The 71,353-nt window shown below is 47.5% G+C and overlaps 2 protein-coding genes across 4 annotated transcripts; both read left to right on the top strand.

Annotated features, from left to right (window-relative positions):
• Window positions 1-18,978: 18,978 nt before the first annotated feature.
• IGSF23 (immunoglobulin superfamily member 23) lies at window positions 18,979-39,198 on the top strand (the record flags this gene model as incomplete). The annotated part of the gene is given in 8 exon segments (XM_082436180.1): window positions 18,979-18,988; window positions 20,641-20,764; window positions 27,208-27,354; window positions 30,237-30,303; window positions 31,648-31,770; window positions 31,774-31,918; window positions 34,226-34,370; window positions 36,831-39,198. Coding segments are annotated over 8 exon segments (771 nt in total). The 3' UTR covers window positions 36,841-39,198.
• A 16,590-nt stretch (window positions 39,199-55,788) lies between these two features.
• LOC309649124 (poliovirus receptor homolog) lies at window positions 55,789-70,452 on the top strand. 3 transcript variants are annotated; one of them, XM_082438789.1, is made up of 9 exons: window positions 55,795-56,123; window positions 57,180-57,265; window positions 58,920-59,279; window positions 60,950-61,255; window positions 62,685-62,802; window positions 65,840-65,988; window positions 67,257-67,373; window positions 69,132-69,163; window positions 69,778-70,452. In XM_082438789.1, exons 2-9 carry the CDS (start codon window positions 57,238-57,240, stop codon window positions 69,847-69,849), a joined length of 1,182 nt encoding a protein of 393 aa, XP_082294915.1. In that variant the 5' UTR covers window positions 55,795-56,123; window positions 57,180-57,237; the 3' UTR covers window positions 69,850-70,452. The 3 variants fall into 3 exon arrangements, with proteins under 3 accessions (XP_082294916.1, XP_082294915.1, XP_082294914.1); XM_082438788.1 differs by lacking the exon at window positions 57,180-57,265 and having other exon boundaries at window positions 55,797-56,123; XM_082438790.1 differs by lacking the exons at window positions 57,180-57,265; window positions 67,257-67,373; window positions 69,132-69,163; window positions 69,778-70,452 and adding an exon at window positions 66,505-67,132 and having other exon boundaries at window positions 55,789-56,123.
• Window positions 70,453-71,353: the final 901 nt, after the last annotated feature.

Here is a 71,353-nt window from a genome sequence, read left to right as displayed (position 1 = left end):
GAGACCTGAAGGATGGCCGTGAACGGGGCCCAGTGGCAGGAAAGAATGGAGCACGTTTGAGAAAATGCCAGAAGCTCAGTCTGTCTGGTGCATGTGCCAGGATCGTATAGGATCTCAGGAGCCATGTGGGGACAGATGGACCTGATTCTGATTCAGTGGCAAAGATGAAGCCACTGAAGGGTTTCAAGCAGAAGAACAGGACGAGTTCTGTTTCGGCAGTGATAGAACTCATGGAGATCCATCTGATGCTGTCCCTCTAGATAAGGCTCCACCCGCTCTGACAGTGACACTTCCCCCCTCAGCTCCCTCCACCAGGATGCGTCTCCCTCCCATTCTCCACCCCCACCCCCTCCTGCCACCGGAAATCCAGCTGACACTTCATGGCTGAATGGTGAATGAATGGATGGATGGATGAACGAATTAATGAAAGACTGAAGACCCACCTTTCTGCACCAAACAGGAGGCAACCCCCCCCACCAGGACTCCCAGAACACTGTTTTCCCCTCCCTTGTGGCCCGGAGAGCAAGGGAAGGCAGCTTTATAGTTTGCTTTTTTACAGTGTGAAAATATGCTTTAATGAGAGTATTAACAAAACAACGTGGAACGCAGAGGAGGGAGCAACTAGGTGCCCAGGAGCGCTTTTAGGAGAGGTGGCTGGAGCTGGGTGGTGATGGGAGAGGCGGCATCACCAGAAGAGAGAGTGGACTGTCTTTGGGGAAGGCAAGGAAGATCTGGGTGGGGTTTCAGACTGCTCAGAAGAACTGGGATGCCAGTAGGCCTATCCGTTTCCAGCTACCAACTGAGCAGCTACTATGTGCCAGGCACTGTGCTAGGTGCTGGGGCTGCAGCCGTGAACAAGGCAAAGTCCCTGCCCTTGGGGAGGTGACATGGGGGGGAGGGAGGCAGCCAATGAACATTGCAAATAAGTAAATGATAGGGTAGGTGAGTCGGTGATCACTGCTGTGGAGAAAAGAAAGCAGAGAAGGGAGATGAGAAGTGTTGGGAGTGTTGGGAGTGCTGGGAGTTCGGTGGGGGGGGCCCTCCAAGGAGGAGATGCTGGAGCAGGAACCCAGCGGAGGTGAGAGGAGGAGCTGCATGCAGGTCTGGGGGAGGAGCATCCAGACGGAGGGAGCAGCCCAGGCAGAGGATAGGGGTCCACCCTGAGTTGGAGCATGGCAGGGCATGGTGACGGAACAAACAGCCAGGAGAGGGGGCAGCCGGAGGACAATGGGTGGGGCAGCGGGGCAGGGAGAGTGGGAGATGAGGGCAGAAAGCCAACAGTGAACGGTGGAGTGAATATGTGGGTGAGGTGAGGACTTTGGCTTCTACTCTGCTTGAGACAGAGTAGAGCAAAGACACGATTTCTGTTTTAATGGAATCCCCGTGGCTACGTGTGGGGGAAAGACGGCAGGGGCAGGGAGACCAGGGAGACTGCAATGACCCAGACCACAGGGGACAGGGCTCAGACCAGGGTACTCCTCATTTCTTGAAACTGGAATGACCCAGGGGTCCATCAGCAGGGGAGTGGATAAAACAAATGATGGGAAATCTGTACAATGGACTACTACGCAGCCATGAACAGGAATAAGCTGTTGATAACCCAATAACATGGATAAATCTTCAAATAGTTATGCTGAGTAAAAAAAGCCAGGTGGAATCAAAGAGTACCCGGTATGTGATACCAGTTACCTAAAAGATGAGAAAATGTAAACTAACCTATAGTGACAGAAAGCTGGCCAGTGGATGCCTGGGGAAGAGGGTGGTGCACAGGGAAAGCAATGGGAGATTCGGGAGATATTCTGGAGGTAGAGTTAACAGGATTTGATGACCGATTGGATGGGGGTGTGTGATACAGGAGCTGGGGATGACTGCAAGGTGTGGGAGGGCTGAGGGTAACCACGGAGGTGCTGGGGGCAGGGCAGAGTGGAGGTGACAACGTCGAGTTCCCACATGGGGCTTGAGGGGCCAATGGATCTGTACACAGCAACTTGCAGGAGACAGCTGAATGGACTGTTCTGGGTCTCAGCAAGGAGGTGGGCAAGAGAAGGATTTTGGGGAAACATGGATCAGGGGGCAATGGTGTGTGCTAGTAAACTAGTTCTCTGAAAAAAAGAGTAAAAGCCCTGATTTGTCCTGCTTGTCAATTTCCATGGTGTGCATATTCCCACCATGGCCAAGTTCAAGCTGCTAATGGCTGAACAACAAGCTGGCATTCCTGAATATTTAACAGCTCAACGAAGCTGGTGGGAGCGGGCTCCAGCAGCCACTGGAAGGGGTGGAGACGATAACAACCCTGATAATTAACATCTGGCAAGCACTGACTCTTGTCCCAACTGCATCGCATCCTGTCTCGTTCAATCCTGACAATGCACTCTGTGGAGACACAGAGAGGGGCTTTACTCAAAGCCCCAGCCACCAACCAGCAAGTGGAAAGACTGGGATTCGAACCCAGCAGACTGATGCGATGCTGCATATGTGTTGTGTTGTGTTTTGTTGAGTATAGTTGATTTACAATGTTGTGTTAGTTTCTGCTGTACAGCAAAGTGAACCAGTTATACGCATTCATATAGCCACACTTTTTTAGATTCTTTTCCCACATATATCATTACAGAGTAGAGTTCCCTGTGCTATACAGTAGGTCCTTATTAGTTACCTATTTTATATATAGTAGTGTGTATATGTCAATCCCAATCTCCCAGTTTAACCCTCCCCCCTTCCCCCTTGGTAACCATAAGTTTGTTTTTTTACATCTGTGACTCTACTTCTGTTTTGTAAATAAGTTCATTTGTACCCTTTTTTTAGATTCCACATATAAACGATATCATATGATATCTGTCTTTCTCTGACTTACTTCACTCAGTACGACAATCTCTAGGTCCATCCATGTTGCTGCAAATGGCATTATTTCGTTCTTTTTTATGGCTGAGTAGTATTCCATTGTATATATGTACCACATTTTCTTTATCCATTCCTTTGTTGATGAACATTTAGGTTGCTTCCATGTCCTGGCTATTGTAAATAGTGCTGCAATGAACATTGGGGTGCATGTATCTTTTCGAATTAGAGTTTTTGTCTTTTTCAGCCCAGGAGTGGGATTGCTGGATCATAAGGTAGCTCTATTTTTAATTTTTTAAGGAACATTCATACTGTTCTCCATAATGGCTGTACTAATTTACATTCCCACCAACAGTGTAGGAGGGTTCCCTTTTCTCCACACCCTCTCTCCAGCACTTGTTGTTTGTAGATTTTTTGATGATGGCCATTCTGACTGGTGTGAGGTGGTACCTCATTGTAGTTTTGATTTGCATTTCTCTAATGATTAGTGATGTTGAGCATCTTTTCATGTGCCTCTTGGCCATCTGTATGTCTTCTTTGGAGAAATGTCTATTTGGATCTTCCACTCACTTTTTGATTGGGTTGTTTGTTTTCTCGATATTGAGCTGCATGAGCTGTTTGTATATTTTGGAGATCAACCCCTTGTCAGTCAATTCGTTTGCAAATATTTTCTCCCATTCTGTGAGTTGTCTTTTCGTTTTGTTTATGGTTTCCTTTGCTGTGCAAAAGCTTTTACGTTTAATTAGGTCCCATTTATTTTTGTTTTTACTTTCATTACTCTAGGAGGTGGATCCAAAAAGATCTTGCTGCGATTTATGTCAGAGAGTGTTCTGCCTGTGTTTTCTTCTAAGAGTTTTATAGTATCCAACCTTACATTTAGATCTTTGATCCATTTTGAGTTTATATTTGTGTATGGTGTTAGGCTGCATAAGTGTTGAGACTTTAATTGCTGTGCCCCAGAAGCTTCCCAAACTGAGCCACTCACCACCCAGCAGGCACTGTCCTTGAACTGTTATTCCTAACAACGCTACAAGGCAGATTCTATTATTATTCCCATTGTAGATAGGGAAGCTGTGGGTAGAATGAACAATAGCTTGCCTGATGGCTCACGGCTGGCTAGTGGTGAATGCAGGACTGGTACCCAGGAAGGCTGGCTCCGAAGCTGCGCCCTCAACCTCTGGGCTATGCCACCCACAGGTTTTATCCTCCACCCTTAATTCAATTCAGATCATTGAATCCTATTGAGAAGCTGAGCTCAGGGGTTTCAGGAATAAGCAATTTTAACATGCTTTTATTCCAGTCCATATTATGTCACCAACATTTCCTCCCATCGCTCAATCTGTCTAGCAACCCCAGATTTTAGTGGCTGCGTGATTGTTCCAGTTGGCACAATCAGGACAACGGACATCAGTAAAAAGGAATGAGGGGGTGGGGGTGGGAAGATAGATACTGGAGGTGGAAGTGGGCATGGCTTGGGAGGCTGCGATGTGGGGAAGCTCAGACCCTCCCAGTGGTCCGTGCCTTCAGGTCAGCACACCACTGGCCCTGCTGAAACGAGGGGCTGCATCTGTGCCCACTCTGGATTCACAGCCAGGGGAGCTTGAGAGAATTTGTCTCCCTCTGGGCAGCCAAAAATGCAAGAGAGCTTACAGCTATGAGCAGCTATGTTCTTGCCTCCATGGAGAAAGCCAGCCTGTAAGAAGAGAGAAGAATGAATCCAGGGTACGGAGGGAGGCAGACATGAAAGAGAGAGAAAAAAAATCCCTGCAGGGGTTTGAGCCTCTGGTTCTGGGTGTCCTATCTTGGAGTTCCCTTACAACAAATTTCCCTTTTTCCTTAAACTACTTCCAGTTGGGTTCCTGCCATGTGGACCCAAAAGAATTTCAAGAGATACACCTGCCTTGACAGGATGTACCCTGAATTTCTCCTCCATGAGAGAGTATTTTGTCAACACTAGGTTCAGCTGCAAGTAACAGAAAAACCTAAAATCATATGACATAAACAAGTTGGAAGTTTAATTAACTTTTACATAAACAGAATCTGGAGGTAGGGCATCCAGGGCTAATGTGGAAGCTTCATAATCATGAGGACCCAGCCTCCTTTCATATTATTGCTCTGTCATCTTCAGTATATAACTTGTGATCCAAGATGGCTGCTGGCGCTCCAGCCATGACATCCACATTCCAGTCAGTAATGCCAAGGAAGAAAGGGCTAGAAACATTCTCTTTGAGGCCAATCCCTAGAAGTCCCACACAACACTTCTATACTTGTATCTACTGGCCAAAATGTAGTCACCTGGCCACACTTAGGTGAGGGGAACATAGACAATGTAATTTTTGCTAGTCTAATGTATCCATTTAAAAATCAAGGTTTGTATTACTAAGGGAGAAAGGGTCATGGATATCAGAGGAATCTCTTCCAAAATCTTATCCTTCCATAGAGATGGAGGGCAACCTGCATCTTCAGTCCAAGGCCCTCTAAACTGAGAAATTTCCTGACAGGCCTTCGGAGAACTGATTCCACCAAAAAGAAACTATCAACAGTGGGCCAGTGGATGTAGCTCACCGGGGGCAGGTGGCGGCCCGGGAAGCAGGCACAAGGCCAAGGGGCTGTTGATCTCCTGTTAGAACCCAGCTCTGTCCTTTCTTATCAAGAGAGGAAACCATCCCTGCTCCACCCAGGGCAAGGTCCCTGCCTGCCAAGCTGGGAGCTGACACTAATCAATAATCCAGTCTTCCCATGAGGCAACCACAGTGAAGGCTTACCTGTGACTCCCAAGAGCTGTAAATGGGGGGGGGGGCCCTGGTCTCCTGCAACCCCCAGAGATAGAAGACCCAGCCCCCCACCACTGTCTGGACAAACACCCTTCCTACCACTGTCATTCAAAATACACACCTCTACCACCAGGAGGCGCCATTCACAAGGAGTACAACCAACGGAATTATGCAAGGCAGTGGCACCTTGGTCCACATCCTCATGGGGTGGGAGGAGGGGGTAGAAGAACTAGATTGAGGGGGTATATTCCCCGCCCTCCCCCCCGTATCAGCTTCCAGAGAACAGCACGGTAAGGTGAAGCAGGATGGAGTGGAATAATAACAGTTCCTGTTACAGCCCAAATGACAGGGTCACAGCCAAGCAACGGGAAGAATTTGGTAGCAAGTGGACGACGGACTGGAGCTGGGGGGATAGGCAGACCTGTTGGAGGGGCCTCGGAGCCTCTGGGAGAAGAGCAGAGGGTGCCCTGACCCAGACAGCACATCCTAAACTCTCAGAAATAACTAGTCCCTTGGTCATACTTGTTAGGGTTCTGACCAGGAGGAATTGTGGGCTGAGAGCAGAAACCACTAGGCATCCTTTGGATACTTGGAGAAAATGGGAAGGGTGTTCCAGACAAAGGGAACAGCAGGGGCAAAGACATGGGTGTAGCCTTCTCACTGGTATCCCCAAACCACAAGGCAGGTACACGGCTGGGAGAGTTACCTTTTGGAAGGCACAGGCTTGATCCCATCACCCATCCCTGCCTTTCTCACACTCAATAGTTGAAGACGTCAGGATCATATTTAGGAGACCATAAATTTATAGGATTGTGGGTTTATAGATTAAAAGCCCCAAGCTCAGAGCAAGACTTCTCAACCTTGTTCATCCATTAGAAACACCGGAGGAGACTTTCAAATACTGATGAGTGTATAAGAGAACTGTGGTACATCCACACAATGGAATACGGTTGCCCCTCGAACAACGTGGGGATTAGGGGCACGGACCCCCTGTGCAGTCGAAAACCCACGTATAATTTTCGGCTCCCCAAAAACTTAACTACTAATAGCCTATCACTGACCAGAAGCCTTACTGATAACATAGACAGTTGATAAACACATATTCTATATGTTATATGTATTATATTAATATACTGTATTCTTACAATAAACTAAGCTAGAGAAAAGAAAATATTAAGAAAATCATAAGGAAGAGAAAATACATTTACAATACTGTACTATATATTTATCGATAACACTGTCTGTTTACAAGATGAACCACCTGTCAGTACCTATATCAATACAGGATACAAAACACTGTAGATGTTATATGTATTACTGACACAACATCAAAAACGAAAAGATAGGAGACCGGGAGAAGATGGCGGAAGAGTAAGACGCGGAGATCACCTTCCTCCCCACAGATACATCAGAAATACATCTACACGTGGAACTGCTGCTATAGAACAACCACTGAACGCTGGCAGAAGACGTCAGACCTCCCAAAAGTGGCTACCAGAAAACTTAAAAAATAAATAAATAAAATAAAAAATAAAACAAACAAACAAACAAACAAAAAACCGAAAAGATAATGTGAAAAAGACATTCATATTTACTTACAGGCATAACAAATCATGCATTGATAATGAAGCAGCAGCAACATGATTGCTTTATGGTAGCCTAGCCTAACTGATATGGTTGCTTCCTGGTAGGCAAGTCAATAAATTTTTATGGCATACAAATATTACAGTCATATTCATAATACAGTATTGGAAACATTGTCACATTTTTTAAAAAATCACTTACCTGACACACAGTTTCCCAATTATGAGGGGGAGGGAGGGACGGAGGGAGAAGGGCATACTGTAATGTAATTCTTTGAAAGTCATAAAAACAGTACGAAAACACATTAATTTTATAATATATAAAATATATTTGCATATTAAATATATAAATATATTCACCTTATGCCTATGTACACAAGTCAAAACAAGTCTTGCACAGGATGTTCTACATATATATTCGTGTATATTTATTGAAAAAAATCTGCATATAAGTGGACCCATGCAGTTCAAACCCATGTTATTCAAGGGTCAACTGTACTCAGCAATAAAAAGGAATGAAATACTGGGACAGGCAACCACATAGTTGAATTTCAAAAACATTATGCTGAGTGAAATGACTGCTCAGAATGTACTCGATTCCACTGATAAGAAATGCTAAGAGAGGGGCTTCCCTGGTGGCGCAGTGGTTGAGAATCTGCCTGCCATTGCAGGGGACATGGGTTCGAGCCCTGGTCTGGGAAGATCCCACATGCCGCGGAGCAACTAGGCCCGTGAGCCACAATTACTGAGCCTGCACGTCTGGAGCCTGTGCTCCGCAACAAGAGAGGCCGCGATAGTGAGAGGCCCGCGCACCGCGATGAAGAGTGGCCCCCACTTGCTGCAACTAGAGAAAGCCCTCGCACAGAAACGAAGACCCAACACAGCCAAAAATAAATAAATAAATAAAAATTAAAAAAAAAAAATTGAGGTATAGTTGATTTACAATGTTGTGTTAGTTTCAGGTGTACAGCAAAGTGATTCAGATATATATAGATATATATATATATATATATACACATATATGTGTGTGTATATATATATATTTATATATATTATTTTTCAGATTCTTCTCCCTTATAGATTATTACAAGATATTGAGTATAGTTCCCTGTGCTATATAGCAAGTCCTTGTTGGTTATCTATTTTATATATAGTAATGTGTATATGTTTTTTTTTGTTTGTTTTTTTTTTTTTTTAGAAATTTCATGTAATGTCTGAAACATTTATAGTAATGTGTATATGTTAATCTCAAACTTCTAATTTATCCCTGTCCCCACAAAGTTACACTTTAAATAGGTGCATCTTAATGGATGTAAGTTATACCTCAATAAAGTAGATTTTTAAAAGTAAATCGATATTCTGGTCCCCCTTTAGAGATTAGGTTGGTCTGGGGTGCAGCCTGGGCACTGGAATTTTGATAAGCTCCCCAAATGATTCCAAAGTGTCTGGGAGCAGTGGTCCTCCAGGTGTGCCCTGCAGATGTGCACTGGAAACACAGGGAGTTGGTTAATGCAGATCCCTGGCTTCCACCTCTGGAGGTTCTGATGCTATACATCTGGGGTGGGGCTGGGATCCTCATTTTAACAAGCTCCCCAGGTGATTCTCCAATGGTCTAGAATTCCCTAGAACTTGAGAGCAATTGGCTTAGAGTGCGCTGTGGGTTGGGCCCCACTCCCAGGGAAAACCAGGGGCTGAGAAGAATGTTGAGCTGGGCCCTGCTGTGTGCCCTTGAGCTAGACTCCAAACCTCTCTGATCCTGCTTTATGGTGCATACTTCAGAACCCAGGGCTGTCCACTACCAGCTGTCCACATGTGGCTAGTGAGCACTTGAAACGCAGGTGGTCTGCTTTGAGATGCGCTATAAGTGTAAAATACACACTGGATTTGGAAGACTTTGTATGAAGAAAAGAATGTAAAGCATCTCATTAGTAATTTATTATATTGAATACATGTTGAAATGACAACATTCTGGATATATTGGGTTAAATAAAATATACTATTAAAATTAATTTTACCTGCTTCTTTTTGCTTTTTTTTTTTAACACCTAAATTCATTTAACCATGGAACCATTCCTTTTTATCAAAGAGGAATTTGTTTTCTGTGGAATTCTACTCAAAGGCAAGGGATAAATATGTATTTTTAGTTCTAAAATTTTATGATTCTTTAATTGATAAATTTCTCAAGAAAGGTTTCAGAGAAATATTTTTTTATGGATGAGGGCTTCCTCATCCTTTTTCATAAACAAGTTACCCTCTTTCTGAAAACGTGCTGCCATGACAAGATTCAGCAATGCACCATCTCTAAGACTGTCAGCCTCTGTTGACTGCTGGAGTCTGCACAGATTTTCAAAGTCCCCCACGATCTGGCCCTACCACGCTCATCCACAGTTAGCAGGTATCACTCTCACACAAACCATCTATTCAAAAATCTGGTCTCCTTACTGTCATCTTGACGTTCATGTCTGTACTTTTGTCTTTTATTTTTAATTGACCTGGTATATCTTTCCCCAAAACTTCAAAGTTTGGTGCATGCCCCATCCTCCACAAACTTTCCCTGGCAGTTCTAGTCTATATTGACCTATCTCTTTACAAACTCCATTGTTCACGCATTAGAATCTGTGCGGAGCTTCTGCCCCAGATGCACAAACACAGACCCACCCCTGTGAGATACTGACTTAGTGGCTCCGGTATGGAGCCCAGGTACCTGTATGTTCACAAAGCTCTGCTGATGATTCTGATAACACACAGGAGTGAAAAGTACCTCCCTGACATAGAGTGTAGGTGCTGTACCAATCAACTGAACACGTGTTCAGTGCTGCCTACGGGCCATTGCTTGGGGATACACAGAACACAGCAGTATCCTTACGCTCAGACAGCACAGAGTGTAGCTGCGGAGTTCCCTCAACTAAACGTGATGGGCACTATGAAGGAGGTATGAGTCCAGTGCTTTGGGAGCACAGAGAGTGGTGAACGGTTACCAAAGAGACCGTGGAGGAAGCTGAGGTGGCCCCTGAAGAAGAGGTGGATATTGCAGTAACCTAGGTGGAACTAGAGATGATCATACTAAGTGAAGTAAGTCAGAAAGAGAAAGACAAATACCATATGATATCACTTATACGTGGAATCTAAAATACCACACAAATGAACTTATCTACGAAACAGAAGCAGACTCACAGACAGAGAACAGACTTGTGGTTGCCAAGGGGGAGGGGGCTGAGGGAGCGAAGTATCAGGAGTTTGGGATTTGCAGATGCAAACTATTATATATAGAATGGATAAACAACAAGGTCCTACTGTATAGCACAGGGAACTATATTCAATATCCCGTGATCAACCCTAATGGAAAAGAACATGAAAAAGAATGTATATATGTATAACTGAATCACTTTGCTGTACAGCAGAAATGAACACAACATTGTAAATCAGCTATACTTCAATAAAATAATTTTTTTAAAAAAAGAGTTGGATTTTACCAACTCTCAAATAATTGGGCTATTTTAGCTGTAGCCATATATGGAGTATACGCCTCCAGACGCTCTGGCAGAGAGTATATGGAGGGAATGGTAGGGAGTCAGAATGGAAATGTTGGTAGAGGTCAGAATATGAAGGACTTCAAATACCATGCTAAGAATGTCACTGTTTTCCTCTGGACAATAGAAAATAATTTAAGGAAGAAGCATCCAACTTTGTTGTTGTTACTGTTTTCTAGCATTGATTCACATGATAGAAATCTCTATGAGTATGGTGCCCATTCACTTTTATTAATGTGTCAAGACAACCCATTTTTTGTAAGAAACACTAAATCAGCAACTCTCTAAATGTATAAGAATACCATATTCTCATCTAGTTTTTCTTTAGCTGATAATTCATAATACCCAAGTTTCAAGTTATAATTTTCCATGGTTCTTAAAGCTTATATTAACTACATCTAGTTTCAGTTACAATTACTGATAAATTCAAATCCACCAGAATGACGACAACCTGAAACCAATTTTATGTAGGTAGTGGCAAACAGGTGAAAATAATTATCCTGTCTTTCTGCTTTTTTAATGTAACGCCTAGAAATTTTCAAAATACATCTGTGGCTTGCATTATATTTCCATTGTTCTGTGCTGCTTCAGACTGTAATGATACCCACTTCCCAAGGACTGGTACGTGGCTCAGTTCAGCCTAACGTTACATGTAAAAGAGATTGATTTTAAACCATTGGGGGGAAGTTTGATAAACTGCAGTAAAAATAAAAATAGTAATAGGTAGCATTTAAACTGAGGCCAACCACATGTGCTTAGATACTACTTCGCTGAATCCTATGAATCTACCTGGTGTCCCTGTGAAGGAGTGTATCTATTGCTGTGTAACAAATTACTCCAAAAATTCATGGCTTAAAAAAAACAACAACAACAGTTATTAAGCGCACAGTTTCTGTGCGTCAGGAATTTGGGAGCGGCTTACCTGGGTAGTTCTGGCTCAGAGTCTCTCGTGAGGTTTCGGTCAAGATGAGGGTCGAAGCTGCAGTGAACTAGAGGTTAGAAGATCCGCTTTCTAGATGGCTCATTCCCATGGCTGTTGGCTGGAAGCCTCAGATCCCCGCCAGGTGGACCTCTCTAGAGCGCTGCCTTTAAGGGTGAGGAAACGCAGAGAGAAAAGCCTGAGGCTGGAACTGGGGGAAGGGAGGGCTGTAAACTGGGCTTGGAGAAGAGGATGCCCGCCTCAAATGTAGCAGGTGTGGGAGACTGGTGGAGGCTGGTGGGGTACCCCCCCCCCCCGTAGCATACATTCCTCCCTGTGTTCCTTGCTGGAAGAGCCCCAGAGCTGAAAAGGGGCCACCTTCCTCCCTGCCCTCGGCGGTGAATTAAGGACAGGAGCCCGCCAGAAAAGACAAGTCCTGATTGGTCAAAAGCTGAGCCAATCATGATGCTCCTATTCCCAGCAATAGGCATGTGACCTGGTTCTGGCCAATAGCAAATGAGAGGCTGTCTCCTGGGGGCTGATGGGAAAGATTTTATTGTATCTTAAAGAGAACTAGCAACAGGTGATCTTTTTTTCTGCCTTTGGAAGCTGTTGTTGGCCCAGGTGGTATCCATCTTGGACTGTGAAGGGATTCTGCCTGAGAGTTCAACCTGCTGAGGGTGGGAAAGGGAGATGCAGAACCTGGGTCTTTGGTGTTATCACTGAGCCACTGTGTTAACCAACCTAGAACTGCCCTCGTTGGAATTCCTGCTACATAGGATAATACATGTCGGATTTTCATGTCATTTTGAGTTGGGTTATCCATTTTTTGCAACCAAAAGCATCTAAACTTATATTTTGGAGGCTGATTTTCTCACCTCATCATAGTCCCGGCTCAATTAACCATGAGATGGGGTGAGGAGCGGCAAGAAGGAATGTCTATTAAAAGGTTTTAAAATGTGAGATGAACATTAAGGGGAAGAGCCCTACCCACGACCCAAGTAAGACTTGAAGACTGGAATTGTCACCATTGTGGACTTCTTAAGTTTGCAAGAAGACAAGAGAGATTTTTCAAATGCAACTCTCTGAGAAGTGAGGCGATTGTGCTTTCCTTTCCCCAAGATTTGGGATAGCGGAATGTCACCATTAACATCCAAATGGGTTACAGCTTAAAGTGACAGTTTATTGAGTCCAAAAGACTGGCCTGGGTTCACAGCCATCCTGGAACGGCTCAAACTAAAATTTTTACTTTTCTCTCCTGCTTCGTTTCTTCATTTTGATGGATGCAAAACGTTGCATGCCTTATGTTCTATTTGTTAATGATCATATTATTCCCATTTCCTTTTACATTGTAAGTTTTGACCATATTGAAGCTGTTTCTTTGTTCTCTTAACACTAAAAAAAAAAAAAAAACCGGGGTGGGGGAGGGGCATTGCAAGACTGCCTTGAAACTCTAGGCTGTTCTAACTGGTAACAAAAATCTCAGCAACAAGAAGGAGAAAATATTCCCTCTTCTGCAGCTTATGGAAAGCAGAGACTTTTTGCCTCGTGAAATTCTCCTTGTAAATGTATTTTTTTTTTTGTAAATGTATTTTGAATAAAGGAGTCTTATAAGAAACCCAGACTTCAAAAATTGATGTTTGCTGCATCCTTTGAAAGCCCTCATTAACCTGCTGTATTAGTTTGCTAGGGCTGCCTTAATAAACTACTACAGGCTAGGTGGCTTAAACAACAGAAAATTTTTTCCTCATTGTTCTGGTAGTCCAAAGTCAGGTGTTAGCAGAGTTGGCTTCTCCTGAGGCCTCTCTTTTTGGCTTGCAGATGGGTGACATCTTGCTGTGTCCTCAGATGACCTTTTCCCTGTGTGCACTCGCATCCCTGGTGTCTTTTCCTCTTCTTATGAGATCACTGGGCCTATTGGATTAGGGCTCCACCGTTATAACCTCATTAAGCTTAATTACCTCTTTAAAGAACTGTCTCCAATACAGTTACTTGGGGGTTTAGGACTTCAACATATGAATCTGGGGGATACAATTTAGTTGCTAATACCTCCCAAATCTGGACTGGTTGTCTTAATAATAATCTGTTGCCCCTGGTAATAATATCTACATTGATACTCCCTTTTCCTGAAAAGTGCAAAGACCGGTTTTCATTGTCACTTCTCTCTTTTTCCACCCTCATGGAACTAAAAAGAACACCCATAACTCTGTTAGGTCCTTTTATTTAAACAAATAGTGTTGTGTCATTTAAATTAATGTTTTACCTCTTATTGCTATATGGGCTGTGACTGAAAACAGCAAGGTAAGAAAAACTGCTTTCACTTAGGAGATGCCATTTCACTTGGGTTTTATATATGTTGGGAGGATAGATCTGGTGCTGTGACATTCTTGTGCATATGATTTGACTTAAGATTGGATTAATTTAAATTGGCTGAAAGTGACAGACCCATGCCAGAGAAAGACAGCTGGGTGCCCTCTGATGGAAAAGGTAAAGGAAGCTGACTCCATCAGACCCCACAACTGCAGAACTGAAACTGCAGAACTGACCCACCAAGGGAGCTGCTGCCTCCACCATCACAGAAAGGTGGGGAATCAAAAAGCTGTTACTACAGGCATACAGATATTACAGGTTCAGTTCCAGACCATTGCAATAAAGGGAATATCACACTAAAGCAAGTCACAGGAATTTCTTGGTTTCCCAGTGCATATAGAAGTTATGTTTACACTATACTGGAGTCTATTAAGTGTGCAATAGCATTATGTCTAAAAAAAAATGCACATACCTTAATTTAAAAATACATTATTGCTAAAAAATGCTAACCATCATCTGAGCCTTCAGCCAGTTGTAGTAGCAACATCAAAGATCACCGATCACAGAACTCCATAACAAATATAATAATGAGAAAGTTTGAGATATTGTGAGAATTACCAAAATGTGACACAAGAGACACGAAGTGTGCAAATGCTGTTGGAAAATGGCGCCAATAGACTTGCTCAACACAGGGTTGTCAACCTTCAATTTGTGAAAAACGTAGTATCTATGAAGCGCAATAAAACGAGTAGGCCTGTACTGGAATTGTCAGCTCCAGAACCACATCACATTTGCTGGATTCACAGAGATGAGAGCCTCTCAAAACGCACAAAGCCAGTCACTTGTGGTACCTCAGAAAAAAAACAGCAGCCTGTCCGTGACTGTGCTTGCCAAAATTCATGGCAGAAGCATCATAAGCAGAACCTCCATTTTACTTTCACTTTCCAAATCTCATGCAAGTATGTCAGATTGACAGAAATATGGCTTCAAGGGGAGTGAGGAAGTGTAGTTTTAGCTGTGGTACTGGAAGGCACGTCAAAAGGGGGAAGGCTCCCATGGTGAGCAAACGAATCCACAGTCTAAAACCCCTGGGACATTTTCTCTTCAGCTTCCTACATCCAGGGGGAAATCCACGTCTGGCCTTTCCCCTGCGTAGGTAGGGCCTGCTTTGCAGAAGAAGGTCCAGATGACTTCTGGTTTCTTCGCACCTGTTTTTCTACCAGCCACCGGGTGGAGATTTAAGATCTCAGTAAATATCACCCCTTGTCCTCGTCTGCAGGCAGAAACAATTGAGAGAGAGAAAGAGATGCAGGAGTAAGCAAGAGAGAGGATAACATGATGGATTTATTACCTGAACGATAAGCAATAGCAGGGAACATGGCTGAGTCCTGTGACCCAGTGGGTTTGCCATCACCTCCCCCTCCTTTCTACTGCTGCCAAACTGAACAGCTTAAAATTTAGCTGCGTGCGACAGATTCAAAATAACGATAGCTTAAATTACACAGAGATGTATTACTCTCTCCTGCAACAGCCCAAGCCGGTGGGCAGCTCTGCTCTGTGAAGGTGCCAAGGAGCCTGGGCTCTTCTATCCTGTTGCATTTGTCCCCTTGGCCCAAGATGCCAGCGTACTATGTCCCCACTCTAGCCAGAAGAAAGGGAAAACGAGAAAGGGAGGCCCTTTTCCTTTAAGGGCATGACCTAAAAACTGCACCTCTGCTCACATCTCATTGACCAGAATCTGGTCACATGGCCACACTTGCTGCAGGGGAAGCTGGGAAATGTAGTCCTTATTCCAAGCAATTAAGGGTCCAGCTAAAATTTCTTTAACTGAAATGAAATGAAAGAGGAGGCTAATTGATCAGCTGTGGGGGCACCACTAGTTTCTCTTCCTTATAAACTTACCTCCAATAGGCTCTTTATCAGCTGGCAGGAGGCAACAGACCAAAATATGCAGATCCAAAAACAGAGAGGGACACAAAACAGGACAAAAAACAGAGAGCCACGCAAGCTTAGTTTCCTCTCCCAGACTCATCAATTTCATAACAGGAAGGTGGGGACAAAAGCCGGGAGCCTTACTCTAACTCCACCTTTCTAACTGGTGTGCTGTTGGCTTTTTAGGTGAGACAAGTCTCTGTTGTATGGGACAGTTCCACCTATTACTGCAGGATCTCTACCCCAATAAATGTCAGTACTGTTTCAACCTCAGGCATGTGACGACCAAAATGTAAGCAGATATTTCCAAAACCCCTGGAAGGGGCTGTGGATGCCTCTGACAGATGACAGGACATCCTTCCATGGAAATGTGAAACATGTGGGATAAGGCTTTCCCCACCCAAACTTAGCCCCTGGTGGGACAGGGAGTTCTCTTGGCTTTCAAGCTGCTTTTTTACAATTCTGTCCAGAACTGCCCAGCATTGGCTATCTGTCATGTTATTAATAAAATGATGCTTCACTGCTCCCCTCCAACACACCATCACACACACACATACTCACACACACACATAGCAGGAGAAATAAATGATGCTACAAGGACTCAAGGAGCCAAGGAAACAGGATCTGACCTTGTGCCTCATTGTCTTGAGGATGGGAGGAAGGAAGTGAGGCTGGCTTGGGGTGAATGTGACTTACATCTGTGTGACCTTGAACAATTTATTTAACCTCAACCATGTATCTCTGTTTGCTCATATGAAAAGATGAAAACAATAATAAGGATGTTAGAAGGCCCAAGTGACTTTATTTTTAAAAATTTTATTGGAGTATAGTTGATTTACAATGTGTTAGTTTCCCAAATGACTTTCTTTTAATATTTATTTTTTTGTTTGTTTATTATTTATTTTTGGCTGCATCGGGTCTTAGTTGTGGCACACAGGATCTTCCCTTGCGACACACAGGCTCTCTAGTTGTGGTACACAGGTTTAGTTGCCCCACGGCATGTGGGATCTTAGTTCCCCAACCAGGGATCGAACCCTAGTCCCCTGCATTGGAAGGCAGATTCTTAGCCACTGGACCATCAGGGAAGTCCCCGCAGATGACTTTAAAAGATTGTTGTATATAATGTTTAAGATCACAGACTCCAGAATCTGACACCTGGATCTACCCAGCCATCCACCAGCTGTGTAGCCTTGGGTAAGACACTTACCCTCTCTGTGCCTCAGTTTCCTCCTTTGTAGTAGGAGAATGGCAGCACCCGCCTCAGAGGGCTGTTGAAGGGATGAATGAACTAATAGATGTAAAGTGTTTAGAGCAGTGCCCCACTCAGAGTTGAGTTCTCTGTAAATGTTAACAATTGTCATGCCACGATTATTTCCTCCAAGTGGGACTCGTGTATTTTTTTAATTAAACTCTCGACTTTATTCTAATTTCACCAATATTTCTACTAACATCCTTCTTCTGTTCCAGGATGCAATCAAGATACCATATCACATGTCGTTTTCATGACTCCTGAGTCTCCTTTGTGACAGTTTCTTAGTCTTACCTTGTTTTTCATGGCTGTCATAGTTTTGAGGAATACTGGTCAGATATTTTGTAGAACGTCCCTCAGTTTGGGTTTGTCTGAGTTTTTCTCATACTTAGACTGGCGTTATGGGTTTGTTGGTGGCGGGGGCGGCAAGAAATACTATAGAGGTGAAGTGCCCTTCTTATCACATCATATTAGGAGCTACATAGTACTCACATGACATCACTAGTGACGGTAGACTAAGCTATTTGACCCTAATGAAAGAGAAGTGACTTATTAGATATTACATCTGCCATTTGCATTATTTCTTCCCACTTAAGCAGTCAGTCCCTTCCCCAAGTTAACTATGGACTTGATGATGGTTTGTTATGATTTCTACATAATTTAGCTATTTCTTGGAATATAAGCAAGGGTTTATTTTAGACTGTAAAGGCAAGCTATGTACATGACTGTTCCTGGTCTTCTTCTATTTTTTAAAAAACAATTTTAAAAAATTTAATTGTGATTTAAAAAAACCCTCATGATACAAAATTTACCATCTTAACCATTCTTAAGGTACAGTTCAGTAGTGTTAAGTATCTTCACATCGTTATGCAACAAACGGGCTCGTGTTCTTTTTGTGACACACCAAAAATTTACACAGTTATGTGGACACATGTTTTATTTTCATCATTATGTTTTTATTTTCATCTGCATTAATGTACTTGGCATATAAGTATAAAATTTTGTGAATGTTACTGTTTAAAAACTGAGTTGAGCTTATTTTAGTTGAGTTGTTTTAAAGAAAAATATTGAGTAAATAAATTAAAATGTACGTGGGTGTGCATATGGAAGGAATTATGATGTGGTAGGAGAAAGACTGAGGTTTGTGAAACACTGACCTGCTAAATCCTCCTCCTCGCCCAGGGTCAGTTTAGCCATCTCCTCCACAGGGGGCTTCCCCTACCCATCCTCAGGCTCTGCTAGATCCCAAATCATATGCTCTCAAAACTTTATTTTTCACTTTTTCTTTCAATCAAAGTTCTTTTGGAGACAAGTAACTGAACCCCAAATCAAACTGTTCTCAGAAGATCAATGGGAATATATAGACTCACATAACACAAAATGTGAAGCATTATTACCAACTTCAGGCACAGCTGGATCTAGGTGTTTAAATGGTATCACCAGAAATTTCTGTCCATTCTGGCTATGCTTTCCTATATGTTGACCTCATTCTCTTACAGCCTCTCTACTCATGGTAGAAAGAGGGCCCCCAGCAGCTCCACAGTTAGATCCCTTCAGTTTAGCAAGCCCAGGAGAAAGAAGTGCTGTATTCCCCAGAATTCCAATAAAAGTCCTCATTTTGCTCCTCCTTGGCCTGCTTTGGGTCACACGCCCAAGTCTCAAGAAATCACTGAGGCATGGGGTTGAAATGCTCTGATTGGCCAGGCTTGGGTCACATGTCCAGCCCTCACCCAATCACTGTGGTTGAAGAGTGAAATGCTCTGATTAGCCAGGCCTGGGCCCCTCAGCTCCCTGGAACCGGGAGGAAGTTGGTTTCTCAAAACAAGCTCCAGGTGCTGTTACCCGGATGAAAGAGCGTGAGTACTGGTGGAGCAGAAACCACAGGGTCCTCATCCGTAGATGGTTATTAATCATGTTGCAAATACTTGTTTATTACCCATCAGTGGTCCCCTGGCCTGGCTAGTTGGTCTAGCAGAGGCCTTCAGAAAAATCATAAAAGAGGCAGTATGGCTAATACTAATAAAGACATAACCACATCACTTGATAATGACTACTTTTAGAGACTCACGGGGGAGACTTTGCCCCAGGGTGAGGTAGAACCTGGACATCTCTGGGAGAGAAAAGCATGAACTTCTGAGTCAGATCTGAGTTCAAATTCCAACACTCTCATTATACTCACTCACTTACTGATTTTTTCATGCATTCGCTAAAGGAAATTAATTGGGCACCCATGATGTGCCAGGTACTGTTCTAGACCCTGGGGAAAACAGTCATGAGCCAAACAAAATCCCTACCCTCCTGGATCTGACATTCTAGCTAGGGAGGTGGATGTGGGGGATAAGAGACAAATAATAAACAAGTGGACAAAGAAGTAAGTAATTTCAGATAGTAGTAAATATTGTAAAGAGAAGAAAGCAGTGTGTCTTGCTAGCAAGAAGCTAGGGGCCTGACTTGCAGTAGGCATTAGGGAAGGCCTTTGTGGAGAGTTGATATTTGATTTGAGACTGGAATAATGAGATGCAGTCAGCCATGAGATGATCTGTGAAAGCCTCCAAGAGGGAGTAGCAGTGCTAAGGCCCTGAGGTGGCTCGCTCCAAGAACTGACAAAAGTCATTGTGAATAGCTCTGTGACATTAGGTGAATTACTTAGCCTCTGTGCAGTGCTGGAAAATAAGGATGATCATACCAACCCCTCAAGGTTACAATGAGGATTCAATCAGACAACAATTGTAAAACGCAATAGCTAGGGCTGGCACACAACAGGTGTTCAGTAAACATCAGCTATTATTTGGACAATACCATTATTAACTTAAGAAGGAAAGAATGGGCCTGGAGGGTAAAAAGGATGAGAGAAAGAAGCTTTTGTGGCTTATCCTTCCAGAATCCAAAATTCAGGATACGGTATGAGCAAGACTCTGAGAAGGGGCTTCTGATCATGACTCCAGGACATCCTAGATACCAGTATTAATAATAATTAGCATTATTGTAATAGCTACGGCCATTTATTGAGCACCTACGATACGCCAGGCACTCTGCTGGGCACCTGATGTCCATGGGCCCCTCTGCCCCTGGGATAGGCACTGTTATTAACACCCCCATTTTACAGAGGCTCAGAGCCAATAGTCACAAAGTCTGGAGAAAAGCCAGGAGGCCAGCATGAGGCCCAGCCACCGCCAACCTGATGACCTTTGGCCGGTCGTTGCCTCTGATGTGGGGTTACAGGGGCAGGACACTTCTGCCCCACTCTCCATCTTCACCATTCTCCCAGCCTGGAGGGGCTGGGAGGGGGAGGCAGAGAGGAGAGCCCCTTCTCCAGGGACCCTGCCCCAGCCTAGTCCCCACCCACACTGCCACCAACCCAGTGCTAGAGAAGAGTCACTGCACACCTGGCGGTGACTTCCCAGCCCACAGCTGGAGCCCGAGACTTGGGGAGGCGGAGGTGGGGCCGGGAATGGGCGGGGCCAGTGCGGGGGCGGGGCCAGGCTGCATACTTGACTGTGCGCTCTAGGGGACCCCACTCCCGACAGGGCGACTTCCCCTGAGCCGCCGCAGGACGGAAAGCGGCATGAGGTGTCCTCTGGGCGCCGCCGGCTCCGGCCACAGCCCCGCCTGGAGAAGGATGCTTCTAACAGGTGCGTGGGGGTTGCACCCACGGGTTGGAGACAAAGAGGGGACATCCCCGGCGAGAGCCTTTATTCAAATCAGAGACGCCCCCACTCTGAGATCTGACTCTGGTCAGTTTAAAGCCCATGCAGCACGGGCGCCCGACGCACAGGCGCTCTTGAAATCCCCAAGAGGCCGTGCAATTGATCCCCTTCTACAAAGGAGGAAAGTGAGGCTCAAATAGGGGTGGGGTCATTCGCTCAAGAGCACGTGACTGGAAAAGGCAAAATCGGAATTCAGGACCCCATCCCAGTCCCTTTCCACCAGAGCACCGTCTCACCCTAGCTATCCCCATCTAATAATAATTTTAAAATAATAAGAACAACAATAATAAAATAACAATCATAAAGAGGTCATTGTGACTGAGTACTGCTACATGTCAGCCTGTTCTAAGTGGCTTTCTTACAGTAACATTTAGTTCTTAACCCCATGAGGCAAGAGCTATCTGATCCCCATTTCATAGAGTGAAACTGAGACACAGAGAGGTTATGGGTCCTCCCCAGGCCACACAGCTTGAAAGTAACAGAAGGAGGACTTGAACCCAGATGGTCTGGCCACCAAGACCACACTTTCCAGAGACCACCCACATCTGCCTCTCAGAGAGTAAATGAATTGCCTCTTTTTCCAGGTCTTAAGAAGTCCAGTTCTGTGTAATTTCAAAACCCCACCCACAGTTTAAGGCTTCACCTCCTCCCCAGCTCTGGCCTGGGTCAGACAGCAGTGGAGACATGGTGGCACGTGGTGGGCCTCGTTCCTGTTTCTCTCTGTGCGCCCTTTCTCCCCACCCAGAGCTGAGGTCTGTGCCCAGCCCGCCCCCCAAGGCCATGCGCAGAGGAGAGGAAGGGCAAGGAAGGGGCCGGAGAGTTTCAGCTTGGCTGCTGTAGTTGTAAGGTGGGGACATGGCCTTCTGTGTGGCTGAGGCATGATGGTTAGATCCTTCTGGGTGGGGAACCCACCCGGCAGGTCGTCTCCCACGGGGCTCTTTGCCAGGACAGCCTCCAGCCGGCTCCCTTCAGGGGCATCCACACTGGCTCAAGGAAAACTCGTGAACATCTTCGTTGTCCCACCAAACGCTGGAGGCGTGGGCCATTTCCACCCAGCCCGCTCCCCCTCCATCCCTCACCTGGAGACTTAGAGGTCTAAGTTCCCACAGACTCCAGAGCACACATCTCCAGCTCTCCAAGAGGTTTCCTTGGGGCCTCCCTGACTTGGCAGGACGTGGAGGAAAGCCCCAGCCCCCAGCCCCAGGGGGGACCCCCAGTTCAGCCTCAGCTCTCCCCCAGGAAGCCTCACTCTGTGCCATCCCCTCCTCTCCATGAGCTCTCGGCCTCCCTTCCCAAGGCCTGGCGGGGGTAGGGCAGCTGGTGCTGGCAGAACTGGTGACGGGTAACCCCTGTTAGCTAGACCTTAGTTGGGAATGGGGAGCTCTTAGCATCTGTTAGTTTGTTCTCAGCCTCTGGAACCTCTGGGGAGATTTTGAGACAATGGGAGAGTCAAGTTTGACATTGTGGTGTATTTATATTTATATTTATATTTATATTTATATTTATATTTATATTTATATTTATATTTATATTTATACATAGTGATTCAGGGAGTGTCCTGGGCTCAAACAGGGAAAAATTGAATAGAGACTTTTTCTCATTTGATTGAAGATTAGAGATGAAATAAAATAACCATGCTCCTGGCAAGTAAGAGTTCTGGAACCATCTCTACGGTTCCAGCTCTGAAATTCCATATATATATATATAGTATAGGTATTATATATAAGGTATTATTATGGTATATATTGTATATATAGTATATAGCATATAGTATAGTATTTATAGGTATACATATGGTATTATTATAGTATATATATTTTTTATAGGTATTATATATATAAGGTATTATTATAGTATATAAATCTTATATATAAGGTATATATAAGATATTTAGGTATTATATATATTTAATACCTAAGTTAGACTGTCCTGAGCCCTGAAAATTCATAATCTCATTGAATCTCAGGCACTCAGTTGGTTACTATCAACCACCCTCCTTGATGAGTGGGAAAACTGAGGCTCAGGGCCCTGAATAATGATCAGCCGAGTCAGGGTTATGAACCCAGGTCCAGCGGCCTCAGAGTCTATGAATGAAACCATGATTCTACATCAGCTGGAGTAAGGATTGCTAAGATGTGGGGTTTTCTTCTTAAGATGCCTTGAGGACACTCCCTGAATCACCAGGCACCTGCAGCTGTGTCAGAGTCAGAACTTGATAGCAGAACACGGACTGCGTGACCTGGGATCTTCCCCTTCCATCACGTATTCAACAAACACCCCTGGCGCCTACTCTGTGCCCAGCCTGTGCTGGGTGGTGCTGGGGACACAGCAGTGACCAAGAGAGCCCCAGCCCTGCCCTCCTGGGGCTCACAGTACAGAGAGAAGACAGACCCATCCCCAGACAGTGATGACCCAGAATGGGTGGGACAGGAATGGGTTGGGGGAGGGAGACCCAGAGGAAAGGGCTCAGGTCTGAAGCTGGGAAGGTGGTGATCAGGGGAGGACCTTTCAAAGCTGTCAAAATCGAAATAGGACCTCAGAAAGATAAGATGTCAGCCATGCAAATTGCATCCCTGTGCTCTTTGTTTCATAAAAGCGTTAAGACAACAAACTTTTCTATCAAGATAGAAAAACAAAACCTTGAGCAGGTTCTTGGGTATAACACTTTATTCCCGTCGCTTTGACAAGAGCTTCCATTGCCCCATCAAGTCAATTAAGGTCCCTGCCCAAACACTGTATAATAGTTATCTCTTACCAAGCACACCTGAGGGTCAGGGAAGATTTCAGAAGGCGGGATGCCTGAGCCAAAACTTGAATCACAGCTTGATAAAGAGTTGGTGCGGAACAGCATTCTAGGTAGGGAGAACGGCACGGGCAGGGGCCTGGAGGCTAGAGCAACTGCACGGCGTTCAGTCGGACTGATGCAGAGAATGAGGGAAGAGTGGAAAGAGGAGCGCAGAGATGTAGCAAGAGTGACAGGTGAAGGAGTCTGCACTATGTCCTGAGGGCACTGGGGAGCCATGGAAGGTTTATGAGCGGGGAGAGTAGCAAGGTCACACCAGCTGCTGACTCAGAGAGAAAAATCAGTGGAGGTGGGAGGTGGGCAGTGAGCCTGCCAGAAGACCCTGTGGTGAGATGACTCCTAACTCTCCACTTATGACCTTGGCTCTGAGACTCATTCTTGCTGTGCCTCAGTTTCCCTGCCTGGAAAACAGACTAGTGCCAACTTCTGAGTTGTTGAGAAGGATCAGTGGGATAACGGTTGGGAGAGTTTGGCGCAGTCCTCGGCACTAAGTCAGCATGCGGTGTCAGCTGATCACTGGAAGCTGCCTTCTAGGACCACACACACACACACACACACACCCTCCCTGGGCACAGCACGTTTGTAGCTGATGATGCCGCCTGCCCTGGAAGATGTTCTCTCTGGCCACGGCTTCTCCTTCATTTACCCAGAAGAGAGCTGAGGTTTTAACATTTGTGCTGTAAATGGGTATTTCTGATCCTTAAAATGTAACAACTTATTATGTGTTTTTTATCTTAAAAGGCACATTTACGGTACACCCAGTACTTGCAAGTGTGGAGGCAAGGATGATAATAATGATGATAATTATAATTAACGTCCAGCATTTATCTGGCAGTCACTTTGTTACTGCACTAGTCTAAGCACTTCACAAGCATTAGATCAGGGCTTCTGAACATCGGCACTACTGACATTTTGGACCCGATGATGCCTCGTTGTGCGGGCCCGTCCTGTACACTGTAGGATGTTTAGCAGTGTCCGTGGCCTCTACCCACCAGATGCCAACAGCACACCCTCCCAAGTCGTGACAACCAAAAAGATTTCCAGACATTGTCAATGTCCCCTGGCGGGGGGGGGGGGGGTGGACTGGGGTTGGGGGGGGATCATCCCCACTGAGAATCATTAGAGACATTATTATTCTCATTTTATAGATAAGGAAACTGAGGCTCAGAGAGGTTAAGTAACTTTCCCAAAGTCACCAGAGCTAGTTAAGTTTTGGGACGTGCACGCTGGCAATTCAGTTCTGTAGCCTGCAGTCTGGGGCGTGTGCGTTTGTGTGTGCAAAACAATGAAGAACCTAGTTTATACGCTCTTATTTCATTTATTCAGATTTTTACTTAATTTTTGAATGGGTTATACATTCCCATGGTTCTAGTCTCAATGATATATAAAAAGGCCTTGAGTGAAGTCTCTGTCCTCCCCCACCCACCCAGTTCCCCACGTGCCCTCCCTCCCCGCCCCCCGCATACAGATAACCACTATTTTTATATATCCTTCCAGAGATTCTTCATGTTTACAAAAAATGCAAATACATATTTATTTTTCTCCCATTTTTACACCAAAGATAGCACACCATATAAACTGTTCAGCAGCTTGCATTTGTATCTTAACTACTTACCTTGGTGATCTTTCTCTGAGTTCTTCCTCATCCTTTAGTAGAGCTGTATTGTTCCATTGTGTGAATGGACCATAATTTACTTAATCAGTTCCTTATGGATGGGCATTTGGGTATTTTCAATCTTTTGCCATTATAAGCAAAGTGTGGCAAATAACCATGTACCTTAGTCATTTCATACTGGGAAAGTGTATCTATAGAATACATTCCCCGATGTTTAATTACAGGGTCAATGGTTATGGGGATTTTTTCATCTTGAAAGACTTTGCCAGACTGCCCTCCACATGGGGTTGCACCAGCCCTGTGTTTCCTTTTGCCCTCAGCCTCACCAACACACGTCATCAAACTTTTGGATTTCTGCCAACCTGACAGATGAAAAGTTTTATCTTGGTTTGTTTAATTTGCATTTCTCTTACTATGAGTACAACTGAACATTTTCCCTATGTCAAGAGACATTTGAATTTTCTTTTCTAAGAACCTCCAACCTATATCTTTTGTACATTTTTCTGTTAGGTTGCCAATACTTTTCTTCTTGATACCTAGGAGCTCTAAATATAGTAGTGAAATGGGCTCTTCATCTGTGATATCAGTTGCAGATTATTTTTCGTAGTATGTCATTGTCCTTTTGACTTTGTGGGTGGTGGGTTGTTGTTTTTTTTAACTTTGCAAAAGTTTCTTTTAATCATTATGTCAAAATTTTCAGTCTTTTATGACTGGAGTTGATGTTCTTACTGCAATAGTCACCATTCTAGTGAGAGGCAGAAGAATGGGTTGGGCAAGTGCCTAGGGTCTGGAGCCAGACTCCAGGGGTTTGACCCATGCTTTATGCAATATGGAAAATTAGGGGAAATGAGAGAAACAGGGATGGGGGATACACTGGACAGTAGCGTTTAGTGGCTAAGAATTTCAGCTGCCTGGGCGTGGATCACAACTCAAATGTTTATCACTTATGAAATTCTGGAAAAACATCTTAAATTCTCTGAATCTCCATTTCCCCATCTTATCCTGATAGGGGTATAATAGCTGTATTAGTCAGAGCTGAGGCAAGACACAGATGGTCCACTCAAAAGGAGTAATGAGGAGAGTTTAATAGGGGGTCTATTGGCAGAGGTGTAAGCAGGGTATAGGTAAACTGACATGGGATTTTGCAGCACCCAGGGGCTAGCAACAGCAGGAAGCTGTTACCTCCCCTGGGCTAGAAGCTGTAAAAGGAACAGCAGACCCCAAAACCCCAAAAGAGTGGTATATGAAGAGGGTCACCCAATAGGATCTCTAATAGAGGGACCTATTGAACCAGTGCTGATGCAGCAGGGAGGGAGCTGTGGGACCAGTTACCTCAAGGTCACTCCCTTCTGCCCTCCTGTCTTCCACCAATGCTCCCATTGGCAGAAGCCAACCAGAAACAAAAGGCGAGGGATCCCCAGGGATGCAGCTCAGAGAAGTCAGCCTTTTGGGGAGCAGAGCAGAGCAAGATGGAGGGCGAATCTGCGTGGCACCCAGCATAATAAGTGCCTTGTGGGGCTGATGTAGGAATAAGTAAGATAATATCTGTTCAACACTTTAGACAGTGTCTGGCTTGTAGGAGGTTCTTAAGGAATGTTCCTTTCTATTTCTTTATTATTATTATCACCGTTGCCATCATCAGCTCTCGACGGCATTCATTCTCACCAGCACAGGATGGGTTACTTGCGGGGCCAGCATCCTGCCTTTGATCCCATTGCTCCCCTGCTCTCTCTTCTCCCTCCCACCCGCTCCAAGGCAGCCTGCTCGCATTCTTCACCTGCTCTGCCTCCTCGGAGCTGCCCTCCTCTGCCTCTCTGGACCCCTTGACAGAAGGAGCCGATGCCCACCTGCCAGTCCCCAGAAGCCTCGATGGGGTTCTCTCCACTTCTTGGTTCCGAGGGCACGAGGCCCAGGCAGAAGCCATGATCTCCTCCCCTGAGGGCCTCCCAGGGCCCGGCCACACTGGCCGGGAGACGCTGGATACCCAAGGCAGCCTGGTCATCAGAAATGTGACAACTCAAGATGCAGGCAGCTACACCGTGGTGCTGGAAACCAGCAGGGGACGCAGGAGTGCGACGGAGCAGATACAGGTCAACGGTGAGCGGGGCCCCGTGGCGGGAGGAACCCGGTGCTCAGTCAGCAGGGCCCATCAGGATCCATTCTGTCACCAATCCTCCCTAGCAAACCACCGCAGAACTTAAAATAGCAACCGTATTTTTAGCTCAGGATTCTGCTGAACACTTCTTTTGGTCTCAGCTAATTTTAGTCGGCCTCACTCATGTTTCTGCAGCCAGCTGGGGAGGGAGTGCCTAGGCACTGGTCCAGGATGGCCTCCTTCCCATGTCTGGCAGTGGCCTGGCTGGCAGCTGGGGCAGTGGGGGTAATTGGGCCACGAGGCTTCTCATCCTCCAGCAGGAGAGCCTGGGCTTGTTCACTCAGCAAAGGATGAGAAACAAGAGCAGAAGCTTCCTGAGGCCCAGGCTCAGAACGCGCAAGCCATCGCTTCTGCCATGTTTTATTGGCCAAAGCGAGTCACGTGACCGGCTTTGCTCCAACGGGAGGGAAATAGGCTCCGCCTCTTGGTGAGAAAAGTTGCAAAGTCTCCTGGCTATTTTTTTGTCATCTATCACACTTTCCAACAGATATTCATTAAATATTTGTTCATTATCACTTGGGGAAGGACAAGGGTCTCTGGTGGAAGCCTTCAGAACTCACCTCTGTTTTTATGAGCTGTTCAGCTCTGGACTTGCACTTTCACACCTGAACCAGAAAAACCAAGCCCTGAGGTTAACCAGACACATCGTCCTTAGAAGGTAGTTTAGAGACGTATTAATCTACTAGGGCTGCCACACCAAAATACCACATGCTGGGAGGCTTAAAAAAAGAAATTTAGGGGTTTCCCTGGTGGCGGAGTGGTTAAGAATCTGCCTGCCAATGGCAGGGACACAGGTTCGAGCGCTGGTCTGGGAAGATCCCACATGCCACGGAGCAACTAAGCCTGTGCGCCACAACCACTGAAGCCCACGCGCCTAGAGCCCGTGCTCTGCAACAAGAGAAGCCACCCAATAAGAAGCCCGTGCACCGCAACAAGGAGTGGCCCCCCGCTCGCCACAACTAGAGAAAAGCCCGTGCGCAGCAACAAAGACCCAACGCAGCCAAAAATAAAAATAACTAAATAAATTAATTAAAAAACCCAGAAATTTATTTCTCACAGTTCTGGAGGCTGGAAGTCCAAGATCAAGGTGTGGGCAGGTGTGGTTTCTTCTGAGGCCTCTCTCCTTGGCTTGCAGATGGCTGCCTTCTCACTATGTTCTCACATGACCTTCCTTCTTTGTGTGCAACCCTGGTGTCTCCCCGTGTGTCCTAGTCTCTCTTCTTATAAGGACGTCAGTCAGATTGTATTAGGGCCCACCCTCACCGCCCCATTAAAGGCCCTATCACCAAATACAGTCACATTCTGAGGTACTGGGCGTTAGCACTTCAACATATGAATTTGGAGTGGGGGGGGGCGGGGAGGGGAGGAACACAATTCAGTCCATAACAGAGACTATAATAGTTAGGGTTCAGATTCTGGTGTGCTAATAAAGACCCAAAATAGGGCTTCCCTGGTGGCGCAGTGGTTGAGAATCTGCCTGCCGATGCAGGCGACATGGGTTCGAGCCCTGGTCTGGGAAGATCCCACAGCCGCGGAGCAACTAGGCCCGTGAGCCACAACTACTGAGCCTGCGCGTCTGGAGCCTGTGCTCCGCAACAAGAGAGGCCGCGACGGTGAGAGGCCCGCGCACCGCGATGAAGAGTGGCCCCCACTCGCCTCAACTAGAGAAAGCCCTCGCACAGAAACGAAGACCCAACACAGCCAAAAATAAATTAATTAATTAATTCAAAAAAAAAAAAAGCTCACCTTTAAAAAAAAAGAAGATCCAAAATAACAGTGTCTTAAATAAGATAGAAATTTCTCTCTCACATAGTAGTCTGGCATGAATGGTGTAGGGATGATGTGGTGGCTTCAGGGTGGCAGGACCCAGGCTCCTTCTAATTGTTCTGTCCTCACTAGGTTCTGTCCTGCCTGTGGGACCCAAGACAGCTCCCATCACATCTGCGTTCCAACCAGCATAACAGGAGAGGCGAAGGGGAATGAGGATGCCTGCCTTTTACGGCCCAACACAGAGGTTGCTCACATCCCATTGGCTGGGAACTAGTCACATGGTCATACTTAGCTATAAGAGAAGCTGAAAATGTAGTCTTTATCCTGGGCAACCATATACCTAGATAAAAATGTAGGATTCTGTGACTAAAGGAAGAAGGGCAGAAAAGATGGAGGGAGATCCCAGAGGCGGGGATATCTGAGCTGGGACCTGAAGCCTGAGCAGGGGTGTGCCAGGTGAAGAGTTGGGGCAAGCGCTCCTGCAGAGAGACCAGGCAGCGTAAACACGGGAAGCATGAGTGAGTGGCTCCAAGTTACTGAGCCCTCACTATGGACCAAACACTGGGGGATTTCACAACAGCCTGAGAAACAAGATGCCCTAAGCACCACGCCCCTTGCACAAGTGGGGAGACTGAGGCTTGGAGAGGTGACATCAACAGCCTGTGGTCAGGTAGAAGCAAAGGGCCAAGCTAGGATTCGCACCTCTCTCTGTGATCCTGGAGCTTATCTCCTTCCACGCTGCCTCTCTAGCCCTGCAACATCTCTAAGGTACAAGCAAAGGTGGAGAGAGGCGGCTAGGAACCCCGCTTCTGCACCGGGGTTTTTTTTACCTCCACCAGGACATGTAAGGGCTGCTGAGGTCCATCAGTCTACATATCTGTGATGTGAAGGCCAGTTCTTCTTCGAAAAGCCCACCTGCACACCTTTGCCTGTGCTGTTCTCTGCCTGGAGCTTGTGCAGGCTCTGAAACCAGAACCGCCTGCATTCAAATCCCTGCTCCTTCACTTACTAGCCACGTGCCTCTGCAAAGTGACTTCCCATTTGTGTGTTTCAGCGTCCTCCTCTGTAAATGGAGTCACTGTAGACCCTCCCTCGTAGAAGTGCTGTGGGGAGCAAATAAGGTAATCCACGCCAAACGCCTAGAACAGTGCCTGGCACAGAGTAAGCAAATGCTCGCTATGAGTTTTTCAGGGGACTTGACCTCTTTGAGCTTTCGTTTTCCCATTAAAAGGGGGATAACAATAAGACCTACCTCATAGGGTTGTTGTGAGGATTAAATGAGTAAATCCAGTGGCTTCTGAGGTTTTAAAATCATGACCCACAGTAAGAATTGCGTTTCATACCATGACCCAGTATGTCCGTATATCCACACACCACCAGTCACTGAAAGACAAATGTCATAAAATAACAATTATTGCTATGAGTAATGCATTCTGATATTTTCTATTATATTTCATTTCATGTTTTAAATGCTGGTTACACCCTACTAAACGATTTCACCCAAGCATGGGTCTCATTCGCAATATAACAAGCCAGTAAGATAACAAGCTGTAGCTAACATGTGTTTAGAATGGTGCTTGGCTCATAGTAAGAGCCCAGTCTAGGTGGCTGTTACATTGATTCTTGTTTCCACACCTGGTGGGCTCTTTCTCCTCCCGCAAGGCTTAGTTCAGGCACCACCTCCTCCAGGAAGCCTTCTGTGAGCTCTCTGGTTGGACTGAAGTTTTTTTCACTTTTCATGTTGCACGGAAATTGGAAATCAGCTCCGTGTGGTGGTCCCCAGCACTCACCACGACATCACGTTCAAATCCCAGCTATGCCTCTCTCTCTGACTATGAGGCCTGGCCCTAAGCACCCCCAGACCTCAGAGTCTTTCACCTGAAAAAAAAAGAAAAGAAACAACACGAAAAGAGAACTATGGTGAGGATTATATATGTTCTCTGTAAAGAGCCCTGCCAGTAGCTGAGGTCCCACGCCTTGGAGGTCCCCTTGACCCCCCTCTCTCTCCCACCCACATCCAATCCATCGGCAAGTCCTATGGGCTCTGCCTGCAAAATGATCCAGAATCCAACTGCTCCTCCTAGCTCCTTGGCTTTTATCTTGGCCCAGCTGAGGGCAGGGGAGCTGGGGTATTTATATACCAGCCCGCGTCAGTCACTGTGGAAGGCTGCCCCCCCGCAGTGTGCCCACCCTCCAGCACTCTGGCCTGTTGCCTCCATGGTCAGAGCAGGCTCTGGCAGCCAGCAGAAGCCCTGAAGCAACAGATGCAGTGTTGGCAGTTGGAAGGGCTGAGGGTGAGGGCACCAACAGCTCTGCTACATCCAGCGTCTGGGCACAGACCAGGCACTCCAAACACATTCGTTGGTGGATGAATTAATGAATGAATGCCTCTGTGGTGAACAGAAGAAGTGCTCAGCCTCTCTGAGTGGTCTCCACCCATGTGACCTCGCTCCCTGTTTGCACAGCCAACTCTGACGGGGTGCTGGCTGCTGACATTCCCAGAAAACACACAAGGTATCCTCCGGAGTGAACTCAACTACTCAGTGATCCTGCAGTGGGTGGCTTCCATCGAACCTGAACCTGTGCTATGATGGACCTTCAATGGGCATCCTCGCGGGATCGGGGAGAGGCTGATTATCCAGAGGTTGTCCTTGGAGGATCTGGGCACCTATGTATGCTTGGCCGAGAATAGCCAGGGAATGTATTTCTCCCAGCCTGTGACTATCATGCTGCCACGTGAGTACCCCACCGTCACCCCGGACCCTGTACCCTTGCTGGTCAGTGGCCAGCTTTCCTGATTCCACTGAGCTACATTCTATGCTCAGTCCCCTCTGATACCCTTTATAGCCAAGATGGTATCTCACTCTTTCATCCTCCTGGCAGAGTGGGGATTATTAGCCCATTTTACAGATGAGAGGCTGCAGGCCAAAGACATAAACTCTAATGAAAGCTCAGGGCAGGATCTGGAGCCAGCTGCCTGGGTCCCGGCTCCAACCATTTGCTGGCTGTGTGAATTTGGGAAGCCTCTTCACCTCTGAGTCTCAGCATATGCCGGAGAAAAAATTAAGGTGATAATATAATGAGTGGTTCCAAGCACGGGCTTTGGAATTTGAATTTTGGCTCCACCACTTCCTGGCTGTGTGACTTTGGACCAGTGCCTTGACTTCTCTGTCCCTCAGTTTCCTCATCTATAAAATTGGGGAAATAATAGTGCCCACCCCAAAGTGTAGCTGTGAGCATTTGATGAGATAAGCAGGTGAACAGCTTAAAATAAGAGTGCCTAGCACTACGGAACACTAGTGAGTGCTCAATAAACATGAACTAGTATCACTGTTATGATTAGTATTATCCATATTATTATTAATTTTGTGCCTGTTACTGTATGCAATAGTATGTACGAAGGCTCAGGCGGCAGTAAAAAGAACAGCCAGTTACTGGGATAAGAAAAGTGGTTTGGGAGCCCGTCAAAATGGGGCTCAATTCCTTTCCCTGTGCCTTCTTGGCTGGGTGACTTAGGGCAAGTGACGTCCCTTCTCTGAGCCTCAGTTTCCTCCTGTGTATAATCAGAGTGATCGTGTAGACCTCTGCAAGGTTGCTATAAGGAACTGAAATGGTATGTGTGTGAGGCTAGCAGACACCAGTTAGCAGATGCTTTAAAAATAGCAGCAGTGGGGCTTCCCTGGTGGCGCAGTGGTTGAGAATCTGCCTGCCAATGCAGGGCACACGGGTTCGAGCCCTGGTCTGGGAAGATCCCACATGCCGCGGAGCAACTAAGCCCGTGTGCCACAACTACTGAGCCTGCGCGTCTGGAGCCTGTGCTCTGCGACAAGAGAGGCCGCGACAGTGAGAGGCCTGCGCACTGCGATGAAGAGTGGCCCCCGCTTGCCGCAACTAGAGAAAGCCCTCACAGAAACGAAGACCCAACACAGCCAATAAATAAATAAATAAATAAATAAGTGAAATTCTTTAAAAAAAAAAAAAAATAGCAGCAGTTATCATGCATATTATTTTTAGTATTTCTGTTCATGGCATGAGCTGGAAAGATACAGAGAAGCTGCCAGTGGAGAAGCAGGGAGGCATGTAGGCAGCGGGGATCACATGAGCAAAGGTCCAGGGCATGGAAAGGGCAGGGATAATGGAAAGCCTGGCTTGGCTATGTTCCTGAGATCTGCCTCTCTCCCCAGCCAGGGTTCAGTGGGAGCTTCAGGATTTGGTTTTGAGGTGATTTCCTGGGAGAAAAAAAAGGTAAAAAATGTAAATCTTGGAGCACCTGTTAACCCTGACACATTCATTGAGAATGACAATACTTTCAAGACCCCCTTTCCTCACTCATCAACTGTTCAGGAAATGTTTATTGAGCACCTATTATGTGACTGGCCCATGCTGGGCAGTGCTGAGGGCATCTGGTGACAGAGACAGTCCTGGCCCTGCCCTCACAGGACTCCCAGTCCAGTAAGGGACAGACCTTTCCACAAACAGTAATGACCAGAGTGGGCAGGGCTGGGGTGGGGGAGCTCAGAGGGCTGTGAGACCCAAGGAGGTGCCTGACCCAGCAAGGGGATCAGGGCGGGCTTCCTGGAAGAGGGGACATCTGAGCTGGTACTAGGATACATAGGAATTGTCCAGGCCAAGGGAGAGAAAATGGCATAAATGGCATTCCAGGGGCACAGATAAAGGCCTGGAAGTAGGAGACAGATGGGAGTGAGCTTAGAAAATTAAGTAGACTCCAACAGGGCTTGGTTATAAAGGTAGAGGGTGGAAAGAGAAGAGACTGGCCAGGTGGCAGGGCCTCGAAGGCCAAGGTGAAGTCCTGGGTAGCCACGGCAAGGTTCTGAGCAGGGGAGGAACAGGGTCAAGTGTGACCTTTAAAAAGACCCCTCTGGCTTCTGTGTGGTGGGAAGATGGGTTGGGGAGCGACTGGGACAGGAGAGCGGGGATGAAGCTGGGGTGGAGACCCGGAAGATGGGGAGGAGGTGGAATGGTGGGAGTGGGGGGTGTGGAGGGAGGGTGTCTCCTCCAGTCTCTGCCCTTCTTGGTTCCCAGAAGACATTGTGGATCCCACAGACCCTGTGCCCATCAAGCCGAACCCTACCCTCTCCCTGTCAGGAAGCTCTGCCTTTGCCCTCATTGTGGCCGCACCTGTGGTACTGGTCGGAAGCACGGTCTTCACCATAATCTGGAAGCTAAGGTACCTGCCTTCCCTCCTTCCCATCCACTCAGCCCCCACAAGGCGCAGAGCTCACTCTGCAGCAAGACTGAAGTCAAACCAACTGCCTCATCCCAAGGAGCTTAAAGCTCATTTGGAGAGGATGACATTGACCCCTGATGTGCCCATCCAACTCATCAGTTCCCAAAGTGGCCCCAGGGGAACAGAGAGACAGGAGAGGGCTCTGGAGCTGGGTTCAAATCCCAGCTCCGTCACTTACCCACAGTGAGGCCATGGCAAGTCACTTCCCCTCTCTGTGCCTCAGTTTGCCCATCTGCAAAATGGGGGTGGTATTAATAGCACCTGCCTCACAGGGCTGTCATTTGGATTAAACGAGGTAATATTTCTAAAGCCTTTTGGGAATTCCCTGGTGGTCCAGTGGTTAGGGCTCCATGCTTCCACTGCAGGTGGCCTGGGTTCAATCCCTGGTCAGGGAACTAAGATCCCACAAGACGCACAGTGTGGCCAAAAAAAAAAAAAAAGTCTTTAAAGCAGGGCCTGGGATATGGTCAGTGTTATATTCATCCCTTCCACACATAACTGTTGAGTACCTACTATGTGCCAGGCACTGATACCGTGGGAATAAACAGCGGAAAGTCCTTGCCCTCATGAACTTGCATCCTAGTCGGAGATACAATACACATGATGACCAAGTAAAACATAGATAGTATGTTGATAGATAGTACATACATAGATAGTATGAGAGCTAAGGAGAGGAGTAAGGCCAGGAAAGGGCACAGGGAGTGTGGGGATGGGGCACCTTTAACTAAGTTAGCGAACGCCTCCCTGAGAAAGTGACATCTGAGCAAAGACATAAAGCAAAGGAAAGGAGGGAGAGAGCCAGTGGATCTGGGGGAAGGGCATAGCTGGCAGAAGGAACAGCAAATGCAAAGGCCCTGAGGTGGGACTTGCCTGGCATGTTCAAGGAATAGCAAGGAGGCCAATGTGGCTAGAGTGGCATGAAAAATGGGGAGAGAAGTAGGATGTGGGATCAGAGAAGGAAGCAGGGGTCATTGGGGGAGGGGGGCACCAGACAGCTTAAGGTCTTGCGGGCCATGCAAGGACTTGGCTTTTGTTCTGAGTGAGATGGGAGCCATGGAGGATTTGGGGAAGAGGAGGGATGGGATCTGTCTTACATCTGACTTACATTTTCATCCTAGATGTGTTATCTATTATTATAATACTATAATATCTTACCATGGATGTGCTTGCTGAACATTATTCTATTTCACCTCCACAAGAGCTTGGCGGGGTTGGGGAATGGGGTAGGGATGAAGAGCTCGTTTTTGTCGAAGACGAAACTAAGGCTGAGAGAGAAGAGACTGGCCCCAGACCGCACAGTTGAAGAGGGATTCGAACCCAGAACACTGCCTCACTCTTAGTTCTAGCCCCTAACCTACACTGCCTCTTTTCCGTCATTAACGATACAAGCCTTCGTAGCTGACGTACTGAGGAAGAGAAATCTGAATGCTGAAATGGTTTGGAAAGGCCCTATGGACCAGCTGGGAGGGACTAGGGCCAGGTCTCCTGTCCATGAGTGCCGTGTGGCACCTTCTAGGGGTGGGAGAGGGCCAGGCTGCTGCTGAATCACCCACATCGTCTTCGTCCCTGTGGCTCCAATTTCCTGGGCCCTCAGTAAGTGCCAGGAGCCCTCAAGTCACGGCTCTCAGGATGGGTGCTGTTGTTGCCCTCATTTTCCACATGAGTAGAACTAAATCTCAGAGAAATCCATCAACTTTCCCAAAGGACATACCGCTGACAAAGAGCTGACCCTGAATCAAACCCAGGTCTAACTCCAAAGTCATGTTCTTAGAGGGGAAAGGTGAGAAATCAGGCTGGTGTGAAAAATCCTCACCCAGACCACGTGGAATCCCTCCCTCCATGAGGGGCAGGAGGGCTCACTTCCTGTCCTCCCCGCCATCTTGGCCAAGACCTATTATGGCAGACCAATGCTGACATCATCCAGAAGGAACCAGCCTTGTCCAATCAGCTGTGACCTTGGAGATGAGGTCATGGGGACAAGCATGGCTGTGTTGACTCTCCCGGTGGAGAGGGGCAATCTTCAGAAAAAAGGGGTCTGGGTTGGGAGGCACCCTACATACACATCTACGATACCCATCAAGGGCCAAGAGAGATCCCCGTGGTTTGCAGTGAAGGCCATGGACCCTGAAGCCAGGTCCCTTTGGTTCATCCCAGCTCTGCCATAGGCTAGCCTGTGGGACTTTGGGTGACTTGTTTAACTGCTCTGTGGCCCATCGGTAAAACAAGGATAACGGTTACATAATACCTGCCTCAAAGGGTAGGTGTGTGGATTACGTAAGATGGTGGGAGTAAAGAACTGTAAATAATGCCTGGCACACGGTGAGCCTTCAATGAATGTCAGCCACATGTATTATTATTATTGTTTTTGTTATTATTAATATTTCTCTCTCTTCACTGTAGGTGTGGCTGACAAAGAAGAAATGGGTGAACCACTTTGGGTTTTTTTTTCAGTTTAAATAAATTGAATAAAAATTTAAAAAACAAATAAATGAATCTAGACAAAAGGAGATATTACAAGCAGATCTTAATCATGAATTTTTATGTGGTGCTCAAAAATACTAACAGCTATTTTACAATGTCCAGTTTCAAAGTATACATTTTGTGGAACACGTGTATATTTCTGTTCAGTATATAATTAGTAGTGGAACTTCACAGTTATAGAATATGTATATCTTCAGCTTTTATCACTGTTCCCAAATTGTTTTCCAGTCAAATTCATTGTATTTTCATACAATGGGTTCCACAGTGAAATACTACATAGTAATGGAACAAATTTAGATAAATCACAAAAACATGAAATCTCGTAAACACAGCTACAAGAGAGGGCAGAAGTTATAGTACCATTTTTAATAATACAAGCATTACCAGGAACTCACTGGCGGTCCAGTGGTTAGTACTCTGTGCTCTCGCTGCTGAGGGCCCAGTTTGGATCCCTGGTTGGGGAACTAAGATCACACAAGCTTCATGGCATGGCCAAAAAGACCCCCAGAAAAACCCTACTCTTTGCTATTAGAAGACAGGATATGTGGGGTGGCAAAGGATAAAAAAGGAGTACAAATGTGCATCTGAAGTGTGGGCATCTATCAGCCCAACAGGTGAGACCAAGAAGAAGTGTGGGGAGGGGAGAATCCTGGGACTAGGGACAAGATGAAGGCCCTGGGAGCACCATTTGAGACCTCCTCCCTCCAGGTTTTCTGGTCATTTTTCTGTGGGATGTTCCCATCTTGTTGAGAGGCCCAGGGACTGCTTTTGTCTCCTCTTGCCAGCTGCCATCCATCTCCCCATCTCACCAAATCCCTTGGAGCACATAATCAGTCTAGATTTCTTAAAACTCTTGTGCTGCAACCAAAAGAAGCTCACTGAAGTAGCTCAAGAAAAAACACAAGGAAGATTTAATATAAGGATCCAGGAAGAGTTCCAGGAATCCAAGGGTGTATCAGTTAGCACTTGCTATGTAACAAACTACCCGCCAAAACTCAGTGGCTTGAAACAACAGCGATTTATTTAGCATACAATTCTATGGGTTATTGATGTGGGTTGGGCACAGCTGGGCAGCTCTTCTGGTCTCTGCTGGGCTCACTTATGCATCTACGGTTGGTTGGCACGTTGCCTAGGGGCTGTCTGGACTAGGATAGCCTCAGCTGTGGTAACTGGCCATGTAACTGACTCTTCCACGTCATCTCTCATTCTCTAGCAAGCAGACACAAGCATGCTCATGACAGAGGCAGGATTCCAAGAGTGAGGGCAGAAGATGCAATGCCTCTTAGGACCAAGGTTAAGAACTGGCAAATTATCACTTCTGTCACATTCTATTGCCCAAAGCAAGTCACATGACCAGCTCAGATTCAATAGGTGGGGAAATGACCTCACCTTTTGATGGGAGGGGAAGAATCTGTGGCCGTTCTTGCAATCTACCACAAATGGCAGGAGAGCATGGTCAGAAAGCAGGAAAGCTACTGGAACCAGGGTAGTTGCTTGCTGCCTCTCCCAGCCTCCCACTCCTCAGCCCTTGTAATCCTCTTCTCCAGGAACATGGAATTCACAGTTCTCTGTCTCGCTCTGCAGATGGGCAGTCGATGCTTCTCCATCCATGTGGAGAAAGGCACCATCCCATAGCTTGCAAATCCCCATCACCCCTGTTCAAAGGAACTGCCCAACTTAGCCAGTATCCCTTTGCCTTATCTCTGACACCTCTGGAAAAGGGTATCTGATTACCTTACTTGGGACAGTTGTCAACCTTGGTCCCATCACTGTGGCTGCGGTGGGGAGCAGAGGTGTTTTGTACAACCAAAGGTCCGGGGGCTCAGCCCCATTTGTGAGGGCTCAGTGCTCAGTAAAAAGCGGGGAGGTTTTGCCTTGTAAGTTGGGCAGACACCCCAGAATACGTCTTCTACACATGCAGCTTATTTTTGCTCCTTTTCAAAGAGAAAAAAAACCTTCCAAATGCAGAGAAGTGGGGGGAAGGGGGCTCAACCCCCAGAAATCCATGGTACATTTGTAAATGAGGTCAAACACTTCCTTTCACTGGAGAATCCTGACAGATGGCAGGCAAAGGGTTCTCACTGACCCTACGCAAGTCACTTACCCGCTCTGAGACTCACCTGCTTGAAACGAGTGTGAGTGAAACTCCTGTGCAGATATGTCTAACATTTGAGGAACATTCAGTGCTTCTGCGACACACTACCGTGTCAACAGAAAGGCACCTCCCACATCGTTACGATTAGCAACAATAGTAGCAGACCTGAGTTCAAATCTTGTCTGTTGAGGGCTGTCCACGTGCCAGCCACTGCACTCGATTCCTTAAGTGATTCGTATGTTATATCATCCTCACTGCACCCACTGAGGAAAGGAGAACTACCCCCACTTTACAGACAAAGAAGGTGAGTCTCAGAGAGGCTAAGTGACTTGCCCCAGGGTCATACCATGGTGGGGCTGGTCTCCAAGCCAGGCTCCCTGGCTCTGAAATCCCTGTTTCCAGTCATTCCACTGCCCCGTTGCTCCCTCCCTAGAGCTGGAGCCCCATTCCCATTCTCTCATGGGCCCCCTCACGTCCTATGCCAGGGAGGTGTCTTTGTGCTCATGTACATAAGATAAAAGTGAGGCACGGAGAGGGCAAGTGACTTGCCCAAGGTCACACAGCCACATGTGATGCCAACTCAAGTCTGCCCAATTCCAAAGCCTGTGCCTTAGACCAGCGCTGCCCAAGAGAACTCTCTATGGTGATGGAATTGTCTATATCTGCAATGTCCACGACAATATTATTCAACAAAAGTGGCTACTGAGCCCTTGAAATGGAGATAGTGTAACTGAGGAACTGAATTTTTATTTTATTTACTTTTAATCAATTTTAATTTTAATTTATACGCCCACCTGTGGCTAGTGGCTATTATACCGGACAGTGCAACTCAAACTCCTAATTGTTAAAAAAAAATAATAATAACAAATCCCCCAGCATCCATATGTGTACATTACTGACTCTGTGGTAGTTCTGGGGTCCTTGCCCTGGTCTATCCAAGGGTCCAGATTTGCTCAGAAGCCCCTTATATGGAACCAGCTCCTTTCCCACCTGAGGGATCCTGTTCTACCACCTCCCTCCTCCCATTGCCCTCCACTGTAAAGGAGAGGTTAGTCATTTCCTGCCTGGGTGGTGATGGAGGGAGCCGGTTCCTGCAGCTCCTAGTCTATCGGGGTCTCAGAGATGACACTGTAGCCAGCACTTGGCCACCAGCTAGAGTCCAGCTGTCCTCTGGTCAAGGCTGCAGCAATACCCCTTGCCCTTTGGAATAGCCGAGAATCATTATGACGTTCCCCCCCCACTAAAAATAAACTGCGCAAATTTTCTCAAAGAGATCTCCTGACCACCCCGGTTATAAATTCAGTCCCCTGGTTGAATTTGCCCGTAGCACTGTTCTGCTTTATAGTACTTAGCACGTTGTGTCATTAAATATTTATTGGTGTGATTATTTAACATTTATCTCATCTATTAGACTGTCAGCTCCGTGGTAGCCAGACCTGTATCTGTTACACAGTAGGTGCTCAATAAGTGTTTGTTGAATGAATGAATGAATGAATCAGAGGCTAAAACCACACCACTAGGAAAACTCAAAGGCTCAGAAATGAAAGCATCGATTGAGTCCCAAACACTCCCCCAAGTTGGAGTTTAACAGGAATAACCTGACTCACACACCTCTCATTCTCTCTGTGTGTCAGAAAAACAGGGTCGGGCATCCTGAGGCCCCTTCCCTAACCCGACATGGAGGGTAAATAATCATCTGGCTGCAGCAGAATAGCCCAATCTCGTCGGCAACTATGGTAGAGATTACCCTCAGAGACCCACACTCTCCTCCCTCCATAATAACGGAATCCTCAATTTTAACTGGGCACACGATGTCCAAGGGGAAAGGAAAACTACATTGGCAGTAAAATGTGAGAAGTGTTACGTGTGACTTGCAGAACATGTCCTGAAGGTGAGGGAGAATCCTTTCCTATTGGCAGGAATGGGAATGTGATGGCTGGAACCAAGCAGACGTATTGGATCATGAGGCAACCGTCTCATGTGGAGGAGAAAAGGTGGCAAGTGAGGGGTGCGCTGAACCCAGCTTGTGCCAGCTCACGAGAGCTCATTGTGTACATCTCTTCCTAACTCCACATTCAACGACGACACACTGGTAGCCTGAAATCAATTGTGGTAGTGGTATTTACACCGAGGAAATAGGAAAATACTACAAGTTGGATTTGTTTTTTTTTCAGAGAGCTGATTTACCAACACACCACTGAAAAATGGATGCCTGGAGATTCTGTGAAGCCATCCAGCTAGCCCTGTCTTAAATACCTCTGGAATTCCTATTACATGAAAGAAGAAACAAACGTCTATTTGCTGAAGCCACTCTTGTTTTACTTCTACTGTTCCTTACAACCCAGTTGACTCCTGATGGATATATCTAACCCTGAAATTTAAGCCGTAAAGTCAAAGATCTAAATGCCACTTGGCAGAACAAAGGTTGAATGGCCAGGAGGGAGCCTGTGACCACATACAGTCTTGAATGAATTGGGCCACAGTGAAAGCGTGAGTAACAAGGAAAATAATATGCCAACATCCCATGGTGGGGGCAGGGGGGTAGGGACGCAGCTATCAGAAACATGAAAGAACTGAAAATCCCACAGCTGTTCTGGTTATTCTGTGGCTATGTAGACATCACATGTTTTGTATCCAGATAAAAGAAAAACCGAAACTTTCCTTCTCTGCGCAGGCATTCTCTCCCTCCCAGGCAGCCATATCTGCCATGATGTGCTTACTGACCACAGGCAGAAGCAAAGAAGGAAGAATAGTCCTGACGTGGGGTGGAAGGAGAGGGCAGAGAGAAAGCTGAACTGTCTTCAGATTAGGGGAGACTCAGGGAGGAGAGGATGCTGATGAGACAAGCTGATCTCCAAGATGTGTCCCGAACTCAAAGCGCATCCTCTCAACCTGGTCCTCTCCCAGGTGTTCCCCCATCTCAATGGAATATAAGCTTGGTAGGGACCCAAAATCACAGAGGCTTAAACAAGATAGAAGTTGGTTTCTCTCTTATGTAACAGTCTCAGTGGAAGCAGTCCAGGAACGGTACAGACGTTGCGCTTGGTGCGGTCATCTAGGGACCCAGGCTTCTTTACCCTGTGGTCTTGCCATCCTTAGAGCGTTACACGATCAAGATGGCGCACCACCAAGTCCCCATTCCAGCCAGCAGGGAGTGGCAATGAGGCCCTGCATGGTTTATTACCTGCTCACATCTCTAGTCTCACCTTGCTCCATGCTCCCCCTCTCCAGCTGCACTGACTTTAGTCAGGGTTGGCTAACTGCTGTAAAAAATATCTCCAAAATGTCAGTGGTTTGACCCAGTAAAAGTGTATTACTCACTCATGTCGAAGTCCAGTGCAGGTCACTGGGGAGATTCCTCCCCATGCAGTCATTCAAGGGCCCACGCTCCCTCTAGCCTGTGTCTTGGCCCTGCTCTGGGTCATGTGACGACATGTAATATGAGAGATTCTGAGAAATGTAATTTCACTGAGTTCCTAGAAATAAGAGGAAATGCGTTTAGGGAACAGCTAGCCAGTCTCCCTCACTCTTTTGTACTTAATGCAGTTCTCTCCTGCCCCAGGTCATTTGCACATGCTGTTTTCTCTGCCTGGAATACTTTACTCTCCTCTAGTTACCCAGTTAATTCCTAGTCATTTAAAAATCCCAACTCAGTCACCACCTGCCTGGATTTCACTCCCCCCCAAGCTGCACACACCCAGGAAACCTCTCCTCAATAGCCATCAAAAGTTGCCAATGTAGGGACTTCCCTGGTGGTCCAGTGGTTAAGACTCTGCCCTTCCACTGCAGGGGGTGCAGGTTTGATTCCTGGTCAGGGAACTAAGATCCCGCACGCCATGCAGTGTGGCCAAAAAAAAAAAAAAAAATTGCCAATTTATAAGTATCTGGGTGATATTTTGACAGTATGTCTGCCCAATCAAGATTGAGTCCCGGGCTTCCCTGTTGGCAGAGTGGTTAAGAATCCACCTGCCAATGCAGGGGACATGGGTTCGAGCCCTGGTCCGGGAAGATCCCACATGACGCAGAGCAACTAAGCCTGTGCACCACAACTACTGAGCCTACGCTCTACAGCCCGCGAGCCACAACTAGGCCTGCGCGCCTAGAGCCCGCGCTCCACCAGTGAGAAACCTGCGCACCGCAACGAAGAGATGCCCTCACTCACCGCAACTAAAGACCACGCGCAGCAACAAAGACCCAACGCAGCCGAAAATAAATAAATAAAACAAATAAATTTATTAAAAAAAAAAAAAAAAGATTGAGTCCCAAAGGGCAGGAACTGTATCTCCCTTTGCTCAACGTCTTATCCCCTGAACCTACAATAATGCCAGTCCATGATGGGCACTCAATAAACGCTTGCTAAATGAATACATGAATGAATAGAAGAAAGAAAGTTCAATACTTTTTGAGCCCCAAAAGTTCTGCAGCGTCGAGTAAAGCACTAACCTAGCTCTTTTCTGTTCTCATGGGGTGAGCCAAGGCCTCCAGGATCTAAGGCAAGGTGAATAAACAAAGGCAAATGCACAAGGGATTTCTAGCTATAACCTCTGGCCGTAATTTCTCTCCCCAACTCTTATTTTTCACATCCAATTTGCCAGCGGTGACAAAAACATTTCTTCTCAACTACCATTTTTGATAGACTGGCAGTGGGTCCTCAAAGATCGGTATTAAGAATTCTGGGGACCTACCCATTCTCCCCAGGAGAAAGTGCCTGTATAGATTATTGATTGCTGGCATGCTACCGAGGAAGGAGTGCCTGCATCGATTGCTGATGTCTGCTGGCAGGCTCCCCAGGGAGGAGTGCCTGCATCGATTGCTGATGTCTGCTGAGAGCTTGGACAAGAGGGTGGTGTCAGCAGCCCCATATCTGCTTCCCCTGCTCATCAGCCAGGTGTCACGGTCTCTCTACTCCCCGCTAGGGATCTAAAGAATTTTAGGCCTACTCAAAGTATACTGTGATTCACAATTACAGAGGCACAGCAAGATTCCTAGGCTATTTTAACAATGAATGAATGCCTCGTTCATTCATTCAAAAAATATGTATTGAGCAACTTCTACGTGGCAGGCTCATGCTAGATGCCGGCAACACTGCCAGGAACAAGACAGACTTGGGCTCTGCCTTCCCAGTTTACAGATTTGATCTCCAAAATCCAGCCCATTCCTCGCCCACGTCCTCAGCCCTTCACCCCTTCCCACCCACCCACAGCACAGTCAAAAGCAGTTTCCTCTTTCAAACATACTCAAAGGCTCTTCCTCAAGCTCTCTCAGGCTCACTCTATCTCTATCTCCATATCGCTCTCTTATAAACACACAGACACACACACACACACACACACACAAGCTAATGAGTAAGTTTTCTCTAAATTCCAGTATTTACAGAAAACATAATGGTATATACTGGAGCAGGAAAGAGGAATAAAGGACATATAACAATCAGAGATCAAATAATCACTAAAGTCATTCATTCAACACGCCTTCCTCCAGCAACTGGTCTGTGTGGAGTCCTGTGCTGGGCAGTACTGGGGACCCAGAGGGGACCATCACAGCCACACCCCTGCCCTCCCAGGGTTCACAGTCCAGTGGGGGAGACAGAACCATCCCCAGATAGTGACAACCCGGAGTAGTGAGGGCTGGGACATGGGAGCCCTGAGAGGGCTTCTGATCCAGCCTGGGGGTCCAAGAGGTCATTCTGTGGGAGGGGTCAGCTGTACTGGAGAAGACATTAAGATAATTAACAACAAGAGCAGCCATATATGAAGGTGATATTTATCAGACATTGTACTAAAGGGCTTTAATGCATCATTTTCATTTATTTCCCCAAACCCTGGAAAGTAGATGCTATTATTAGCTCCATTTTACAGATGAGGACGTCGAATTGTCACTGCCTAGCTGTGAGTTGCACAGCCCTGGGTTCTGCCTCCCTGGAACGTACAGCCCGGTGGATGACAGATCTATCCCTAAAGTGACAACTCACAATGGGCAGGCCTGGGACAGCAGAGCTCAGGGGGCTCGGGGTGACTTGAGGAGGGATTGCCCAGCCTGGGGAGTGTGGGAAGGCTTCCTGGAAGAGGGGATGACTCACCTGTGACCTGAAGTGGGAGCCATTAGCTAGTGAAGAACAGAGGGAAAGTGTTCTGGCCTGAAGGTGAGCAAACATGGTTTGTTTAGAAGGATTACAAGGGTTTCCGTCTGGCTGACGTTTAAAGGGGGAGAGGAAGAGACTTCCGCCAGGGGCCAGGTCATGCAGGAACTAGTAAACTAGGCTCTAGAACCTGGACTCTTTGCCTCAAAGGGTGTGGCTCTGATGCGTCATCAGTGGGTAGAAGTAGTGAGTCATCAGTGGGTAGAAAGGGGAGGGGGCTGGGAGGGGGCAGGCAGGTCTCATCTCCTTCCGTGGGTAGTGAGAGGACTTCGGGAACTGGAAGGGGAGAATGCAGGGGAACAGCCATTGTGAGGCACCAGTACATCCCGAATGGATGTGAGGCTCGGGGGGCTGGTGGGAGGTGAGAGGGAGGACGTGCCTGCTCTGGTAGCTCTTGGGGGAGGACGGGAAGGTGGCTGTTATTTGGGGGTTTCTTTGCCGGCTTTTTCCTGCCTGGCCTCAGAGTATAGAAGATGAAAGCTCTGCCCTCTCCAACCCCACCACCCCATCCTCTGTCCCACACTGCAACGAGGGCAGGACAACAGGGCTTGTCATTGCTGTTTTCCACGTGAGGAACATGAGATTTTTCTGCCACGAGGTCCTCGCCCTGCATAAAACTCGATGACTCTCTGCTGCCCATGGCAGTCGTTCCTAACCAGGGTGCATGGCGAGGTAATACAGGGTGGTCTCCCAAGCCCCAGGACGCCAGTAATAACAGCTGCCATTTGTCGAGCAGCAAAATAAATAACCTTTCTAGCCATATAATTTATTTCTAAATAACCTATTTAACCATCACCACAGGTTTTTATGATCCCTTATTTTCCAGATGAGAAAAAGGAGGCAAGAGAATCAATATAGGTTGCTTAGCGTCACCAGCTATTAGTTGGTGAAGATGGAATTGGAACCAAAGGAGTCACACTCAGGAGCCCCAACCCCTACCCCACTGTTCCCAGCCTCCATCTCTCTCCCCCCTCCCCCTCCCCCTCTCCCCTCCCCCTCTCCCCCTCCCCCTCCCCTTTCTCCCCGCCCCATTCTGCCTCCTGCCCACCCTCCCTCGCTCCCTCCCTCCCTCCCTCCCTCTCTTTCTCTCCCCACCCTCCCAGCCAGCCTCCAGGTTCCTACATCAAATCCTTTGGGACAAAACTTCACATCTGAAATTTTATTTTTTATTTTTGGCTGCATTGGGTCTTCGTTGCTGCACACGGGCTTTATCTAGTTGCAGCGAGCAGGGGCTACTCTTCGTTGTGGTGCACGGGCTTCTCAACGCGGTGGCTTCTCTTGCGGAGCATGGGCTTCCGTAGTTGTGGCACGCAGGCCCTAGAGCGCAGGCTCAGTAGCTGTGGTGCCCAGGCTTAGTTGCTCCTTGGCATGTGGGATCTTCCCAGCCCAGGGATCGAACCCACGTCCCCTGCATTGGCAGGCAGATTCTTCACCACTGCGCCACCAGGGAAGTCCCCACATCTGAAATTTTAAAAGCTTCAGTTCACTACCGTGTGCGTCCATGGGTAGGTGACACTGGCTGGCAAGAGTAGGGGATGACAATTTGTCAATATCCTCCAATACCACAAGTGCACATGCCCTCTGACCCAGCAAATCAGCTTCTAGGAACCTATGGAACTGATACAGTCACACGCATGGGAAATGGCGTGGACACGGTTACTCTGGGCAGGATAGTCTGCAAATGCAAAGAGTTGGAAACACCCGAAAGGCCCATCCACTGAGGACAGGTTCAAAGTTTATGGCGTGTTCATGCAATGGAACGCTGTACAGCTGTGAATGAATGAACAAATGAACCAATGAATGAATAAATGAATGAGGCAGCTTGCTATGTGCTTGTGTAGAAAGACATAAAAGTAGGTAAAAAGCATGAGGAGGCAGAACAATGCTACTATTTATTTTTTTCTATGTGGGAGGGAAGAATAAGGAAATATATTCATATTTGCTTGATTATACAAGCTTCCAGGTGATTCTTTTGGATGCGGAAGTTGGAAAACCATGGCATCCGTGGGATGAAATCCAAGGAACTATAACAGACCCATTGAAGATATCCATTCATTTATTTTAAAAAAATTTTTTATACAGCAGGTTCTTATTAGTTATCTATTTTACACATATTAGTGTATATATGTCAATCCCCGTCTCCCAGTTCATCCCACCACCCCCCCACGCTTTCCCCCCTTGGTGTCCATACGTTTGTTCTCTGCATCTGTGTCTCAATTTCTGCCCTACAAACTGGTTCTTCTGTACCATTTTTCTAGGTTCCACATATATGCGTTAATATATGATATTTGTTTTTCTCTTTCTGACTTACTTCACTCTGTATGACAGTTTCTAGATCCATCCACGTCTCTACAAATGACCTAATTTCATTCCTTTTTATGGCTGAGTAATAATATTCCATTGTATACATGTACCACATCTTCTTTATCCATTCATCTGTCGATGGGCATTTAGATTGCTTCCATGTCCTGACTGTTGTAAATAGTGCTGCAATGAACACTGGGGTGCACGTGTCTTTTTGAATTATGGTTTTCTCTGGGTATATGCCCAGGAGTGGGATTGCTGGGTCATATGGTAATTCTATTTTTAGTTTTTTAAGGAACCTCCATATTGTTCTCCACAGTGGCTGTATCAATTTACATTACCACCAATAGTGCAAGAGGGTTCCCTTTTCTCCACACCCTCTCCAGCATTTGTTGTTTGTAGATTTTCTGATGATGCCCATTCTAACTGGTGTGAGGTGATACCTCATTGTAGTTTTGATTTGCATTTCTCTAATAATTAGTGATGTTGAGCATCTTTTCATGTGCTTGGTGGCCATCTGTATGTCTTCTTTGGAGAAATGTCTACTTAGGTCTTCTGCCCATTTTTGGATTGGGTTGTTTGTTTTTTTAATATTGAGCTGCATGAGCTGTTTATATATTTTGGAGATTAATCCTTTGTCCGTTGGTTCGTTTGCAAATATTTTCTCCCATTCTGAGGGTTGTCTTTTCGTCTTGTTTGTAGTTTCCTTTGCTTTGCAAAAGCTTTTAAGTTTCATGAGGTCCCATTTGTTTATTTTTGTTTTTATTTCCATGACTCTAGAAGGTGGATCAAAAAAGATCTTGCTGTGATTTATGTCAAAGAGTACTCTTCCTATGTTTTCCTCTAAGAGTTGTATAGTGTCCGGTCATACACTTAGGTCCCTAATCCATTTTGAGTTTATTTTTGTGTATGGTGTTAGGGAGTGTTCTAATTTCATTCTTTTACAGGTAGCTGTCCAGTTCTCCCAGCACCACTTATTGAAGAGGTTGTCTTTTCTCCATTGTATATCCTTGCCTCCTTTGTCATAGATTAGTTGACCATAGGTGCGTGGGTTTATCTCTGGGCTTTCTATCCTGTCCCATTGATCTACATTTCTATTTTTGTGCCAGTACCATATTGTCTTGATTACTGTAGCTTTGTAGTATAGTCTGAAGTCCAGGAGCCTGATTCCTCCAGCTCCGTTTTTTTCCCTCAGGACCACTTGGCTATTTGGGATCTTTTGTGTCTCCATACAAATTTTAAGATTTTTTTGTTCTAGTTCTGTAAAAAATGCCATTGGTAATTTGATAGGGATTGCATTGAATCTGTAGATTGCTTTGGGTAGTATAGTCATTTTCACAATATTGATTCTTCCAATCCAAGAACATGGTCTATTTCTCCACCTGTTTGTATCATCTTTAATTTCTTTCATCAGTGTCTTACAGTTTTCTGCATACAGGTCTTTTGTCTCCCTAGGTAGGTTTATTCCTAGGTATTTTATTCTTTTTGTTGCAATGGTAAATGGGAGTGTTTCCTTAATTTCTCTTTCAGATTTTTCATCATTAGTGTATAGGAATGCAAGAGATTTCTGTGCATTAATTTTGTATCCTGCAACTTTACCAAATTCATTGATTAGCTCTAGTAGTTTTCTGGTGGCATCTTTAGGATTCTCTATGTATAGTATCATGTCATCTGCAAACAGTGACAGTTTTACTTCTTCTTTTCCAAGTTGTATTCCTTTTATTTCTTTTTTTTCTCTGATCGCCGTGGCTAGGACTTCCAAAACTATGTTGAATAATAGTGGTGAGAGTGGACATCCTTGTCTTGTTCCTGATCTTAGAGGAAATGCTTTCAGTTTTTCACCTTTGAGAATGATGTTTCCTGTGGGTTTGTTGTATATGGCCTTTATTGTGTTGAGGTAGGTTCCCTCTATGTCCACTTCCTGGAGAGTTTTTATCATAAATGCATGTTGAACTTTGTCAAAAGCTTTTTCTGCATCTATTGAGATAATCATATGCTTTTTCTTCTTCAGTTTGTTAATATGGTGTATAACATTGATGGATTTGCATATATTGAAGAATCCTTGCATCCCTGGGATAAATCCCACTTGATCATGTTGTATGATCCGTTTAATGTGTTGTTGGATTCTGTTTGCTAGTATTTTGTTGAGGAGTTTTACATCTATATTCATCAGTGATATTGGTCTGTAATTTTGTTTTTTTGTAGTATCTTTGTCTGGTTTTGGTATCAGGGTGATGGTGGCCTCATAGAATGAGTTTGGGAGTGTTCCTTCCTCTGCAATTTTTTGGAAGAGTTTGAGAAGGATGGGTGTTAGCTCTTCTCTAAATGTTTGATAGAATTCACCTGTGAAGCCATCTGGTCCTGGACTTTTGTTTGTTGGAAGATTTTTAATCACAGTTTCAATTTCATTACTTGTGATTGGTCTGTTCATATTTTCTATTTCTTCCTGGTTCAGTCTTGGAAGGTTATACCTTTCTAAGAATTTGTCCATTTCTTCCAGGTTGTCCATTTTATTGGCATAGAGTTGCTTGTAGTAGTCTCTTAGGATGCTTTGTGTTTCTGCGGTGTCTGTTGTAAATTCTCCTTTTTCATTTCTGATTTTATTGATTTGAGTCCTCTCCCTCTTTTTCTTGATGAGTCTGGCTAATAGTTTATCAATTTTGTTTATCTTCTCAGAGAACCAGCTTTTAGTTTTATTGATCTTTGCTATTGTTTTCTTTGTTTCTATCTCATTTATTTCTGCTCTGATCTTTATGATTTCTTTCCTTCTACTAACTTTGGGTTTTGTTTGCTCTTCTTTCTCTAGTTCTTTTAGGTGTAAGGTTAGATTGTTTATTTGAGATGTTTGTTGTTTCTTGAGGTAGGATTGTATTGCTATAAACCTCCCTCTTAGAACTGCTTTTGCTGCATCCCATAGGTTTTGGATCGTTGTGTTTTCATTGTCATTTGTTTCTAGGTATTGTTTGATTTCCTCTTTGATTTCTTCAGTGATCTCTTGGTTATTTAGTAACGTATTGTTTAGCTTCCATGTGTTTTGTGTTTTTTACGTTTTTTTCTCTGTAATTGATCTCTAATCTCATAGCATTGTGGTCAGAAAAGATGCTTGATATGATTTCAATTTTCTTAAATTTACTGAGGCTTGATTTGTGCTGCAAGATGTGATCAATCCTGGAGAATGTTCCATGCGCACTTGAGAAGAAAGTGTAATCTGCTGTTTTCGGATGGAATGTCCTATAAATATCAATTAAATCTATCTGGCCTATTGTGTCATTTAAAGCTTGTGTTTCCTTATTAATTTTCTGTTTGGATGATCTGTCCATTGGTGTAAGTGAGGCGTTAAAGTCCCCCACTATTATTGTGTTACTGTCGATTTCCTCTTTTACAGCTGTTAGCAGTTGCCTTATGTACTGAGGTGCTCCTATGTTGGGTGCATATATATTTATAATTGTTCTATCTTCTTCTTGGATTAATCCCTTGATCATTATGTAGTGTCCTTCCTTGTCTCTTGTAACATTCTTTATTTTAAAGTCTAGTTTATCTGATATGAGTATTGCTACTCCAGCTTTCTTTTGATTTCCATTTGCATGGAATATCTTTTTCCATCCCCTCACTTTCAGTCTGTATGTGTCCCTAGGTCTGAAGTGGGTCTCTTGTAGACAGCACATATATGGATCTTGTTTTTGTATCTATTCAGTGAGCTTGTGTCTTTTGGTTGGAGCATTTAATCCATTCACGCTTAAGGTAATTATCAATATGTATGTTCCTATTACCATTTTCTTAATTGTTTTGGGTTTGTTTTTATAGGTCTTTTTCTTCTCTTGTGTTTCCCACTTAGAGAAGTTCCTTTAGCATTTGTTGTAGAGCTGGTTTGGTGGTGCTGAATTCTCTTAGCTTTTGCTTGTCTGTAAAGCTTTTGATTTCTCCATCGAATCTGAATGAGATCCTTGCCAGGTAGAGTAATCTTGGTTGTAGGTTCTTCCCTTTCATCACTTTAAATATGTCATGCCACTCCCTTCTGGCTTGTAGAGTTTCTGCTGAGAAATCAGCTGTTAATCTTATGGGAGTTCCCTTGTATGTTATTTGTCATTTTTCCCTCGCTGCTTTCAATAATTTTTCTGTGTCTTAATTTTTACCAATTTGATTACTATGTGTCTCGGCGTGTTTCTCCTTGGGTTTATCCTGTATGGGACTCTCTGTGCTTCCTGGACTTGGGTGGCTATTTCCTTTCCCATGTTAGGGAAGTTTTCAACTATAATCTCTTCAAATATTTTCTCGGGTCCTTTCTCTCTCTCTTCTCCTTCTGGGACCCCTATAATGCGAATGTTGTTGCGTTTAATGTTGTCCCAGAGGTCTCTTAGGCTGTCTTCATTTCTTTTCATTCTTTTTTCTTTATTCTGTTCCACAGCAGTGAATTCCACCATTCTGTCTTCCAGGTCACTTATCTGTTCTTCTGCCTCAGTTATTCTGCTATTGATTCCTTCTAGTGTAGTTTTCATTTCAGTTATTGTATTGTTCATCTCTGTTTGTTTGTTCTTTAATTCTTCTAGGTCTTTGTTAAACATTTCTTGCATCTTCTCAGTCTTTGCCTCCATTCTTATTCCGAGGTCCTGGATCATCTTCACTATCATTATTCTGAATTCTTTTTCTGGAAGGTTGCCTATCTCCACTTCATTTAGTTGTTTTTCTGGGGTTTTATCTTGTTCCTTCATCTGGTACATAGCCCTCTGCCTTTTCATCTTGTCTATCTTTCTGTGAATGTGGTTTTTGTTCCACAGGCTGCAGGATTGCAGTTCTTCTTGCTTCTGCTGTCTGCCCTCTCCATTCACTTATTTAGTCTTTCAATAGATATTTTGGCACTTGAGTACAGAAAAATGTCTAGAACTGGTTCCAACCCTCAAGGAATTTAGAGTCTTGACAGGAAGACACAAAGAAGCAAGTCTGAAACCAAATTTGCTTTTCCTTCCAAACCTGCTGCTCCAGCCATTGTCCCCGTTTCAGTCAAAAGCACTTCCTCCTTCCCTCAGGCCAGGACCATGGGGTCCTCGGTGGGAAAGAGAGGTTTCTTTCATGTCCCACATCCAATCTGTCAGCAAATCCCTGGGTCTCTACCTTCAAGTTACATTCAAATCCAACCACTTCATCTCACCACCCCTTCCACCACCCAGCAATGATCCTCCATCACCTCCCACCTGGACCATTGCAGTCACTTCCCCACTGGCTTCAACCTGCCACCCACTACAGCCTGTTCCCCACAGGGCAGCCAGAGGGATCCTGTTAAAACACAAGTCTGGGGACTTCCCTCGTGGCGCAGTGGTTAAGAATCTGCCTGCCAATGCAGGGGACGCGGGTTCCAGCCCAGTCCGGGAAGATAAAACACAAGTGTGATCACGTCAGCTCAAAACCCTCCAAGGTCTTCCCACCTCCGTAAAATACCAACATCTTACCATGGCCCACTAAGTCTAATAACATCTAACCTCTTCCTACCTCTCTGAACTGTTCCTCATACTTCCCATTACTCTTCCCACTCCAGCCACACCGGCCCCTTTGTCAAGTCAGCAAGCAGGTTTGTGCCTCAGGGCCTTTGCACTTGCTTCTTCCTGTGCCTGAAATACTTTATCCCCAGGCAATCATGGAGCTGACTTCATTTAGGTTTCAACATCCCATCTCAGAGATGATTTTTCTATCAGTCAGCTTTCACTGGATTTTGCTGCAATAACAAACAACCCCCAAATCTTGATGATTTGCTCATCAATTTCTGACTCATGTTACACATTGACAGCAGGTCAGCTGTGGCTCTCCTTCACACATCTTCTTTGTCCTGGGACCATGGCTGAAGGAGCAGCCCCATCTGGGACAGGCAGTTATGGGAACCAAAGAAGAAGAACTATGGATGAGCCAGGCCATAACTTTAAAACATCTGCTCAGAACTGGCTTGTGTTGTCCCCTCCAAATGCAAGTCAATTGGTGACACCTAGTTCACAGGCTTGTACCTGCTGAAAGAAACACTAAAGCTGTGAGGGTTTTTTGGTTTGTTTGTTTGTTTGTTTCTGCCTTGGGAAGGAGGGACACGCAGGGGAAGCTGGAGGGAGGAGAGTCAAAAGTGTTGGGCAGCCACAGAGGAGGAATATTGAAGAACTTCTTCCTTGTCTCCTTACCGCGTCTTATTTTTCTTCATAGCTTTTACCATCCCCTGGTATATATAGTACCTGTCTACTTTTTTATTATCTTTCTCTTCCCAACTCCCATCCAGCATGGTACCTCCTGGAAGACAGGAACTTTGTCTCTTGCTCACTACTGTATCTTCAGCACTTAGGACAGGGCCGAGCACATAGTAGGTGTTCAATAAATATGTATTCATTGAAAGGATACAAAGAGCAAAGGGCCATGGTGGCAGAGCCCAGGGAGCTGTGGGAACCAGAGGAGGATGGTTTCAGTGAGACCCCAGACCACCCCTCAGGGCTCAGAGGTGGAAAGGAGCCAGCAGAGGGGCTGTCAGGGGAACCAGACAACTCCTTAACTCAACCCACCCATTCCAGCTGGCACCCATCTCCCTCCATCACGTCCTCGCCCAGCTTCATCCAGACCTGCAACAAGACTTTTTATTTAATTCAGCAATTTTGACAGCCTGGACCTTTTGGCCTTCCCAAGTATTTATTGACTCAAAGGGTTTTCTCCCGGGAATACCAGTCACCAAAGGCCCTCCCCCTCCTACTGACACTCACCACCTCTTAACCCTATCCCTGAGAACCTCCCTTTTCTTAACCCCAACTTTGAGTTCATCCCTAACCTTCACCCCATCCTTGACCCTCAGCCCTGCCTTGACCCCAATTTTGAGCTTCAGTAACGGAGCCTGTATCATCTGCATTGCATGGAATCGTTCAGGACCAAGGCTCTAATGATTTGATTTCAGACAGAGGCCCCACTCCTGTCACCGAGAAGTCAGATGTCCAGTGGGGAAGAGGCAGAATATGGGGTGAGGTGGGCCCCAAATCTGAAGTCCAAACATTGGCAGGGGGGGAAAGAGGGAAGCCTCTGTACATCCAGAGTCAGAGAGCAGGCTGCTGCAACCACAGTAAGCGTAGCCGGGAGCCCTGGGAGGAGGGGGAACCCCAGAGGTGACATCATGGCCCAGGGGAGAAACAGAGCAGCGGCCACAAGTTCCCGATTTGGAAATAACTCAGAGGCCCAGAACAAGAGTGCCAGAAAATTCAGAGATTTCCTAGAGACCAGCTCCCACATTTCCATTCAGAAATTCACCTACATACATGCAGAGTGAGAGACACCATGCATCAGAGCCACCCACCCACAGCTGGGTGCCAGGAGTGGGCTCTGGGGCCAAGTCAGAGAGGGCAGCAGGGAACAGAACCCTCCAAACTGGCCAAAGCCCAAAGGGGGAATTTTCTAGAAAGATATGGGGATGTCACAGAACAAGGGTCAGAGCTGCTAGTGGGCCAGGTGGGGATCACGGCTAGGATGAACAGGGCTGGGGACCAGGAAGTCTCCCAAGCTCCACATCTGAGCACAGAGCTCTCTGGGTCTCTCTGTCGCCTCTCGATTCTCTCCCACCTCACTATCTGTCTTGTGTCTCCATCTTTGTGTCTTTTCTCTCTTTCTCTCTCCCCATCTCCCAGTGGCCATCTCTGAGTGTTTATCTCCATTCCTCTCTCATTCCTCTGTCTCTATCTTGGTCTCTCTCATCTCTCTCCCTTCTATATGTTGCTCCCTAACCATCATCACCTCTAGACATGATGCTATTCTGTGGATTGATCTGTTAATGGTCTGTTTCCCTCTGATAGAAGGGGGGCTCCACGAAGGCAGGGATTTTTGTCTGTTTTATTTTCTGTTGCATCCCCTGTGCCTGGAATGCTGCCTGGTTCAATAAAATATCTATGGAATGAAAAATGAATGAGCCATCATTCTCACCAGCATTATTATTTGATGATAACTGTAAAGCAACAGTCGTTGTCATTGTGAGAGCTGTTTATTGAGTACAAACGATATACCAGGAATTGGGCTAAGCAGTTGCTTAAGTCTTACAAACCCTCCCGTGAGGTGAGCGCTGTTATCCTGTCCATTTTTCAGATGAGAAAACTGAGGCCTCAGGAGGAGAAGCAACTTGCCCAATATGAACCCAGGGGGTTTAAGCTCTTGAGCTTAGGAACTCAGGATCTGTCCCGATTATAGACTCGAATCTCTGCTCTGTCCCTCGCCAATCTTGAACTTTAGAAAGTCGCTGAACCTCTCTGCGTGCCTCAGTTTCCTCGCCTGTCACATGGGGATCCTTATATGGAAGCTTCCTCGCAGCAGAACCCGCCTCCTAGTGATGTTGCCCTAGTGACGAGTGTCAGCGCAGGCGCGGAGGGAGGGGCAGTACCGGAGCCTCGGCGGGAACCCCGGGAGCGGGCGGGGACCCGGGAGCCCAGTTCTACTTCTTCTCTACTTCTTCCCCGCTGCAAGTCTGAGGTGGGAAGGAGTAGAACTTCCCCCTTCCCTCTCCTAGGCTTTGGCGGCTGAGTGACGCCAGGATTCCTGGCCAGGACCCGCGGCGGCCGCACAACTGGCCGAGCGAGCGGAGGAGGCGGCGGCGCGCCCAGCATGACCGGAGCCACTCTCTTAGCTTGGCCGCCGCTGCTGCTGTCCCTGCTGTCGCTGTTCTGGGCGTCCTCGGGAGCCGGTGAGTGACCCCGCGCGGTCGGGCGGCCCCTGCTCCCCCTCTCCCTCCCCACCCACCTGGGCCCGGCCCCCTGGGTTCCCCGAGGCAGAGCGCACCGCCCTTCGCGTTGGGCTCCCCTCCGCCCCCGGGATGGAGAAACGCCGGGCTGGGGCGAACTCTCCTGACGGCTTCCTTGAAAGCCGCAGGACCTCGGGAGATTTCTGAAGGGCAGGGCGGGCCAGCTTCCGGGAAAAAACAAGGTGGAAGGCGACTCACGCCCGGGCACCACACCTCTCGACCCCGCTCGCTAGAAGCGGACCATTCTCCCCAGCCCCCAATAGCCCGCTGACAACGACAGAGGATGCTTGATGCGGGGGGGGGGGGGGGGGGGAGCAGCGGCACATAACCCCGTTCCCGTTCGACCCCACATGTCTGACTCTAAGGACATGGCCATTCATTCATGCATGCGTTCATCCCACACACGTTTATTATAGAGTTCCTACTATGGGCAGCCTTCCAAGTTACTGGGGATACAGCACTGATGTCAGACGGCGGTGCGCTCAAAATAGCTTTTGGCGTTTAACACATGTGTGAGCTCAGGAAAGTGACCTAAGCTCTCTGTTTCCATAAAATGTGTGTGGGGGACGGGACAGGGGGTGGAACTCTACCTACCTAGTAAGACCGTGTCTTGGGAAGATGCTGAGCTAGGTCAGATGCACTGGAGAAGAACAATAATGATAACGATAATTCACGTCAACAATAACAACACTGAACACAGGCTCGGGGAAACCAGAGTCTGGCCATGTCCCAAAAGGTCTCAACCCAGGCTCTGCCCCTCACCTGCTGGTTAGCTTAGGCAAGTAGCTTGAGCCTGCAAGGCTCACCTGCCCCCTCTGACCAATGGGGATGAAAATACTGGTGCTCCCAGTGTGGATCTCATGGGCCCTTGGAGAGGGTTGGAGGAGGCGTCACCTAAGGGAGCTGCCCAGTGCCTGGCACACAGTGAAGCTTGGGCCTGGCTATTACTCAGAGTACGAGGCCAGAGAAAGGCCACTTCATCCAGTTTCATCCTCATAGCGGTCTTGCCATCAAGAGAAGGAGAAGGAGACTCACTTGCCCAGAGCGGTCTTGCCTCATGGAGGGAGAAAAACCAAAGAAAAGAGGTGAGCCACATCAGGATGTCATTGCTAGAGCCAGGATTTTGGACCCAGCGCATGGAGGAAGCAGACAGAAGGCAGAGTGGAAGGCTTTCTGGAAGGGTGACATGTCATTCTCAGAGAGACAATTTGCTGAAAGCCTGGGTGTTTCCTTTTCACCCATGAAGCCTAAGTCGGCAGCTCATAAACAAGGGAGTTCCCAGGAGACTCATCAGAGAAGGAGACTCACTTGCCCAGAGCTGCACAGCACGTCCATGGTGGAGCTGGCATTCGAAGCCAGACTAGCATGCTCACCACTCCACAATCCCCTTGTGTCCAGACCGTGCCCTCCCTCGACACAGCACGCTCCAAGCACCCCAGTCCACTACCTCCCAGCCTCCTCTTCCTCATAACAATAATTATAATAGTCACCTGTATAGGGTGCTTGGCATATCTAATCCCTTTACATAAATTTCCTCACTTAGTCCTCCCAACACCCTCTTAAGTTATAACCACCCCCATTTTACAGATGAGGAGACTGAGGCTCAGAGGAGTGAAACCAGCAGCACAAAGGCCACAGCTAGTGAGTAGCAGGACTGAGAGTCAAAGCACTTAACTCCTTCTCACCTTGTCCCTCATCCTTATTATTATTAATAAGGATGCATAGCATTGTGTTTCTTGATATCGATAAAAGCCAACACATATTGAGGACCTACTATGTGCAGGGTGCCCTGGGCAGAAAGATTTTCATCTGGAGCCTGGTGGCTGAGAGATCAGGAGTCTTAACTGTAGATGGCCCGGGTTCAAATCCACCTCTGCCACTTGTGCTCTGTGTGACCTGGAGCACAAGACTCTGTGCCTTGCTTTCCCTCTCTATAAAGTGGGGCTGACGGTAGTGCTTACCTCAAGGAGCTGTTTAAGGCCTGAATGCTGGGAGATGTGTAAAGTGCTCAGAACAGCCCCTGATCTTTGTAAGCAACCCATGAATGTTAACTGTTCTCAGTCCCATTTTACAAACTAGGCAAAAGAATCAGAGAGGTTAAGGAAACTGCCTGAAGCCTCACAGCAGAGATCTGAGGGGATCCAAAACACTGGGGCCATGATCACCTCCCTTCTTGTGCTAGGATCCCCTACAAACATTTTCCCAACCCGAGTCCACATAGAGTAATAGCAGTAAGATTTTATTTCATGGATTCTAAGATCTCGAGTTTCTTCCCTTTCCACACCTCTAAATCCAGGATGCTCTAACCACAGAGGACGGGTCGTGCTGTAAATGACATCTTAAAATTGGTGACTCAGGGGTGATGAAAAAGTTTGTGGTGGTTGCACAACACCGTGAATGTACTTACTGCCACTGAACTGTACGTTTTAAAATGGTTTAAGTGGCAATTTTAATTTTTTAACCACAATATTGACCACAATTTTAAAAACTGATGATGCTGAGATAGAGGAAATACGGTAACAGCAGTCCGACTGAAAGGGCACGACCCGGTTGCAGACCCAATCCAGCCCCCCTCACCCTCACCCCTGGATCCGGACTGACCCTCCCCACCTCCGTCCCCCCTCCCCACACACACTCCCAACTAAGGGGCTCCAAGGCCCAGGTGAGCGACCTCCCAGGCGCCTCTCCCCATCCAGATCAGGGACACCCGGGTGTGACCCGCCCCGCGTTTCCCCGCAGGGATCAAGACAATCGGAGTGCTGGCCCCAGCCCAGGTGCGCGGCTTTCTGGGCGACACCACGGAGCTGCCGTGCAAACTGCAGCCGCTGGAGCACAATGTGACGGTGACGCAGGTGACCTGGACTCGGCAGAAGCTGGCGGAGGCCGCCCGCAGCGTGGCGGTCTTCCACCCCACCCAGGGCCCCAGCTTCCCGGAGCCCGGCCGGTTGGAGTTCGTGGCCGCTAGGCCAGGCGAGGAGCTGCGAGACGCATCGCTGGCCGTGCGGGGGTTGCGCGCCGAAGATGAAGGCAATTACACCTGCCAGTTCGCCACGTTCCCCAACGGCGACAGGAGCGCCCGAACCTGGCTCCGGGTGCTCGGTGAGCCGGGAGGAGGGGGGCCGAAAGGGAGGGGTGTGGGGTGGCGTAGGGAGGTAAGCAAAGAGAGGGAAGGGCCCGGGAGGGAGAGAGATTCCCTCCCGAGCAGAGATTCCGCGGGGACAAAAGAAGGAGGTCGGGCAATGATGGGGCGGGGATGCAGAAGGGGAGATTCGAGGGGGGAGGGGCTGGAGGACCAAAAGAGAGTACTAGAGATGCTGGGAAGTAAGATCTTGGAGATTGAGGGCCGAGGGGATGGAGGGGCTGGGGGTGCTGGGGAGGGGGGAGGGGGGGAGCGGCTGGTGCGAGAAGGCGGTGGGGACAGGAAAGGCCCTGGAAAGCGGAAAAGCCGCTACCAGCTCGGGAGCCTCCTTTCCTCATCTGCAAAATAGGCTTAGTAACAACAGTGCTGCCTTCAGAAAGCTGTCCTGAGGGTCCCGGGAGTTTATCCAGGCGAACTGCTTAGAGCAGAGGCCTCTGTGAGCTGGTGATAGGGGGTCAGTTATTGTTACGCCCTTTGGTGAGGAAGGGAGAGTTGAAATAGACAGACTCGGAGGAGGGGATTCTGATACCCAGTAAGGTGGGGGGGGGGAGAGGGGGAGGGGGGACACCCTTGGCATTGTCATGGAACCATGTGTTCATTTTTATGAGCACCAGGGAAAATATGACAGGCCCTCCTCTTGGCAGCTGAGTACAAAGTCTCTGTGCCTCGTTTCCTCATCTGTGAAATGGAGATCCGCTATGAGGATGAATAAGAGCTGACGTTTCTTTTCTGCTTATGTGCCAGGAACTGTCCCGGGCCTTGCATGAATGACTCAGGAAAGATTAAGTGCTTGGAACAGTGCCTGGCACACAGTACCCAACCAAAGGCAACTGTCGTCATTTCAGAAAACTTGGGACTTCAGGTCTTATGATTTAGGATGAGGGTAAAACAGAACCAATGAGTCAAATTAAAGAGAAATCTTCAGTAACAAGAACACAGGTACTGAGGCGAAAGGAAGCAAGTGAAACCCCAGGTCTTGGAATCACCAGAATGATTAAGAAATGGTCAAGGTAGTTTTGGAGTCAGACAGACCTTGTGGGGAGGTCCAGCTCTGTCGCTGACCACCGTGTAACCTTGAGCCAGTCACTCTCCCTCAGACCCTCCAGGGCACGGCTCACCCCTCCCTCTCCTCCATGAAGCCCTCTGTAACGCTCCCCCCACAGATTCAGGCACCCCTTCTGGGCTCCCCCATCCCAGCCTTGCCCACTCTGAGTCATCACTGCCTGGGGAAGTCTGTCTTCCCCTTGGACAGTCCACCCCGTGAAGGCAGGGGTGGGGTTGTCTCGGTCGTTGCTGGGTCCTCAACACTGCCCATCACAGAGCCAGGCAATGTGTTCAATTACCAATAATAATAACATATACATTGAGCACTTATTACACGCCAAGTACCATTTTAAGAGCTTTACCTGCAAATTCTCATCGCTGGTGATCCTCTCATTATACCCAGTTGACAGACAAGGAAACTGAGGCACGGACTTGCCCAAGGCCACCCTACTGCTCAGGGGCAGAGCTGGGATTTGAACCTGGCCACATCCTGTCCCCTCAATGAGCCGCCCTCCTCTGCTGCTGAGATGTTTGTTGAATGACTGCAGGTGAGGAGTGACCCGTCCCTTTTGCTTCTTTCCCCCAGCCCAGCCCCAGAACAAGGCTGAGACCCAGGAGATCCCGCTGAGCCAGCTCAGCCTGGAGCCTGTGCCCGTGGCCCACTGCATCTCCAGGGGGGGTCGCCCGCCCGCCCGCATCTCCTGGTCCCCGCCCCTGGACAAGATGGCGAATACAAGCCAGGAGCCAGGGCCCCTGCCCGGCACTGTCACCGTCATCAGTCTCTTAACGTTGATGCCCTCCAGCCATGTGGATGGCAAGAATGTCACTTGCAGAGTGGAGCACGAGAGCTTCGAGGAGCCGGTGGCGCTGCCCATGACCCTCACCGTGCCCTGTGAGTGGACCCAAGTGTGAGCAAGGGCAGGAGGGGCTGCCAGACTGTCTCCACCCTCCCCCACCATTGTCTACACTGACCCCCCCACACCCAGGCCACTCCCAACATCACCCCCATCATCCTCACTGGCTTCCCTGATTACTGCCTACCCCCGTCCACACATCGTCTACACAGGCTCCCCTGGGCCACAAACGGCACTGTCCTTCATTGTCCGTACCAGCTTCTTATTTTGTTTCTTTTGGCTGCACCACGTGGCATGCGGGATCTTAGTTCCCCAACCAGGGATTGAACCCGTGCCCCCTACAGTGGAGTCTTAACCACTGGACCGCCACGAAACGCCTATACCAGCTTCTTAGGCCACAGTCCACACTGCTCCCCGATTGTCTGCCCTGGCCACCGCCTACACTGACGCCTCATATGGGCTCCTTTGAGCCCAATCTATACACAGTGCCTACACCTGCTTCCATGGGCAACCGTCCACACTGACCTTGTGCACACTCCTACACCACTTCCCCACCATCTACACCAACTCCTTTGTCCGTTTTCTACCCTGCCTTACCAACCATCTACACTGGCTCCTCTGGGCCCCAGACAGCGCTGCCCTCACTGTCTACACCAGTCATGTAGGCCACCAGCTGTGGCGAGTTGGCACTGTTGCCTGTGTTGTCTAGAGAGGTGCCCGTGACCACTGCTGCACTGAAAACCTGCATTTTCTACACGGGTTCTCCCGGGCGCTCTCTCACACCGACCCACAACACTGTCTACACTGGATCCCCTGGAGAGAGGTCTACACTGGCTCCACTGTAGTCTGCACTTCTCTCTAGCCCACTGTTGTCTACACTGGCTCGTCTACGGGCTGTGTCCTCCCATCATTGTCTATACTGAATACTCCCTCCCCAGTAGGTGCTGTACTGATTCCCTCAGCAACCCCCCACCTCACACACACAAAAACACCCTGTCTCATTGGCCTTCCCTCTGGGGACTTTGAAAATCTCCCCTGTCGATCACATTTGAGTTGGATAAGCAGCAGGCTGAAACAGGCTCATCCAGGATTCTTTCCTGCAGGACTTATCAGAGCCTTGAATATGCTCCTGTGTATTATGAGCGCCCAGGAGGCCTCTTCTCACAGGACAGCCCAGGCACACCAGGATCTGGCTTTACCCAGGAAAACCAGTAGAGAGAAGCAGGTCCTGAGAAGCCCTCTCTGTGCCCCACCTCCTGGCACCCTGCTGAGGACTCCCAGACTTCCATTCTTGGAGCCGGGGGGGCTGGGGGGTAGAACCCATCGCCCCAGACCCCTCGGAGGCCTCTCTACCCTGAGCTGTTCCCCAAAACCCACCAAGGCCCTTTTCCTGTTGTGACACGAATCCCAATTATCTTTAGGCCCCTCTGAAGGCTGTCCCTGAGCCTGTGTGTCTGTTTCCCCCAGACCCTCCCGAGGTCTCCATATCCGGCTATGACGGCAACTGGTACATCGGCCGTAGTGAGGCCTCCCTGAACTGTGACGTCCGCAGCAAACCGGAGCCCACAGGTTATAACTGGAACACGTGAGTTCCTGGGTCAGAGGGAGGAGGGGCTGGGAACCCAGCTACCTGGGTCCTGAGAGATGAGGGGGTTGGGGACCTCGATTCCTGGCTCTGAGGGAGGAAGGGTGTAGGCAGGAAAGTAAAAAGAGAGCAAGCAGTCAACTGCAGGCCCCCAGGAAAATGTCTGTCTTGCGTGCGCACAGTTTATGCGGTGGTTTAGTCCAGGTGTGCTGACACACCTGCTCTTTATGGCGTGCCTGCTGTACTTAGCTTGAACCCACAGGATCCCCACACTCCAGGCACAGTCTGCACTATGGCCAGGCCTGGATTAAAGATTAGCTGGGCCGCAGGAGCTGCCGTCATCTGCCCGGGCACACAGCCATGGGGCACAGAGGTGACCCTCCCATCGGCGTCTCGCTCCAAACCTGATCCCCTTAACCTCTGGGCTGTGCCACCTCCCCAGCCATCACGTGTTACCTGCTCAGTCACCTCTCACAGAGCAAATACTGTCCCGTCCCCGTTCTCTTGACTGAGAGGCAGAGCAATGAGAAAATCTCCTCAAATTCATACCGAGGCCGGGGTTACAAGTGGGGGAAGATAAAGGCAAAGGGGTAAATTGTTTTATGTAATTTTTGAAAATTTATTTATTTGCTTGCTCCGGGTCTTAGTTGTGGCACGCGGGCTCCTTAGTTGCGGCATGTGAACTCTTAGTTGCGGCATGTGGGATCTAGTACCCTGACCAGGGATCGAAACCGGGCTCCCTGCACTGGGAGTGCAGAGTCTTATCCAATGCAGCACCAAGGAAGTCCCATGTTTTATGTAATTTTTATTGGGCCTTTTTTTCTTATTTCAAAAATAACTTAGCATTGTAGAAACTTTAGACAATACGGTTATGAGTAAAAAAAAGAAAATAGCACCTGTAGTCAGGTACCCAGTCACCTCCAGAACACCTCCACTGTTACCCTTTGTTATACATCCTTCCCGTCTTTTCTTCCAATATTTCTAAACAAAAACTGTGCTGTATGTACAATTTAAAAATTTTTCCTCTATCTCATGAACACCTCTCCATGTCAAGGCACATAGATCTATTTTCCCCCAACACTTTATGAGGAAAATTTTCACACATACAGAAAAACTGTAAGAATTTTCCAGTGAACACTCAAAAACCCCACCACGTGGATTCTGCCTCTGATATTTTCACGTACTTCTTTATCACATTCCTGCCCATCAGTCCATTCCTGTCTCCATCCAGCCAACAGTCCTTATCTTTTATGCATTTCAAAATACCCACAGCCCCCTTCTTCATGGTGCTGCGATTCCATCATAGATGAGCCCTTCAGTGATTTAACCCATCCCAAATGGGGATACGGAGGTGCTCTCCTGTTTTCAACTCTGCAAATGCCATGGGGGTGAACATCCCCGTCTGTCCATCTCTGTGGACAGCCACAGTCGTGTCTCAGTGGTTGGCCGGAGGAACTGCCGGTCGAAGGTTTTCAACTAGTATTGATGGCTGGCCGTTACCTTCCTGCCCCAAAGGGCCACGATTCAGGCTCACGAGCCACACAGCCGGGTTTCCATGCCAGCTCTGCCGCCCAAATCCATGCCTGTGTCTCCTCCATCCATTAAACCAGTGTTTCTTGACTGCTTACTGTGTGCCAGATGCTGTTGACCCACAAACCTTGGTAAATAAAATAGACCAAATTCCCTCCCCTCTCAGAGCTCCCATTCTGATGCGGGAGAGAAACAATTAAACAAGATAACATGGGAATTCCCTGGTGGTCTAGTGGTTTGGATTCTGCGCTTTCACTGCAGGGGCCCGGGGTTCAATCCCTGGTCGGGGAACTAAGATCCCACAAGCCGCAGGGCATGGCCAAAATAAAATATTTTTTAAAAAATTTAAGAAGTAAACAAGATAACGTTGTCAAAAACAGAGTGTGTCAGGTGGTGATAAATGCCATGGAAAAGATAAAGCAGAGGAGGAGGGTGAGAAGGGGGTCACTGCAGTTGAAAGAGGGTGGCCAAGGAAGGCGTCACAAAGGTGACATCTGAACAGAGGCCTGAGGGAGGTGAGGGTGGGCGGTATGGGTACCGATGGGAAGGGCATTCCAGGCATAGGGAACAGCATATGTGAAGACCCTGAGGTGGGAACATAGCTGGAGTGTTCGAGGATCAACACGTCGGCCACCATGGATATAGAGGCGAGAGCAAAGGGGTCAGTGGCATCAGGGAGCCAGCTTGTGTGGGACCTGTGCCCGTGCTAAGGACTTTTCCTTTACTGGAGGGCTCTGGACAGAGGAGGGACTTGGGCTGACTTAGTTCTTTTTTTATATATATAATTTTTTTTAAATTTTATTTATTTTATTTATTTTTGGCTGCACTGGGTCTTCGTTGGTGCGCGCGGGCTTTCTCTAGTTGCGGCGAGCGGGGGCTGCTCTTAGTTGCGGTGCTCGGGCTTCTTTGAACCCGTGTCCCTTGCACTGGCAGGCGGATTCTTAACCACTGCGCCACCAGGGAAGTCCCCGAGCTGACTTAGTTCTAACAAGGTCTCTCAGATGCTGAGTGGGGGACAGAGCAGGGTGGGAGCGGGGGTGGAAATAGGGAGCCCAGTGAGAAGGTTCCCCCAGGAGTAGGGGGAACAGACCAGGGTGGTGGCCGTGGTCCTTTGCTCTCGCCTCTATATCCACAGTGGCCTCCTTGTAGATCCTCAAACACTACAGTTATGCCATCACCTCAGGGTCTTCGCATATGCTGTTCCCTATGCCTGGAATGCTCTTCCCATCGGTACCCACACGGCTCACCCTCACCTCCTTCAGGCCTCTGCTCAGGCCCTGAGGAGTCGTCAGACTCAGGCTAGATTTTGAAGGTGGGGCAGACAGGATCTGCCGATCGGCTGGATGGGAGTGTGAGAGGCAGAGCTGGGGGAACTCCAGGCTTGCTCTCAACTTGTACTGTAGATGGCGTGAGGGTTTCTGTATTCCTGGCATACAGTGAGTGCCGCATCACCTGTTGTTCTAGGCCTCCAACCGAGGCCACTTCCTCACCTATCTGTCTCTCCTAGGACCATGGGACCCCTGCCACCCTCTGCTGTGGCCCAGGGCGCCCGACTCCTGATCCATACCGTGGACGAGTCCATCAACACGACTTTCATCTGCCTTGTCACCAACGCCCTAGGGACTGGCCAGGCAGAAGTGACCGTCCTGGTCACAGGTAAGAAGCCCCCTGGGTGGGGAGAACAGAAAGATCAAAAGAGGAAATCACAGTAGGCTTCCCTCTGAAGGAGGAGTTTAGAGGTGGTCCCTGGTTAAACGAGTCCCTCAGCCACAAGAATGCTCTCTAGCTCCCATCCTTCCCCTAAGCCCCCCTCATGGAAGGTTTACTCTCTGTTAACTCAACATCTGTACCATTGGAACCATTGTACAGCCACCTGGACACAGCCCCTCTGGAAACCCAGGCTGGGGTAGTTGCATGATGCCTTTTCCCAGTAGACTCAGGAAGGCCTTTCCAAGTGTATTAGACAGAACTCTATCATTTGCAGTTGATAGAAGCACAACTCAAAATAGTCCAAGCAAAAATGGGACTTTATTGGAAAGGTACCTTCAGGTATGGTTAGATCCAGGTGCTCCAACTGTGTAACCCAGGAACTTTTCTTGACCCCTCTTGTCTCTGCTTTTCTTGACCTCTCTTGTCTCTGCTTTTCTCTATGCTGGTTTTATTCCCTGGCAGGCTTTCCCCTCAGGAAGGTAAGATGGTCCTCAGCAGCTATAGGCTCACAGCCCACCAGTTTAGAAATCCCGAGGGAAAGAATACACCACTTTCAATAATCTAGCCAAAATCCCAGGGCTGGCTCTCATTGGGTCAACTTAAGTTACAGACCACCCCCACCCCCATGAACCAATCACAGTAGCCAGGGAGAATGGAATGCTCTGATTGGCCAGGCCCAGGTCAAAGTCCCATCCTAGGAACCAGAGGGTGGGGTCAAGTCCACCTAAACCATATAGACTGAGGGAAGCAGAGTGGTAGCTTCCTTAAAAAACGAAGGGTAGGGCTTCCCTGGTGGCGCAGTGGTTGGGGGTCTGCCTGCCAATGCAGGGGACACGGGTTCAAGCCCTGGTCTGGGATGATCCCACATGCCGCGGAGCGGCTGGGCCCGTGAGGCACAATTACTGAGCCTGCGCATCTGGAGCCTGTGCTCCGCAACAGGAGAGGCCGCGGCGGTGAGAGGCCCGCGCACCGCGATGAAGTGTGGCCCCCGCTCGCCGCAACTGGAGAAAGCCCTCGCGCAGAAACGAAGACCCAGCACAGCCATAAATAAATAAATAAAATATAAAGAAAAAAAAATACATTCAGAAAATCAACGTAAGGCATACTATTTCACAAAAAACAAAAAACAAAAAAAACGAAGGGTAATATTTTGGGGGCAGGTAAAAAGCCCGAAGTCTCTCATCTTAAATCTCTGCTTCCTTCTCTTCCTGCAGGACTTCCCAGAGAGCCGTCACATTCGGGCTTGTCCTCTAAGATCATTATCATCCTGACTTTCACTCTCATGCCGGTTGGTCTACTCCTGATTTATTTCTGGAAATCCAGAAACTCCTGTGAGTCCCCTCTTTTTTGCGACATCCCCCGCCTGTCTGCCATAAATGAACATCACCACAGCCAACATAACTGAGCACCTACTATGTGCCAGGCTCTGCACTAAGCCTTCCACGTGGCAGCCTCTCACTGAATCCTCACCCCAATACCATGAGGTTCCCTCATTTGACAGACGAGGACACTGAGACCAGGCAGTTTTATTCACTGGATCATTGATTCATTTTACAAAGTGGGAGCAGCTCCTGCAGGTCCTCGAAGGCCACAGTAAGGATTTGGCTTTTAATCCAGGTGACACAGGAGCTCCTGCCGGATGGATGGAGGGTGGAATAACATTTAACCCCCACCCCAGCTTTCTTCCATCTGTCTTGCTCACGACTGGCTCCCTCCCTGCTCTCACGGAAAGGACGGGGGGTGGCAGGAACTGGTGCCCCGATCCCGAGCTCTAAAAGGATCTGACATTCTCTCACCTCAAGGGCTCTGCAAGCCTGTTCTCCTGCCTGGAGCAGCCTCCCCACAGCTACCTCTGGCAAAGCCCTGCGGCTAATTCTGTAATCAAAAGAGCTACATTTTGCTGAGCACTTTCTCCATGCCAGGCACTTTCTGCGCACAGGCCCCTTGAATGCTCACAACCACCCTGCAAAGAGAGTCCTGCTATGAGCCCATTTTACAGATGAGGAAATGTTTGCTCAGAGAGGTGATGTCACCTGCCAGCTGGCACACAGCTGGAAAGTCAAGAGTAGAAGGCAGTTCTGATGGCTACAAAGCTTTGTTCCTTCAACCACTAAACAAAATGGCCTCCTCACATCCCAGCGGGAGGCCCCCTCCTCCAGGAAGCCCTCCCTGATCTTTCCCGAAATGAGCCAAGCACCTGCTTTGGGCTCCCCCACCCCAGCCTTGCCCACTCAGGGACATCACTGTGTGGGGACTTGTCTGTCTCTCCAGTGGACTGGGAGCCCCAGGAGGGCAGAGCTAGAAGTGTCATGGTCATGGTTGTGTCCTCAGCACCACCTACCACAGAGTCGGGCACAAAAGAGGCATCTGCGTACGTGTTTGCTGAATGCATGACGTCCAGAGCCAGACTGCCTGTATCTGAGTCCACACTCCACCGCTTTATTGCATCACCATGGGAAAATACCTTACTCTCTATGACTCAGTTTCCTCCTCTGTGAAATGGGAGTGACTGTACCTTATAATATAGGTACAGTACTTAGTGCAGCATTTGGCACACTGTAAGCCACACACTGGGTGTATATATAAGCTATGATTAGTATCACTATTACTAATATGCCTGTTATTATTAACATAGGCACCACGAGAAGAGGGATTTTTGTCTGTTTTGCTCACCACATCCATATCCCCGGCACCTAGAATGCACCTGGCACAAAGTAGACATTTTCTATTTGCTGAATAAATCCCTGTTTGATGGTTGAGGAAACTGAGGCACAGAGAGGTAAAGTCAATTACCCATGGTCACACAGCTGCTAAAGGACAGAGCTGGGATTTGAACCCTTCCATCTGGTTCCAGAGCCTGCGCTCAGTAAATATTTATGTATACTTAATAACTGAATGAATAACTAGATGAAGCCCATACCCCAGTTGTGTTTTATAAATGTAGAAACCATTTTGGGAAGTGATTCCCCCACATCAATAGCAGAGCCAGGCCTTAGAACTCAGGGGGCCTGGCCACCCACACGTGCCTTCTTCCCACACTTTCCAGCGTTGTCATTCACTTCTGACCACTTCTCCTCCTGTCTCCTCAGGTTGGAACAAGTACAGTTCGTCTGCTAATGGGGTAAGTGTGGTGATGGAGCTGAGGAGGGTATGGGGGAATTCTGCACGAACCACAGATTAATCACTGTGGGCTTTCCCAAGGAGGGGCCAGGCCTCTCTGGGCACCTGCAGCACTTAACCAAAAGCCAGCACAGCCTCAGGAGTCAGGTCCTGGATCTTTTCTTCAAAAGCCTCGAGCATCAGTTCCCAAACCCTTCCTGCTGGGCAGAATCCCCTGTAAGGTTTGCTGAAACGCAGGTTCCGGGAACTCCCTGGCGGTCCAGTGGTTAGGACTCCGCGCTCTCATTGCCGAGGGCCCGGGTTCAATCCCTGGTCAGGGAACTAAGATCCCACAGGCCACACGGTGTGGCCTAAATAAATAAATATAAACTGTAGGTTCCTGGGCCCCACCCCCTGAGAGTGGTCTGGTGGGTCTGTGCTGGCGCCTGGGGACCTGAATTTTCATAGGCACCCCGTCCCTCCCCTCCCTACTCATGACCACACCTGGAGAAGTGCTGCCCTGGCTTCCAGGGGCGGGGACAGAAGCAGGCCTGCAGCTCTTTGCATGCTGAGCTTCAGCAGGAAGAATTGTTTTGGAAAGGCCTGAGGCTAAAGTTTGTGTATTCCCCCTTCCAGAATGTCATCTATTCAGCTGTTGGCTGTAATGCCAGCTCTCCCCGGGATCCACCGACAGAGGGCACCAGGTGACAGCATCGGGAATGAACAGAGAGAGTCGTCACTGGGGCTGGTGAGGAAGCGGGCCTCGCAGCTGGACAGCCACCCAACTCAACGGATGACGTCTCCCTCCAAAGAGACTGGCCACCCTTCCCTTGCCAGACCTCAAGAATGTCCCCTCTGCCTCACAACACAGTGGGCGGGTGCAAGCTCAGGGGTCCTCAAGACCAACCCTCAGGTTAAGTCATTCACCGTAAGGAGTCACAGAACTCAGGAAAGCTGTTTACACACGGTTACGGTTTACTACACTGCAAGTGGGACAGACAGAACTGTCTGTTGGAGAAAATACCTTAGGGAGATAGAGACCCTGGGCCAGAATGCAGGGCATGAGCCACTCTGCAAGAGAAAGTGAGAAGGATCTGGGCTTCTCTCTAGGCAGATGGGAGAATGCAGAACAGAGAAGGACGGGAAAGAGATGTGACCCAGCAGCACGGGAGTGGTAAGGGGGTGACAAGGCCAGTGGGGCTCCACAGTGTCAGGGACACAAAGGGAGATTAGTTGCCTTGCTGCCACATAAACCCCTTGTCCGTCCCCAGCCCCCAAACACCTCATTAAAGTTTATTTATTACACCTCGAGTGGCTGTGTGCAAGGGGATCTTTTGTGGGAATTGAGGAGGGACAGAGTTTTGCATGGACCGTCACCATGTGAGACAGAACCAAAGGCATGGAGGGAAGACCTTGAATCAAGAGGGTCACAAGGACACGAATCCCCAGGATTCTCAGACACCAGGGGGAGAGCATGTCTTACTTCTCTCTCTCTCTCTCTTTTTTCAATTCTTTTAACTACAAAATACAGGCATACCTCGGAGATATCGCGGGGTCAGTTCCAGACTATCGCAATAAAGCAAGTCTTGCGGATTTTTTGGTTTCCCAGTGCATATAAAAGTTATGATGGGAATTCCCTGATGGTCTAGAGGTTAGGATTCAGCGCTTTCACTGCCATGGCCCGGGTTCAATCCCTGGTCAGGGAACTGAGATCCCACAAGCCATGCGGCACAGCTAAACAGAAAAAAAAAAAAAAGTTATGTTTATACTGTAGTCTATTAAGTGTGCAATAGCATCATGTCTAAAAACAATGTACACACCTTAGTTTTAAAATGCTTTATGGCTAAAAAATGCTAACCATCATCTGAGCCTGCAATAAGTCGTAATCTTTTTGTAACAGTAACACCAAAGATCACTGATCACCATAACAGATATAATAATGAAAAAGTTTGAAATATTGTGAGAATTACCAAAATATGACACAGACACAAAGTGAGCAAATGCTATTGGAAAAATGGCACAGAGAGACTTGCTCGACACGGGGTTGCCACAAACCTTCAATCTGTAAAAAATGCAGTATCTGCAAAGTGCAATAAGGCAAAGAGCAATAAAATTAAGTGGGCCTGTACATAAAATCCCCAAATCACAAGTTATAAAAAGATATCAGGGGACTTCCCAGGTGGCGCAGTGGATAAGACTCCACGCCCCCAAT

The sequence above is a fragment of the Balaenoptera physalus genome (assembly GCF_965194825.1).
Source record: "Balaenoptera physalus genome assembly, chromosome: 19".
Classification (NCBI taxonomy): Eukaryota; Metazoa; Chordata; class Mammalia; order Artiodactyla; family Balaenopteridae; genus Balaenoptera; species Balaenoptera physalus.
This window is presented reverse-complemented; position numbering and strand designations above follow the sequence as displayed.

Bases quoted from the DNA above. Each gene is read 5' to 3' on its own strand.
- LOC309649124 (XM_082438788.1), top strand. From the start codon at position 56,045: ATGACCGGAGCCACTCTCTTAGCTTGGCCGCCGCTGCTGCTGTCCCTG. The intron at 65,989-67,256 runs GTAAGAAGCCCC...CTCTTCCTGCAG, and splicing joins AGTGACCGTCCTGGTCACAG to GACTTCCCAGAGAGCCGTCA. The intron at 69,164-69,777 runs GTAAGTGTGGTG...TCCCCCTTCCAG, and splicing joins ACAGTTCGTCTGCTAATGGG to AATGTCATCTATTCAGCTGT.